We start from the raw sequence: 72089 nt of genomic DNA on the forward strand, positions 1-72089 counted from the left end.
AAACCATAGTCTGTTCATTCGGCACTGTCCGTGTGCAAACTTGGCACCCTTCCAGTACTTCATTGGACACTAGTGGGCGGCAGCGCACCGCCACTTTCACGGGGATAGTTTTCTCCATTCCGGTTTTGATTGAGCAAGAGGTCTGCAGAGAAAAATGATAATCAAAGGATAAAACTTTGTCCGAAAGCAGCTAACGAGGAAATGAAAGAGAAACTTTGGAGGTACAGCAGTAGCTTGAAACATTACTACAAAGAGGTGTGCTGCGCATCTGGCATTGCAATGAGTTGCCGCAATTCACTGCAAATTCAAAAATGAGCCGACGCATTCATTCAAGAGCCTCACAAATCCGGTACGTTTAAATTCATCAAGCTTCTCCAGCGCTTAAAAGCAGATGAATGCGGAAAAAACAACAACAGAGAATTGCTTAAAGAATACATCTATGCTCGATTTAAATAAACAGGAACAGAGAGAGGGGTTGAAAGCAGCAACCAGCTGAGTAATCTGCCCGTGCACAACTATGGTATCCCTTTCATGCTTTTAAAGTGAAAGCTTTACTGGCTTAGTTCCGCGAGTTTCGCCGTGGTCGGCCAAGGCTTTAATTTCGCATGCGCCATCGCTATGGCAACCAGCTGCGTTGGCTCTCCATGCCGGATCTCCACAGCGGCTCCGGGCTCCCGCATAACAACGTGACTAGCCGCAGAGCTTAATATACGCAGAAGCCTGCGCGCTTGGTAGGCAGACGCACCATGGGGGTGAACGTGAAGCGCATGTGGAAGGGCAAATCCAATTTGTTTAAGTTAGGCTTTGGAGAAGGAAGGCGAAGAATCTTGACTAGGCATCTCGGAATCATGGACACAAAATCTTATTTAGGTCAAGGACCCTTGCAGGCCAAACTTCCGGCCACAGCAGCCTTGGCTTTCCTAGCGCATTGAAGCTCTCGCGTCTCTTAGATGTCAATCATAAGACAAGAACGGCGAAAGCCTACCCCTCATCTCCTATCATTTGCCTCCCATCGCTAAGCATTGTTACTTCTTTTTAGTTAGTTGCGGACACTCAAATCGTCGTTTGACGTATTGGTCGTTTCGTAGTCATGACGAGTCATGTCTAGTCATTTTAGTGCTTACCATTCATAGCTAAGCATTTTTACTCATTTCCAATTAGTTACGGTCATTACTATCGTATACTTTTGCATATTCAGCATTAGAAGTCATTTTTATTCATCATTAATTATCATTATTAGTCGATAGGAATAGCCATACTCTATCGGTGCCTATAATTTTTATTATTTACCTACCACCAGTAGTCGCTTTAATTCATAACCTCCCTGATCGTGCGCCCGCTATTTGCGAGTGACACATCAGTGCACAGTTGCGATACACAGGCTAGGCGCATAGCTTATTCATTTTTAAAACTGCTGGAATAAAACAAGGACCGAGCGAGAACACGGAAACACACACAAGAGTTGCTTTTGCGCAGCTTTTCACTTCATGAGCCTAGAAAGGTTTTCGCATTAAAAAAGGTATTCGCATGCTGCCAAGACGTCAGTGACCGCTAGATCCCCAGGTGTTCGAAATGATTCGGTAGTACTCCACTATGGCACAACTTTCAGCACCTCCTACCTCTCTTCCCTTAAGGCGAGTTTCCGGAGTGCACCGAGAAGTGTGACAAATACCCCGCCTTTACGTCTTATAATCTGTATGCTGTGCGATCTCAGTGCACGTCAAAGAAATGCAGGTGGTCAAAATTACTCCGTAGCCCTCTACTACTGCTCCCATTGGCGTTTTCGTTCCCACATTTCTACTTTCTCTTACGATGCGGTCAGCTGTCCAAGGAGAAAAGTCACCGATACAGTGCCTTTTATGCTGAAGCGTAAGGGCCCCGTGTCGCAGGAAAGCCGGTACCGGCGTTGTTTTTCTTCTTCGTTGTAACGCGAAAATCCAAAATGAACGAAAGAAATAAAAGTAAATGAAAGTACTCCGAACATACCGGGATTCTTTCTCCTGTGCTTCTTACTGTGAGACGAGCATGCCACCGATACATCAAAGATCCTCACTATTTCGTTTGAGTAAAGGGGTGTTTTGTGTAAGCTTTGTCACACACTATGTCATTAGAAATGATCTGTTGCGGAACTAGAAATAAATTAAGCAAGTAACAGTACATTTCTGAAAATTTTGTGCATTGCAAACATACAATTTGATGGCGATATCATGCTGGCGAAAACCAGAACTTAATCTAGTACGAATTCTTTAGTGCAGATGGCGCCACCACGTATATAATGCTAGATTTCTTTGAGCGACACGATCTAGTTATAGTAAACAGAGAAACAAAATGTGAAGGCCAAATCGCGTGGGAATTCTGTAACAGGCAAACGACCATTGACTATTGTCTAATGTCGCAGGAAATTTATAGCAAGGTCACAAAATTGGAAATAGACGAAGAAGGGGAGTATAGTCTGGGAAGTGATCATAAACGTATTAGTCTGCAGATGGGGCCCTTGATGAAAAGAGAAATGGAACTTAGACAAAACGTAAACGCAAAATTAAACGACGATCAAATAGCGCAGATAGCAGCAGACATAGAGGAAGCAGTAGAGAAAAGCCCCATGGAAGACTGGGATTATGAACCGGTAGAACTACTCATAAGGAGGAAAATTCAGGAGGTTAAAGTAGCAAACCGCTGGAATGGAAAGAGGAAGCCACGGAGCTGGTGGAATAAGGAAATCAGGGAAGCTATTGAACAACAACGGGCTGCTTCAAGAGAACATCGAATGGCAAAGAAAGCACAGGTATCTCAGGAGGAAATCGACCAAAAATGGGAATCATATCGACAAAAGAAACTTCAGGTGCAGGCCCTCGTCCAAAGTAAAATAAGGCAGTCCACCGATCGCTGGATGGCTGACATACACGATTCCTCTAGAGGCGAAGCAAGAAAATTCTGGAACCATATAAGCTGGCTAGGGAAGAAGAATTAAAGAAAGCAGGATCGGATTCAAGATAACGTGGGAAATTGTTTAAAGGGAGACAACGCAGTGAACTACATTACTTCAGTTATAGCCGAGTCATTTAAGGCCGACGATAGGGTAATCTCCGCAAATCAGGAAGCAACACAAGGTAGCAGAATACAAAGCAGCTTAGAACTGACCGATGTAAACTGAAAAAAGGCAGAAAAAAAAATATTCCTAAAAACACATCTACCGGAATAGATGGAATTCCGATCAAGCTGATTATTGAACTCGGTCCAAAAAGTAAGGTAACGTTGTTAAAAGCTCTGGAAACAGTCATAACGAATACGCAAATTCCGGACAGCTGGCGGCAGAGTGAAATGAATTTGATTTATAAAGGGAAAGGAGACAGGATGCACATAAAATACTACAGGCCGATTATCATAACATCTGTTATCTACAGGTTAGCCATGAAGGCGGTGAAGTTAAAGGTGCAATCATGGGTAGAAAGTAACAAGATACTCGGAGAACTTCAGAACGGCTTTATAAATGGTAGGCGCTTAGATGATAGCCTGTTCGTCCTTACCCAATCCATCGAAATATCTAGAGGGGAAAATCGACCTTTGTATTTGGCCTTCCTGGACATAAACGGGGCGTACGACAAAGTAAGCAGGGAACTCCTGTGGAACATATTAAGAGAAGAAGGTATCGGTTATGAGATAATAGAGTTCCTACAGAAAATATACCGGGATAATAAAGTAGAAATTACGTGGGAAGGGATAAGAAGTACGGACGATGTCAAAGTATGCAAAGGATTAAGACAAGGCTGTCCTCTATCACCGGTGCTGTTCATGCTTTATATGATAAACCTGGAACGGAGGATACAAGACAGTAACCTAGGTTTTAACCTGTCATATAGATTAGGTGGAAAGGCGGTAGAGCAGCGCCTCCCCGGTTTGCTGTATGCAGACGATATTGTGCGGCTAGCTGATAGTATGGAAGAATTGCAAACTCTAGTTAAGTATTGCGGAGGCGAAGGGGACGCTCTAGGCTTCAGTTTCAGCGCAGTTTAGTCGGATCTGATGATTTTCAACGGCTCAACTGATCAGGGGCTTAAAATACAAGGCCATGAAATACCTAGAGTAGCAGAATATAAATACCTGGGGGTATGGGTAAACGAAGGATTGGCATACATTGAAAAGCATGAGCATTCACTTAAGGCCAAAGGGCGAAGGAATGCCGGGATAATGAAGCATAAGGCATTGTGGGATACAATAGGTATGAGGTTTTGAGGGGCATTTGGAAAGGAATTATGGTGCCCGGACTTACTTTCGGAAATGCGGTACCTAAAATCAGAGGTACAGTCGACATTAGAAATAAATCAGAGATCCGTTGGACGATTAGCACTAGGTGCCCACGGCAAAACAACAAATGAGGCGGTACAGGGAGATATGGGCTGGGAATCTTTCGAAGTATGGGAATTTCAGAGTAAAATATTATATGATTAACGCCCGAGGAAATTGGACAGCAACAGATGGACAGCTAAAGTATTTAAATACCTGTACTTAAAAAGCGTTGACTCACAAAGGAGGAACAGAACTAGGAAACTAACTAGTAAGTATGCTAGACACAAGGACGGAGAAATAGACAGCATTAAGTAACAGGTGAAAAACACAGAAAGTAAAAATTGGATGAATTCGATGGAAAAAAAAACAGAGTATGGAATTATACCGAAAGCGGAAAATGCAGATCAGGAAGGAAGATTTCTTTGATAACTCAAGAGGCAGTGCCCTACTTTTTGAAGCTAGATCAGGGTGCCTTAGAACACGCAGCTACAAAAAGAAATTTAACAGTGGAGACGACGCATGTGCTGTAATGTGGAAACTCCAGTGAAACAATTGACCATATTATACTCGAATGTAATAGTATCCATCCGGAAGTCGATGTAGGCGCAGTCACTTTTCCTGAAGCTGTAGGGTTTAGAGATACAAGTGGCCGGGTGAATAAACCGGCGGTGGAAACTAGCAAAAAACGACTGCAAGATTGGTGGCTTAAAATCAGAGAAGTGACATAATGTTAGTAACGTAGGAACAAAAATTTAATAAATAGAATGATGGTTTAGTTAACCATTCTAAATCAATAATTAAGATATAGGGAGAAAAGTGAGCATGATAGCTACTGCTACCACCCCGTTTCAAAGGGGACGCTTTCATATTCCATCCATCTATCCATTCCATCCGAGACGCGCTTCGCACTCTTTCCGTAGTGTGGTGCCACCAGCTCACTATCACAACTATCACCAGCCGGCCGGCCAAGCGCAGGCGCTGTATGCTGGCTGTGCAAATTTTACTGGACGCGGAGCATAACTTCTCGGTGACTACGTGTGTGATGGATATACGCTGCCGACTAACAATGCGGGACGTTCGTATCATTCGTCGTCCCCATCTACTAGTGGCGACTGGGTATATATGCCTGCTCCTGCTCGGATCCTTCTACGAGTGCGGACGGTGCCTGTACTGGTGAGGACATAAATAAACGAAGCACGCTTTGCCGTTCAAGTTGCAATCACGCTTTCTGTATTTGAGATAATAAAACATTTTTTGTCTAAGTAAATGCGCACTGGTGTCTACTACAAGTATGCACATACTATGACTCTCAATTTCAATTATGCAGCACGCGAAGTTTTATAAATAGCGTGCTCCATTTACTTTTGTCGGCACCGGTACGTCCGGTCATCGGCGGCGTAGTCGGCAAAGTCTGAAGCCGAGGACGTGGAGACGAACGCTACGCGAGCAGAGGCGATGATGGTTAGGCGGCGCGAAAGTGCCGAGATGCGCGCACGAGACGCGGAGGCAGAGAGACAGAAGCGTGTCCGAGAGGCGGAAGCAAAGCGGCGCAATCAGGCCGAAGATGTTGACTACCGAGCGAGGGAGGCGGACGCCATGCTGTTTTTGAATAACTAAAGATTAGTCTGGGAGTGGGTGAGGAGACTGTTAAGGAAATTGCGGCTTCATCTGCTTTTAACGAGAATGTAGCTTTAATCTAACCATAAAGTGAAGTGTGTTGGAAACTACGCTCAAGGCATAGCCTGAATGAGTAGCATATTCTGCGGCGTCCACATGAACTGCACTGGTATCTGCGTGATAGTGTTTGCTCAGCGCCGCGGCGTTGGCTCCTCGGCGAACTAGGTGATGGACCAGGTGGACGTTTCTTGGGAGTGGATGGATTATTAAAAGTTGGAGTACATGGGTCTGAGGGAGCTAATAGTGTTGACGCCTAGGGAAGAGAGAATGTGCCTCCGTATTGCGGTGCATGATAGGCGTTCAACTTGTGCTGCGCGAGTAGCTTCGATAGGCTCATCTAGGGTATTGTGAATCCCTATAATGAGCAGACGGGCATTTGACGTGTGTCTGGGGAGATTTAGGGCCGTTTTCTAGGCTTGCTTGAGTAGTGAATTTACCTTTTCTTCCTCAACCTTGGAAAGAAACAAGTATAGAAGGAAGTACACCACTCGACTCACCACGAACGCTTGTATAAGGTGGCGGAGGTCATGCTCCCACATTCCCTGATGATGGTTCGCAATTCGTCTAATCAGTCTCATGGCCTGGTGGACTGTGTTTGTGAGCCTAGTAATAATGGCAGTATTCTTGCCGTTGTTCTGAATAATTCTGTTCTGAACCCTCGGAAACTTGTTGGATATCAATGTTGACTCAAATATTTTGCACAAGGCAGGAATCACATGCCTGCTTTCAACATTTTCAATTCTGTTCAACCTTTGACCAGATCAGTTGAACTCCTATGGGTACCTGCTCATGCGGGCGACCCTGGGATTGAAGCTGCCCACAACACAGCTCGAGCGCACGTCAACCGAACAGAACCATCTACAGACTCAGGCAGTGTACGCGAATGCCTCGTTACCTATAACGAAATTATTCCCCACTACAGGGAGCGACGACTCAATCCTTCTAAACTCGAGCAGGTGACCTTGAGCCAGCTGCAGTCTTGTACGTTTCTATCTCCAGCACACCTTGCCCATATCCACCCCGGCCTTTTCTCCCCTGTATGCACCCTCTGCGGAGCACCCAAAGCAGACATCCACCACATATCCTCTACATTTGTTCTAAGCTCCAGCCACCCAGCAATTGGCAACTAACAGACATAGAGCGATGGGAGATCGCGGTGTCCAGCTCGGACCCAGCTGCACAAAAGGAGCTGGTGGGCTGAGCTCTAAGAGTCGCTGAAAGCCAGAAGCTCCCGGCCACCCTACGCGATATTGAGCAGACCCATCAGAGACAATAATAAGGCTCAAGAATCAATAAACGTTCTCACCACCACCACCACCACCAGGGACGCCATGTGCCAAAAGCGGGCTTAAGACGCTTGCAACAAAACGCATGAAACGCAATGCGAGCGGTGTTCACTAACGCTATCGCATGCCACTCTTAAAGGTGGAGCTGAAGCGTCCTACCATTTTCATTCCAGTAAATTAATTATTGTATATTACAATTCATGAGCCTCCTTTCAAGACGCATTTGAGGTGTCCTTCCAGAAATGGATAGTTATGCGGATTTCATTATTGCGGCTCGAACAGTACGCAATCGGTAATCACTCACTTGTGCAGCACTGAGCGTTAGTATGCCGGCATGGAGGAAGGAAAAAACTTGAGAGGCCCTGACGTCACTTTTTTGAAGCCGGCGCGGCCGGACGCTGCAACGTTTCTCCTCCTCCATTATCCTCCGCATTTTTTTCTCCGCGACGCTCGCGTACCTAGGGCCCATAGCAAGGCTGCTGCTAGTGGCCTGAGTTTTCATAGCAACAGCGTCGCCGTTGCTAGTGGCCCGACTTGGCTAACCCTAAATTTTGACGTCACTTCCGCCACACTTTCTCCAATGGAATGGCAAGGGCCTCTCCTAAGTTGTTTCCTTCCTCCATGTATGCCGGAGCCATACGAGAGATGAGAGCGAACTCTTTTCTTTACATCTCGTTCGGAACTGAGAGGATCTCGTTTTCATGCCTGGATTAATGGAAATGTTTGCCGAAATCTTACTACTAAGTGGCTGACTTCTTGGTCAATCATTTTAAGCACTACAATGTGTTGTCATACAATTGACGTGAATATAAGCCAGTTGAAGACATTTTTGTTAGCGCCCATATCTGCATCCGTCTCTTGTTCTGTCCGTGTCGCTACTGCGCTGTAGTCTCCGAAATCTTAGCTTCCGCTTTTACTTCCCTTTCCGCTTTTACGTCGCCTAAACGTCGCTGACATGGGAGGTAAAAGTATTCCATGCCTAATAGCAAAAGCTCTTGCCGAGGCGCCTTCATACGCTAACAGCAATATAGGCAGGGTTCGTTTGGCGCCATTACCCCCAAAGTCAAAATCGGACTGACTTGTTTTGCTTGATTTATTGAGCAGGGAACACCCGCCGCAGCCGACGTAGCCTAGCGCCGCCCGGCTATATTGTGATTTTGAACGCGAACTTCTTCTTCGCTGACGTGGCGACCATTTTGTAGGCCGGATACATCAGTGACACTGACGAAGAAGTAGTTCGTGGCACATTACGTCGCTACCAAATCAACAAATTACGGTAATGGTAAGTGTGTACCGGGCGGCTTCATACGCTAGAGCAGTCGCAGGCAGAATATCTTCAGCGCTACTGCCACGGAAGCCAAATTCAGACTGACCTGTCTGGCACCTTTCAGTGAGCAGTGGAGAGGATCAACCGCCGCAGCCGACGTTGCCCAGCGCAGCCAGGATCGAACGAACGCAACGGGTTTCATCGTGATGTTGGATGTAAACTTGCTCGCTGAACGCGGGAACAGTTTATAGCCGGTGAACAACAGTGACGCAGATAGAGAAGTGGTTCGTGGCAGATGACCTTTGCTGCAGAATCAAAAAAGGTTTGTAATCGTAAAATGTCGCCCGGAAGGCTTGATACGCTAGCAAGGCCGTAAACAGAATATATCCGGCGCTACTGCAACCGTAGTCAAATTCGGACTTACCCGTTTGGTTCTGTCCAGTGATCAGTGGAGGGGAACCCCGCCGCAACCGACGTGGACTAGCGCTGCCAGGGTTGAAAGAAGGCACCGGGCTCCATTGTGATTTTGACTGTGAACCTCTCTTTTGCTGAACGTGGCGACAATTTCAAGCCTGCGAAAAGCAGTGACACTGACGGAGAAGTGGTTCGTGGCATAAGACGTTGCTACAAAGTCAATACAGGCCGGTAACGGTAAAATGTTGCCCAGGTGCATCCATAGGCTATAGGGGAGCCGTAAGTAGAATACCTTCGGCGCCACTGCAACCAAAGTCAAATTCAGGCTTACCTGTTTGGGGCCGTTCAGTTATCAGTACAAGGGAGCACCCGAAGCAACCTATGTGGCCTAGCGCAGCCACGGGCGAACGAACGCAGCACGCACCCTCGCGATTCTGTTTCTTCTTCTACCTTGATAAATGGCGCATACCCATGAAGGGGGATTGACCAAGGTTCAGTATGGACTGCCAAATGTCCACAGATAATGAATTAGTTTATTAAATTATTACAAACTAAACAAAAAACTTAAGATTTAAGATCACAGAATTGAATGAAAGGAAAAAAATATGGAGCAAAAATTTGGAAGTTTGTAAATTTGGAATACAATTAGCAAGGGAATTTGTCCGTAGCTGTGATGGGTATGTAAATAGTGACAAATTTGAGGCAACGCAAATCTTTTCGCACTCGCACCGAATAAGAGTAGAAACGGGACCGACAGCGTAAATCCTAATTGTGCTATTGGAATTTATAAAAGTACTCTTCTGTGACGTGGACACCTTCGGCAAGCGAGAAGGAAATGTTCAATATTTTTAATCTCACCGCAAGTCTCTCAAAGGGTTGTGGGGCTGAAACCGCATCTACAAAAGTAGAGATTTAGGCGGGGAATCCTGCATCGCGTGAGAGTCAGCGTTACCTCACACTGCCGTGATTGAAATCAACGAACTTTCTATAGTACATTAGATGTTGGTATCATGCTGTAGATAGCAAGGGATCATTCCATGAGGCTGCTATGTATTGATAACGCTGAAAACGGGACATTCCAAGAATGATGATATTAGGGATGGTACATGGAACAGATGCATCAAGAGCTGATTTAGCTATTTCCGAGCCTTTTGCTATTGCCTCCTGAGCCAATTTTTACTGAATTGTCTCAAATAAAGATGAAAGAATAAAGAAAGTCTGCGGCTTCATTCTGGAAAATACCGCACTGACCGGGGACCCAGATGAAGCGTATTTCTTTCACCCATCCCGGTATGAAACACTACAGTATTTCATACCGGGATGGGTGAAGGCTACAGGTACCGTCACAGTGGGTGGGCGTCCATTATCGTCGGTAGTACGGCTTCAGCCGCTGTGCTCTTTTGAGCACAGCGGCTCAAAAAAGCATGCTGTGCGGACTCAAGTAACAATAAAACAGAAAGAGAGTCGGATAGAAAAATTATTTTTGGCTGATCGCAGGGGCTTTTTAAAAGTGCAAGCTCAATTGCCATAAACTCTGCTAAAACCATCAGTGTGTAAACGGGTATGCGCACCGAATATCTCCATCAAAGAAACTGAAAAAATTCCAATCACTGCTTTCTGCGCAGTCACCAACACATCAGGGGTTATTACAGTGTGATCAGGGACATTTTAAAGATGACCGGGTAGAAGAGATATTAGACTTGCTTCATATTAGATGGAAATATAGAATCAAAATTGATATCCACAATGAACATTGTGCAACCAATAGGACTTATAGAACCGAGGTTCATACCAATAGCTGTCTCCTGTCAGATGAAATCTTTTCGCCTGCTGCATTTGCTTGTTTGAAATCGCGCATTGGCCACTTCATTTTTCAAAAGTGAGAGTTACTTAAATAAGAGAGAAAGCATTTGGCCATTGAAGCTTCAGTAAGGATCGCATTCCTGAAGAGGTATCACTTGTCAGCTAAGGCGTACATTGAGTTACATGAGATTGAGTGAGTACGCCTTCAGGCCTTTACAGAAGAAATCAATTATGTTAAAGCAGACCTTCAACAATTAACAACTGACAAATATAAGGGGGCCTTAAATAAATTTCCAATAGGTTTCTAGAAAACAGTCCTCTTGACGGGCCGTAGGTGATGACAGATAGACTGCTCTTTAAAAGAAGATATCGGAAATTCGGTATGACGGTTTCACCTACAGCGTTGCACCTGTAATTTTGGATTCTTTCTTCGGCTATTATCGCAAGCTCTTTGGGAGCTGTGAGGGCCAAAAGAAGGGCTCGTATTTCAATCGCCTGTTCGAAGCTTTTCCTAAACTTATGATGAGCAGCATGCTGTAGTAGAGCCACCTCTCACTTTAGAAGAGGTTATATCTTCTATTTCTGAATTTAAGGGTCAGAAATGCCCTGGAGAGGATGATATTTCTGGCGAGTTTTATAAAACATTTTCGTCTTGCCTTGCACCTGTTTTGCTGCACGTTTTCCAAGCATCTTATGATGGTAGTTTTCTGCCTCCCACTTTCTATTCTGAATATACTATATTTGTGTCTAAAAGCAGACAGTAATAGCTTGAAAACTGTTGAAAGGTATCGTCCAATTTTCATCTGTAATGTAGACTACTATGTTTTCGTGAAGACTCTTTGTGGCCTTAATATGAATGCACCAGGTCTGTTGCAGTATACAAACCCATATCCATACTTATCGTTTGGTATTAGAGTATCAAATGAAACTGGCCAGTTACCTGTAATTCATATTGGCTTTGCTACTGTGTTTGATAAAGGCCGTAACGATTTCTTGTTCGCATTCTTGCAGGATGCAAATGTGTGTCATCTTTTACTCCAGAGCATAAGACTGTGCTATAAGAAGCCCAACACAAGGCTAATCTTAAACCGAAAGCTAACCAAACAAATACCACTGAAATCATGTGTTTGCCATGGGTGTCCATTGTCACCTTCGCTGTTCGTCCTATATCTTGAACCCCTTTGTCTCAGCATTATCACTTATAATGCTCAATGGAGGGCTGCTATTCGAGGTTCGTCCCTGGCTCAATGTGAAATTAAGATTTTCCCTATGCTAGTGACGTCGTTTTTTTGTTGTGACGATAAGAGTGTGCTTGAGGCTCGGCTTTTAACTGAACAGTTCTTGCGCGGACAAATCTAAAATATTCTGGTTTGATCAATGGGGCACGAGATCGAGTCTTTAGGGGCATAATTTTGGCCACCTACACTACCTAGGGGTTCCTCTGCATCAGGTCCGTAACAGTGGGGCATATTGGTTTGGTTTGGTTTGTGGAGTTTAACGTCCCAAAGCGACTCAGGCTATGAAAGACGCCGTAGTGGAGGACTCCGGAAATTTCGACCACCTGGGGTTCTTTAACGTGCACTGACATCGCACAGCACACGGGTGTCTTGCTTTTCGCCCGTACCGAAAAGCGGCCGCCGAGGCCGGGATTCGATCCCGCGTCCTTCGGCACAGTAGTCGAACGCCGTAACCACTGCGCCACCCCGGCGGCGCGTGGGGCATATTGAGATTTAGAAATGGTAGCTATTATGTGACTAACTCTGGCGTCAATACATCGGGAACTTTCCATGTTTGCTCGCACGCAAATATGTACAACATTTGTGTTTGCAAAGCTCGCCTGCGTCCTACAATTTCTGCACTTCACGAGACAGAAGATCCAGGCAATACAAAGTATATTCACAACTTTAGTATGGTGTTCTCAGTGAGAACCCATGCGTCGTAATAACCTGTTACTTCCTAAAAAGTTTGGCGCTTTTGGTCTCGTTCACGTATTTGTAACCAGCTAGTTTCGCGTTGTATTTCTTTTTGAAATTAGCAAACCATATAAAATATCGTACATAATGTATGATTTATGTTCAAGAAATTATGAGACCTTATGCAATTATATGCGACTTGTATGTGATTTCGTATGTGAATTGAGTGAGATTCTGTGAGAAAATGTGAGGTTATTGCCTCTGTACTGTGATAGTCATCGCCATCGACATGCACCTGTGCGTTGTGCGACGAAGACGAAGTACGCTGGGCTCGCCGTTGCAAGGTCCTGTCCTCACAGCTCTCCATCTGAGCTTCAATAAACGCCCTATTACACCTCATACAATTTCTTCAGTAGGGTAGTACTGACGTCGGGTTAGTGCCACAGTCTTTTACCAAAAGTTATATTGTGCAATTACTAAAAATTGATGATAAAGAACTCCGGTTTATCGACAGACCTATCACGCTTTCAAATGTTGATTATAAGTATTTCGCTAAAATAATCTCCAATCGGCTATAGATTATAATGTATATTTTTACTGGACATCCTCAAATATGCGGCTTGAGAGGCCGGTCAGTACAGTCTAATCTACATGTGGCGCCTACGGTGTTGCAATATTGCAGTGGCGCTCACGAGCAGCTGGCACTGCTGAAAATTGATCTGGCAAAGGCGTTTGATCGTGTGGATCATTCTCCCCCCTCACCCCCATCTCTTTTTTCTCTCTTGAAGCCAGCCTTGCTTCAAATTTTTTCTACTAGGGTACGCCTCTGTTACAAAAAGAATCTTCCGCACTATCGATTGCAAATTATTGTCGATCACAACCTGGCCCATCGAGTCCTCTGTTAAACAAATATGCCCATTGTCATCGCCACTGTTCGCTCTATACATGCAGCTTCTTTGAATAAGTGTCATAAACAGCAGAAAAGTTAGTGGTTTTGATATTGTGGGTCACGAACTAAATGTTTTGCCTTATGCAGATGACCTCGTATTTTTCTGCGTTGACAAATCAAGTATTGATGGCGTTATTTGCTTAACTGAAGACTTCGGTTCAGTGTCAGGTGTTCGAATCAACCGATCAAAGAGTCGCGGTCTCTGGTTTGGAATCTGGGGATCGATGCCCGCTGAATATGCTGGTGTGGCAAGGACATCTAGGCAACTCAAGTACCTTGGAGTTTCTTTGAGTGCCTATAAGAATAGTGCACCTTACTGGAAAGACTGCGTGCTGACTCTTCAGCTCTACGCTCTTTTATCCCTCATGGACTCTAATTTTGGCAGAGCTACCGCCTCTTTCTCTGGTTCTGGGCAATAAAATTTATTAAGTACAGCAAACTAATTCTCTTTGCAAGTCTATATCCAGCGTTTCCACAAAGTGTTCGCTACTTTTGTGTGGGATTCTTCTGTTGAACCAATGAGGCGTGATAACCTTTTCCGGCCTGTAAGCGCCGGCGGCCTTGTCCACCTGTATGTCCGGCAGATAGTTTCGCGTTTCGTGTTTTTATTGCGAAAGCAATACTACGCGCATTTTCAAGCCCTTCGCGTGACACGGCAGTTGACACGCGCCGCGCTTAGCCCGCCGCACACCAGTGGCGCTACTGTCGGTGTGACGTCATACCAGGTGCAGAGAAAAGGGGCCCCAGTCAACAACACCTAGACTAATACAAGGCTGTGCAAGCTTATGTAACGTCATCGTAGAGAGATCATACTGAAAGTCGGCTTCACCCTACGCGGTTGCGTTTTTTTTTATTCAACGTTGCTCTAGAGCTACCTATCAAAATTTTTAGTGCTAGCGATGAAGAGCGTTATACTTGTGCTATCTGTGTTATCTAATATTGCCTATCCTTTGAATTATATGAGAAGTTTGACTCAATACACCTGGCATTTATTTCAATGGCAGAAATGAAGTTGCGAGAAAAGTTTCACCTTCATTCACAGTTACTAGAATAAACTTTAAGACAGGCACGAAATTAATCTGAGAGCACATTTATTGTATGATGGATAGATAAAGCTAAGAATGGTAGGCAGAGATATTACTCAGAACGGTGACCTTCACGACAGTCCGTGTAGCTTGTGAATACGAGGTCAATTTCACGGACGTGCTGGTCACAAAGCTGTAACCTAAATATAAAAAAGCTGCCTAATCTGGGAGCAGCGATTGCCATGACTATATTAGCGCAGCGAGCAGCTAACTTGGCTTTAAACCAGTCATTTACAAAGACAACTACGATCACGTGGCCACTAGCCAAATAAAATTGTTTCCATAAAAAAATAATTTAGGCTGCAAAACTATTTTCTTCCGCACTCAAAACAGGGCGAATACTCGATTATTAGTAGCTGTGCTGTCCAAACTGTGTGCTCGATATGGGCGCGCCTACGCTTTAATACACTGTGCTCAATCAAATTGTGGTGAATAGCAGCACGAGTATAGGAAGCAAACAAGAACGCTTTCTTACCACAGTGCACTTCATCGGTAATAAGTTTTTCCACGACACAGCATTTGTCCTCGCTGCATTTTGAGCCGAGTCCGACGGAAACTTGTACACTTGCGCTTTGGATCCTTTGGCATAGTTAGAGCGACGGTTTAGCGCACAACACCCATACATTGAAGATACCTTGCTTGCAAGCGCTACGCAGCGCGGATTAGGAACGCAGCAAACACAGGCTCAAAACACGCACACTCAGGCCGAGTCGTTCCAGATCGCCTTGCTTTCGTGCGCTTGCCATCGGTGCCGCCGATCTATCCCCAGATCTCACTGTCGTGACATAGGACTAGGGGAAAGGGGGACTTGCGCCAGCCTTATCTTAGTCTAGGGGGTGTTGCCCCAGCTCGGCTCGTCAGAGAACGCCGCTCGCCAGTGGGGCTACTGTTGGTGTGACGTCATACCAGTTACAGAGAAAAGGCATAGAGCCACAGCTCGGCTCGTCGGAGAACACGGAGGATACACAGGCCGCGCTTGGTCATGCCATCGACTAGTAAGCAGAAGGAGAAGACTGTTCGCCAATGCAAGGCCAGGAAGAGACGGAGGACTGGGGAAACTGCTGAATAACGGGAACAACGGCTTTCTGAACGCCGGGCGCAAGATGCAGCTCGTCGAACGCGTTCTAGCTCTAGGGAGTCTGAAACCAGTTTAATGAGTGCACTTAACGCTCGGGAGGACCCAAGTCTTTCCAGTGCTGAACGTTGGAATGAAACTAAGCGGTTGCGACGCGCTCAAGACACTTCACAAGAACGAGAGAAACGTCTCGAAAAGGAGCGCGTACATTGGACCAAGTTTGCTGTGGCTCAACTTGAGTAAGCCTGAGGAATTGCGAAAGCAATACCGCCTGGCTACGCTTGGCACAACTAGGCATAGCTTGAATGTTTAGCTGAACTGTTTGGTCTATGTATAAGCAGGACCAATTGCTTTCGCAATTCCCCGGGCTTAACCAAGCTGAGCCACATAAAACTTTTTTTTTTCGTGACATTTCCCATCCGATAGTACGTGCATTTTTGCAAGGTAATCTCGTTCGTGTTTTACCAAATGTTTGTGTGTCTTATAACGTTTCTGAACGCCCGTGCTTATGTGGTGTAATGCATAAGGCGTATTTATCTCCTCGATTTCAACTTGTTGGTTTCTCCCCTGAGTTCCCGTTTTTCTGTATCGTGGAAGCGTATGTAGAAAGATTTAATTTCTATGCTCTTTCCTCCTCCCATAGATTTATATGTATTTTGGTTCACCGGGACATGATGTACTCAAAAGAGTACGAAAAATGCCGCTTTCGCCATATATGAATGCTTGGTTTTTATAAGCTACACGCTGAGACGCTGCCTGTTAAAACGTGGTTAAGGAAAAGGGCATTTTTGTTTCAGTAAATTGGAGCCTTTTGATTCCCCGGAAACCACTGAGCACTGTTTTATCAATTGTAAAGATGCAATATTGTTCTGGGATTTTTGCATTGGACATTTAAAAAAAGTCTTGATTTGACACCGCATTCTCTACGATATCTCACTGTATTGCCATTTGTTGATAAGCCTCTAGACACGTGATTTCTTACTGGGTTACACAGCCTCTGAAAAAAGCGCATGATAGACAGAAAGTGTCAGCCTGTTGTTTTGACAAAACACCATTTCTGTAGGATGATTGTCCTTTTAACGAAATTGTATGCACAGGGTGACTTTGAACTGAAGTGGCACTCACTATTTGTGAATGGGCGTTAGATTGACTCTTGTTTAGAGTTCTGTTGAATTGGTGCATCAATTGCATATCGTGTTGATTTGATGCTCTTTTCTAAACCATTTGTACATAGTCCATGTATATAGGACATTGTTTCAATGTAATCAGTATCATGTTAAAAAAAATATGTTACAGCGGCCAGAACACTTCGACTCTCAGTTCGTGACATCGGTAAAATTTTATTCACTTTTGTGCAAAGCCGTGTAGCGCAGTACTGCAGATGAGTCGAGTTGTGTCGGCATACATTTGAAAAAAAAAAGACCTGCATAGCTGAAGATTATGTGGGGACACCTGGCGATTGGAACAAGCTTCACGCGCTCAACGTAATCTCCGTGATCTGCGGCCCCACCAAGGCGCCGGAGTCAAAGAATGCGTCTGCGAACTGCTTGAAGTTATTGCTCTAGCAACCTTTCAAACTTGAATACAGCAATAGTGGAGGAGGGAGGAGGATGAGGAGGAGGAGGAGGAGGCGGAGGAGGAGGAGGAGGAGGAGGAGAAAAGGAGGACGGAAGTCAGGGATGTTAACCAGAAAGATTGAATTCCGGTTGGCTACCCTGCACTGGGGAAGGGAAATGGGGGACTGAAGAGGGAGGGTAGAAGAGGAGAGGAGGTGAGAAAGCAATAGTGGACCAATGAACTATATCATTACGGATTGCATGTCCATGGCACTACTTCTCGTCTGTTCCGCATTGAGGAGGGAGTGAAAGCTAGCGCATGATGTCTTTTTGACGGCTCGTTCTATTCGCATTTTGGCAATGGTTGCGAAGCCATATTTTCCGGGGCCACATGTTAAACAGGGCGGCCGAGTGATGCACTGGCTGCATGACTGCGAAGCATGAATCGATTTCCACCTCGTTTTTTTGGACATCAGGGAAATTTCGGAGTATTACTGTGTAATAATTCCAATATACTCCACCTAACCCGACCCACCGAAGAGGTCGACTAAGTGGAGACGAAGCCCGGTTGACACTTGAGAGCTGGTTCGAGTGACACTCAGTCACTCGATACACAGTCATCGTATATCGTCCTGACGTTCTAATAAACACCTTGGAACTGCTAAATTCTTTTCAACTAACTCAGAAGCAGTGTAGGCTATGATAGAAGGGTAAGCACTTGCGTAGTTCTCCTAGAACCAATGCATATCTAATGTATATCGGTAGTAAGGATATAGGTGGTTTTCTGAAACACGGAGCGTACACATGCCTATGCCCAGTAGGATGGGAGAATATCTGCTGCAAATAAATATTGTTCACAGCTCGAAATTCTACACTAAGGGTGACGTACATAAATGGTATTTATTGTTTTTTTTCAGAACCGTCAATAGCAGGAAGGAAAAATTAGCCGGGGCAATCTCTATAGGACATATGCCGCGTGAGAAAAGATTTTTTGGCGAGTAACAAGCAGCGCTTTAAATAAAAGCCAAATTTCATGCGTAACTAAAAAGAAAATCATTTGTTTGTAATGTCATCCCGTAATTTTATATGTGTAAATGTTAGAAGCCAAGATTGCATTCTGATCCCTTTTTCGCGTCAACATTGTGCGTGTGATTGCAAGGGTATCGGTTGCTATCTTAGTCCCTTAGCTGGTGCGTTTGCTCCAAAGCAGAACTTGTATGGTAGATATGGTAAATATGTCGTATTGTAGATACGCTAAATGCAGTAACCGTACGGCCATTCTGCATATGGGGCAACTGCATACCTGCAGGAACGCATTACCATATCGTCCATGCTGCGCTGAACTCTGATGATAGCCACACTGGCGCACATCTGTTTTGGTGTATGACGCCAATGCAAAGCCGCACTTCAAAAAATGAAGGATAATGCAACTTCTTTCCTTTGTTTTATTTCTGTTTTTCTGACAACGATCTAACGTTCCTGAAGAAATTAGGAAATGTTTATTGGTTACATTTTTTTTTTTGCATTCGATGTGCATGCTTCTCGATTCATTTAAGACACCATCATGCAGTGGGTCGACAAAACACAGCCCCAAGCAATCGTCGACCTTTTGCTTTGCTATGACAACAACGAAGCACATTAGAAACGAACATTATGTGACATGTCAACACTAATAAAAAAAAAACACCTGTTGAGAGAAATTGGCATCTCAATCATCAGGAATTATTTTGAGCTTTGTTAATAAAAAAAGGAGTCCGTGTAATCATTGCATACAACATTTTTGCTCAGAAAACGCAGTCGCCGTCTTGTGCCGATTCCCCAAACATTAGAAACTCTGCTTTCAGAAAAGGAGAATACTGATCTATTTCGGACGATACGCAAGAGTTCGGCAAAAATAGAGCATCGTGCGAAATTTCGCCTCGGTGTGCCAGGCAAATAGTTTAAATGTGAGGTCAAGGGGGCTTAAAAAAGTGCATAACTTTCCGTTTATTCACTTGAATATCGGCCGGTGGGATAGGATAGCGCAAAATAAAAACGCTAATTAGAGCAATAATATTGCAAATTGTGTATACGTGGCGTCGTCATCAAACTTGTTCCGTCACACGTACACTGTTGCACCGCTGAAACCAAACTTAACAAAAGAGGTATTTTAATTAAATAAGTGCTTGTTTGTTTTTATAATGGCGCAGGGAAGGTAGCTTGGAGTCGATATATGTCAATGGAATGCTCTAGGTGTGGCCAATAAGGCAGCAGGCCGAACGTCGATCCCCTTACCTTTTCGCATCTTCGCTCTAACAGTCTTCCTCATGTCTTTAAAATGTTCTGGATGACATCCGGAGCTGCGCAGGGGAAACCTCATCTCTACGAGAGTGGTAGGGTTTTATGCGGGCCACATGGGTGACTGCTTGCTGTTCTAGTGTGGCTACGCCCAGTACACTGCTATCGAGTCAGGCTAGTCTATATACTCGCTGACTTCTTCGGTACATAGACAACAAGGTACCTAAGGTGCAGAGTTGCGCCGCAACATTTGCTGGCCACACTTCCTGAGTGTTCGCAGAAACTACGCTAAAGCATCAGGATGGATCTCGCGATGTTCCGGGCTAGTGTGTTGTGTCTTGTGCCCTGAACCACCTAAGCCCCCAACCACGTAACCATATCCCCTGTGTAATCGTAGTTATTGCCAGTAAAAATATTCTCTTCATATAACCTCTCTCCTTCTCGGCTGTTGGAAGTAAACACGAGGTATAGGTTTGGCCGTCGGTCTAGTGCCATCAGTGCACGTCCAGCACCTTTCATGACATATAATTCGAATAGTGGTCTCCGGCTTCAAACTAAACAAAAATGATGCCGGAATATTTACGGAAATGTTACGCTAGCAACGTTTCCAAAATCAATCCACAAAAGCAGATAATTTAAATGTGTTTCGGCATAGCCTTGGCCGGTTCCTGCTCTCCGCGCTCGCTGAGATTGGTGCGTATGACACGGGGCTTGCCGCCGTGAGGTTTTCCCGGACGATGATGAGTAATTCGGGAATGACTGCATGAGAGGCGTCCCAGCATGAGTGACGGCAATAAAGGGCACTCCACATTCAGTTCATGGAATACGAACCTGACCATGGCACCGACAGCCTTAGAAGACGCTGCCTGAACTGTGTGCTGCAATAGGCAGTGCTCTGCTGCGTTCTGCGTCGCCGGGTATATAAGGCCCGAGACCCCATTATTTTTGTTGCCCCGCCGACGTTGGGTACTGAGCGCATTGGTTTCGTTCGTGTGACCGCTGAAAAATTATTCAATAATAATAATAATAATAATAATAATAATAATAATAATAATAATAATAATAATAATAATAATAATAATAATAATAATAATAATAATAATAATAATAAGTTTATTCGGACATGAAACATGTACACAGAACATGCCCACGGGAAGAGGCAAAAGGAAGAAGCTGATGGCCTTCTTCCTGACGAGGCCTCACCCCGGGTCACACATCAATGGCAGAACGATGGACAAGGTCAAGGTAAGTTTCACCAAGAAAAACAAAACAAAACAAAACATAACCAATGAAAAAAAATTTCATAGATTATATTTGGCATTTTAAGAAATTAAATAAGAACCATGGCATCGTAAACAAGGTAAGTACGTCAGTAACGCTACAATTCGCGACACAAAATGTAAACAAAATAATATACGACAAGCACTACAAATCACATAGATTTGGTGCATTCCTAAGAAGTGAAAAAAAGCAACTTCATTTTCTTTTTAAATTGAAAAATAGTTTTACTGTTTATAGCATCTTCAAATATTGAAGGATAGGCATTGCATACTATACTAATTTGGGTATCTGTATGTTGGGTGCCGTAGTTAGTCCGGGCGCGAGTGGAAACAAGAGGGGTAACAGGCAGACTGTAGCCGGTATTTCTGTTCAGATATGTATTTCTAAATGATGTGATGTCTTGATTAATTTTATGAAAGATATGTACAGCAACAGAATACTTATGCACACAGGGAATGGAAGAATATGTAGGGCGTGAAATGAGTGGTCGCCGTTTGAAGGGTTTGTGGAACAAGCGCGTAAAGCTCATTTTTGCAAAGAAAATAGTCTGTCTGAAAAAGTTTTGTTGCAAGTCCCCCAGATTAGATTACAGTACACCAGTTCAAAATGGATTAGGGCAAAATACAACTGTTTTTTTATCTGCAAGGGCAACAGGTGTCTGATACGATTGATCACACCAATTGATCGAGCTACCTGCAGGCGAACATAATTTACATGGTCACTCCAGCCTAGGTGACTACGGGAAAATACGCCCAGGAATTTACAGGAGGTTACAGATTCAATCAGGGTATCGTTAAACCGGAGTTGAATGGGATAATCTATAGGCTTACATTTAGTTCGGAATAATATGAATTTAGTTTTCTTAACATTGAATTTAAATTTATTCACAGCAAGCCAAAGCATCAGTTCATGTAGCCAGGAGTTGGTGTGACGCTCTAGTTCGTGGAGTTCACAACCAGAAAAAAAAAATGTTCGCGTCATCTGCGTATAAAACAATGTTAGAATAAGTTGAAATATTTACTATGTCACTGATATATAGTATAAAAAGAAGGGGCTCCAGTATGGATCCCTGTTGAACACCGAAGTTTATTATTTCTGATTCAGATACGGCATTGTTTAGTCGTGTGTACTGAGTGCGATTGGACAAGTAGCTTTCCAGTAACCTGTGAGGCGTTCCACGAATACCGTATCTCTGCAATTTATGAAGTAGAATGTCGTGCTTGACCGAATCAAAGGCTTTAGAAAAGTCAAGAAATGCACCGACAGTGAAAAGCTTATTTTCAATATTATTAATCAAACTATTTTTGATTTCGAGCAGTGCTGCATGCGTGGATTTCCAGGCTGAAATCCATACTGCTCCTTACAAATTATATTATTAGAATTCAGGAATTTGTATACCCTCGTAAAGATAACTCGCTCTGCAACTTTCGAAAACAAAGGTAGTACGGAAATAGGACGATAGTTACTGGGGTCATTTTTATTGCCTCCTTTGAAAATTACTGTAACACGGCGGATTTCATTTTTTCTGGGAATTCACCTGTAAGAAGCATTAGATTACAGATATGTACGAGAGGAAAGGTAATAAATGTAGCAGCAGCTTTTATGGCTAGTGCAGTAATGTCGTCTGGGCCAGGAGAGCATGTATTGCGCATTGAGTTTATAATTGAGAGAATTTCATCTTCTGATGTCGCAGATAAGAATATTGAACCGACATGCCGGAAACAAAAAGGAATCGACAGATGTTACAGCTGAGGGAAGAGTATATGAAGTGGGATTTCCTGCATTTAAAAAATAGTCGTTACGTTTATTAGCGAGTGAGGCACCGCTATAAAGAACTCCAACGATTTGCTTTTCCGAAGGAAGAACATGTCGCTTTCTTCCAATAAGTTTATTGACGCCTTCCCGGAGGGATCTAGCAATATGCATGGATGAAAACTTTCGGCGATAAAAAAGCGATTTTGCCTTTTTTAGGTCCTGTTTTGATTTGTTCCGAAACGTCTTGAACTCTAACAAATGTTCTGGATTACGTGTTCCAAGAAATCGTGCAACTTATTTTTTGTTTAATACGTTTTAGAAGGTCCCGTGAGTTCCACTGTTTCCTTGCCTTCCTGCATTTCTTAAATTCTTCAATTGGAAACGCCTTGTTAAACGCAACTAGTGTTTTCTCTATGAATACGTTGTAAGCGGCAGATGAGTTCTCCGCTTTGAATACATCGACCCAGCTAATTTCAGACATAAGTAAACAAAATTTAGCGATGTTCCTTTGGTCATAGGTTTTACGTATGTAAACAGGAACATCCGCTGCCTTCACATTCGAAAAAAGTGCAAAAAAGGGAAGATGATCGCTTATTCCCGAAGAGAAAACACCAGACATGGTGTTGTTAGGCTAAAAGTTTGTAAATCATACATCGAGTAGGGTTTCCGTCTTATAGCCTATTCGTGTAGGCATATCAACAATATTTTCGCAACCAAAAGATAACATTATCTCCAATAATCCGATTTTTGTTTGGTTAACACTCATAATATCGATATTCAAGTCACCAAGTAGTACTACATACATTTTGTGTTGACTGGTATGTGCCAAAAAAGACTCAACAAACTTTAAAAACACAGACACGTCGCTATGAGGAGGACGATATACTACCATGATAGCTATATTATGATACAGGATATAAACAACTTCAAAATGGTCAGTTACAAGTGAATTCAATGCAGTCGCATTCTGCTTCGCGCTGCGATGTAAGAATCAATAATTCGTACTCAGTGCACTTCAACGGCATGACTCACATTTTGGCAACGTAGCCACTTTTATAACGAAGTAGTCTGCAGTCGCTCCTCGTTGAGGCATAGTCGAGATCACTTCCAGCGAAAAGCTGGGTGTGCTCTGTGCCCTCAGCTGCTGCTTCTCTCTTTAGTTCACTAAGCATTTGCCTCTGAGATACCGCTGCAGCGGATGTCCCTTGATTCAAGAGAGTATTCAAGGTTGCTTCAACCGCGTTCCTCTTATCTGGTGAGCAAACTGAAAAACACTTATGCAACTCATGGTCGCAAGGAACTGCTTGGGGGTTGGGTGGTTATTGCAAGCGCTGCACTAACTGTCCCAAATATGTTCTTCAAGAACTCTCGACTTAACCGTGCTGTCATTAGGTACCTGTAGCCTAAGGTTGTCGTGATGTAGTCCAACAAAAGGATAGGGCTTTTGATAGTAACCTTTAGCCTATTGGCAGTAGACTGCCCTAGAAACCCTATATCAGACTGTTTGTGTGCGCCTTCCATTCTGCAAGGTAAGCGAGGAATGCCGAAAGACAGTTAGCAGCCAGTGAGTTGCTCCGCAGTGCGTCCCTTGAGTGACGTGCAGACATGACTGCGACGACGGTGTTGACCATCCTGCATGGAGAAAGAAAACAGGAAGTGCGTCATTATGTCTTCTCGAAAAGTGTCCTTCGAAGAATATGCCTTTTGCAATATCGAAAACTGAGCTGTGTCTATTACCTACACAAATGTCCCTCTAGAGCGTTTGGCGCAAATGAGGCCGAAAGTCGTCCTTTGCCTGTATACATACTTAATGATATATATATATATATATATATATATATATATATATATATATATATATATATATATATATATATATATATATATATATATATAATGTAAAGACGATGAAGAAGAAACAACGCTGCGGCATCGCCATCACCATCGCTGGTCTCCGGCGCCCATCTCTCTCGCGCTGAAGCTGTGCCCTGCGGCTGGTATTCCGATCCTGCTGTGCCCGAAATACTGCCAGCGCTAGACATTCCAGTCAACTATTAAATCCACATTTCACTTGTTGGAGGTGCTGGGTAACGGGTCGTCGGCGCATTGGCGAAATGTAGCGGCGACGTGGTGATGGCGAACGACGAGGGAGGAAGGCCGGAGTATCAGGGGGTGCTGTTGGAGGACCCGATGGGACTGGGAACTGGGGGGCCAAATAAGGTGGCGCAGGCCGTGCAGGAAAAGACATATTTATTTGGCGCCGGCAGTTGCGTGTAGTGTGTCCAGGGATGCCGCAGTGGTAGCAAATAGGCCTGTTGTCTGCAGTGCGCCATGGACATGGTGCCTGACGCAAGGGGGGAGCAAAAGCTGTTGGTGCCGAACGCATAGGGTGCGAAGCAAAGGCATATGCTGGCTCAGGAGGTGGACTTGAAGTAACTTCGGCATACGTGCGACGCAATACCTGAGGAGGAGCCGGCGCGAATGCTGGAGCGTAGCTCAGTGGCGCAACGCCGGACGATGAAATTGTGGGCGTGGGAAACGGCATTGAGGGTGCGACCGGAGCTGATTGAGGAGCAGGATTAGGGACGACTTCAGATACATGTTGCTGTATTGCACGGCGAAGCTCCGGAACAAGGCCAGTTGGTGACGACTCCTTAACGTATGGCTGCAGGGACAGTTGTCGCGCGACCTCTTGACGTACAAAAGCCTTGATGTCTTCAGAGAGGCTAGATGACTCCCTCTCCGCGGCTAATCCAGCGAGTGATGCATGAGGCTGGCGAATCAAAGCACGTTCCTTGAGGAGTTCGTCGTAGCTTTGACAGAGGTCGTAGATTTCCTTGGCAGTATTGGGGCCTTTGGCGATAAGCATGTTGAAAGCGCCGGCATCAATTCCTGTGGGGACATGACGTATCTTAACGACCTCGGTCATGGTCGGGTGAACGCGGCGACACAAATCAACAATGTCCTCAATATAACTGGTGAATGTTTCACCGGGCCGCTGTAGTCGCGATCGAAGACGCTGTTCCGCGCGGAGTTTTCGGACGGTGGGGCGGCCAAAGACATCGGAAAATTTGGTCTTGAAATTCGCCCAGGTGGTAAAGTCCGACTCATGGTTTTGAAACCTCAGATTAGCAACATCGCTCAAGTAAAAGATGACATTATTGAGCTTACGGTTGTCGTCCCAGTTATTGTGACGGCTGACCAGTTCGTAAGTGGACAGCCAATCGTCGACGTCGTCATCGCTGCTTCCACTGAAGGTAGCGGGGTCCCGTTGACGAAGGGCACCTGTGCAGGTGACTGGCGGAGGTAGGTGCGATGAAGTAGGCTCCGTCATTGGGGTAGTTAACGTTCTGCTGCGAAGTTCCAGGGCGAGATTGGTACAGGGAACTTCAGCTTGACCTCCACCAAGTGAAATGTGGATTTAATAGTTGACTGGAATGTCTAGTGCTGGCAGTAATTCAGGCACAGCAGGATCGGAATACCAGCCGTAGGGCACAGCTTCAGCGCGAGAGAGATGGGCGCCGGAGACCAGCGATGGTGATGGCGATGCCGCAGCGTATATATATATATATATATATATATATATATATATATATATATATATATATATATATATATATATATATATATATATATATATATATGAGAACGTCGAAGTGCTCTCAGTTTTATACTGACCAGTGCCGTGTCGTATACGTCATTCCACGTGTAGTGACACGGTCTGCTATGACGCGTAAACTGCCTGGCTTGTTTTGAGAAAAAATTCTTACCAAGCTTCACTAAGCTCATTCTGTATCCGACGAATGCGCAAACCTCAGGCGAAGACCGAGATGTTTCGTCGCATGCATTCAAAAACGTATTCCCAATTTGCTTAAAACTACGGTCACTGCGTTTATTTTATATATTTACTCGAAAACTGCAGGATGTGGCGAATACTGTCTTTCTTTCTCTGAAGAAACAAAGCCCATGTATGACTTGTGGGCAAAACAGCTGGTAGGCCATGCGCATATTCTCGAAGTTGTTCGGGTTTAGATGGGTTTCGGTTATGCCGTGCATGAATCTCAGGATCACCGCGCTAGCGTCTATCTCATGCACCCTCCTGATGATGTCGAGTCAACCTGAAATCAAATTAGGGTACACGCCAATATATAGCCGTTTAAGATTGCGTACACGCGTTCACATCATTTTGACTGTAATGCATTTTCCCAGGCGTTCTTATCGAAAGAATAAAGAGCACAAAATCCTTGTCAGCTGCGGAATGTTCTAATTAAGGTCGGCCGTACAGAATACGCACCCAAAAAAAACATGGTGTTAATTTATGAGGTTAACGTCCCCAAGTGACTCAGGCTACATGGGAGACGTCGTAGTAGAGGGCTCCGGAAGTTTCGGCGACATGGGGTTCTTTAACATGCAATAACATCGCACAACTGGGCGCGTTGCGGTAAAAACATATGACTGACGGAGGTCAACTTTAGTGATCTTAGCAGAACTCGAAAGTACAGAATTTTATCCTGCTCAGACCGCTACGGCGCCTAATATATTCTAACTTCTCTTATTTCAGACAAACGTAACTGTATGCTTTCCCCACAGCAATTGCATAGCAAGCGTGCATGCCCGGCACCTTTTTGTTTTGTAACGAGGCCCCGTATTTTTTCCTCCGATGAGAAACAAATCTATAGTTAGGAAAGAAATGCAGATATGAAAACCCAACCAAGCCATCGGGTGTATTGCAATTATGTGAGAGGGGGTTGTTGCGCGTGCACTTCACCAAGAGGGGGAAATCAGACACGAAGTGCAGGAAGCGACCGCTGTCTGTTGGATGCCTGATCCTACCTGTAATTGAGGTAGCCGTCATGCAGATTCACAGAAATGTTCACGATCTTTCGATTCCACGATGCCCCGTCACACGTGACGAAGTCAACGTGGAGGCCTGCCTCATCTGCAAGTATCACGGCTTCGGCAAGAATCCTTAACAGAAGTTCCCCTTTCACATTTCCATATGTGCCGAACACAAGAATCACTTGCGTTCACTTTCCCGCGAGCGGTAAAAACATAATAACCATGCCGTGGTCACGCAGCTGCTCTCGTTCACTCAGTGGCTTAAAGGGACCTAAATAAACCATGCCTTCGACGCGGCCTAATGACTTGGCCGACAACTGCTCTCAAAGTTTCAGTTCGTCCACAAAAAGGCTTCAATGTCTTCGAAAAACCTGCATCGTTCTTGTTTTTTCCTTCAAGGCGCTAAAAACATTATTCGATAAATCCTAAACTATATTTCTAGCACACAAATACTTCCGCAATGTGTTTTCACATTTCAAAACCAAAAGTTGGTTTCTTCTCATATTGTTATATAATTTAGGACTTGATTTTCATAACAACGCACTCGAGTAGCGAATTCTTACTGAACTCCATCTCACGAGTGCTTTTCCTTTTTGCTGCTCTGTAGAATTGCAGCGCGGCTTCCCGGGAAGACCCACCATCCTGTTTTGAAATATCTTTTCGCTTAGGTTGCGGGCCTTTTCCGCCATTCTTCTGACTTTCTTCCCCAAATTCACCCCCTGAGCCTTCGCTGTTGCTGATGAAAGTTTTTCTTTTGCTGTGGCTGTTTACGGCGCTCTATACGGCGACGGACGCTATCTTAATTCAGCTTGTACTTCTTTCTTATCAGAAAGAGTCTTGCCTCTCTGCATGGGTGACACTGGGCACGTGCAAAAGAAACGCAACAATTACGGCCACGTTTACTACATTTTGTAAAACCTACTTTGCAGATTCGTAAATACTATGGCAGGCACATGTACTTCACTTGCTGTTTTCTATATCAAATAAAAGCATTGCAATAGGCAGCAGTACCAGAAGCTTGTACGAAAGCAGATGACAGCGAATTTGCACTGTAGTAAATATGAAAAAATCGATATGGGAGACAAAAAATATGTTTCCTCAACGAATTAGTAACGCCGGGAAAGAAGCTATAAGGAAGCTGCATGAACTCGCCTACTTCGATCGTGGTTGCTGGGTCATCAATAGCGTGTATCTTGTTTCTGCAGAAATGCACATCGAATCTGCCTGCATATCCATTAAGACTAGTCGGGCTCGTCCATGAGCGTAGGGGGGGAGGGGTGGACGCGGGCCGCCTAATATCAAACTCAGCATGGTTCAGTCGTGTGGCTGCGCGCTAAGCTATACAAATCCACGGCGCTTCGAACTATAACATATGCCGCCTCATTAATATCCCCCCCCCTTCACCCAAAGAAACAAAAACACAAAGTCGTGGCTACGTGCATGACAGCCGACAAATTTTGGGGTTGGAGGTGGCGGCTCAATGAAGACCAATAGTTTTGCTAAATCAGTGTTAGAAATTCGGTAAAAAGTCGAGTATTCTTGCTATGCAGAGCATAACTATCTGGGTGCTGGGCACCGCGTGGTTCCACTCGGTTAAAAAAAGAAGGAAGAAAATACAGCAGCCAGTGGAGAGATGTGGTGGTGGTATTGTTGCATAAGCCGTGCAAATGTATGATTTCAGGCAGGCATTTTGACTCTTGTAGACAGGGATCACCCCCTCCCGTTCTCTTGGCTAAGCACTTTTTTTTAATTCTCAAAGCATAGCGCATTTAGCCGGCTTAGTAGAGGCTTATGAAGTGCCTATATTGGTTGCCGACACGAAATAGTGTATAAGTGTCATAAAAAAGTTTCACGATCTTGCTACTGCGACGACTAGTACGTACACAAGTAGCGGTATAACTCGGTCTCGGGTATACATCGCATACGAAGGGAACCAGAACCATTTTGATATGTGGATATTCCGGGATATAAAATATGCCAACATATAAACTTCTCTGTAACCCATGAGCACCTAAGTGATGTACCTGGGAAATTAAGCAGCATTCTTCCTGCAGCGATGGACTACCCACCGGCGTACTGGCAGCTCATCTGCGAAGCGCACATGTGTGTCAGGTGTCGAAAAGAGGGATGCACTGGGCGCAGTGCCGCTCCGTGGACGCAAGCTCGTCCCCCAAATATTTGATGGGTATATGTCCATGTGTCGTAGTTCGCGCTGCTCATACCTTGCAGTAGCATCTTGCGCTGTGTGGTACCAGTGCCGTTGGATTTTGCACAAAATCTGCTGCGGACGGTGCCTTTCCATGAGATGCCTACTTCTGTTACTGGGACACCAAAGGGCAATCATGGACACCTTTAGCAGACCGTGTTACGTTTTGCCATCTGCGTTAGCGGAGTTGCGCGATCCCTCCCACCAGCAGTGCGAACGCGCTTCAATGGCCGTGACGCGTGGCAGCTCGCCAAGCGGCCGCCAGATGGCGCTAGTAGCTCGTTAAATTAGCGCATGCCCATCACGTCAGGACCAATCAATGTGGGACGAATTTCGGCCCGTGGGACGAATTTCGGAACTCCAGTAACTCTGAAAATACCCAATACGAACTGCTAAAGGTGTCTAATTACTCAGTTAAAATAAAGTGTAGTTGATCTCCCAGTGTTCTTCGGCAGCAAAGCAGAACAAGCGAGAGCCGTCGCAAGCCTTCGGCCGGCATGGCTGGCTTCACCGCATAGTACGTAGTGCCCTGAATGCCAGCTTCCCCGTAAGATACCAGTGTCGCGCTGAAAACAAGCGCAAAAGACCGAAGGCAACTTTCAAGGAGACTCGACATCCACCTTACCAGGCGGTTTTACAGCGTTAGCGTTGCCATCAGGTGCCGAAGGCTGCGCAGCCGACTCTGATCTCACAACAAAAATCGCTGAGCTCAATTAGGAGAAAGGATGTTGCAAGGCTACGGCACGAACTTCGATATATACAATAAATTTTCACTGAACCGGAGTTCGATAAACTCCAAACAACATTCCTATGCTTTTGCATGAAGTTTTAATGGGATACTCTGATAGTTAGCTATATGTAATAATCAACTGTACTTTGGCCTGTCGCTCAAATTGGTGCGCAAATCGGGCTATAACACCTAAACACGGTTCTTAGAAGCAAAGTTTCACATCCAGTTTGCCTTCAGCTTACAGCTTATTTGTTTCGAGCTACTTTTGTAATGACGGCCAAAGTATTATCATTTCAGCGCTATGGACTAGTAAATAAACAGTAAATGCTGGGAAAACGGCCAGACAGACTCTCAGCAATGGTGAATTCTCGAGTGCAGGTTGAATCAGAATTTGAAGTACTTCGAGAACATTTATGTACGTGTGGTAGGTGAACGAAAGCTTTTTTTTTAAAAGAATCCTCTCCAATAGGGCAACAAACTCTGCTTTCGGATAATGCAGTCCACTAGGACCTTGTCCTCGCAGAGGAGTGCACAGCGGGCTGCTTCTTTCGCTAGGGGAAAGAAGGATAGTGCAAGCGTTACACCCGATGACACTGCTTAACTTACCAACGTAGCCAGCGATATAAGCTACACCGGAATATCTGACAATGGGTAATGGGATGACACGAGATGCAATCACTTCCTTCAGCTCCGCGGTTAGTCATTGCAGCTGAGCAGAAATGATTTTTTCGGCGTCGAAGCGAAGTGCCTTGATTTTACTCCAAGATGAAACGTCCGTCTTGACAATGTGGTCAAGTGTCGCTGTTATGGCCCTCGTATCTAGCGTGACGTTCTCTTCCGCACATTAGCCTTACTTACCAAAAGAGAGCCTTTATGGGGTCGCTATTGAGTTTTTTAGTCAGAACGGAGCCGACATATCTCCGCAGGAGGTATCCTATCACTTGTACAGTAGACTTCGTGATGAAATGCAGTGCCTGAAATGTTTCTTCAGTGAAAGTGTCGTTGTTTAACGCTTTAGAAGTTACTTGGATGCTTGCGATATAGCAGGTGAACACATTTGTTAGCCACTGCAATCGAGTATCACCAGTGTTATTTATTGGCCTCCTTTTACCGCTTCCAGCACAATTAGCGTCATGAATATCAAACCATCTTTTGATTTTTTACTAATAAACATAATATCATGAAAAGATTTTATTAAAACAAAGTTTCTTTGAAATTAAAATAATATTATTAATTCATAACAATTGCTCAATATAAATTAAAATAACAGTGAAAACTCAACCTTATAGCGTTTACACAGAATGTTATAATAATATTTTAGTATCCAAGCATTATGCAACTTGCAATACATTTGTGTAAAAGCTATTTTCACCATCAGTGCCACCTGTGTGGTTACGCATCTAGTGCTGAAACACTGCTTTGCCGTTGCAGACGAGTTGCTGTTATGATAGCTTAGAAAGAGTTCCGATGTGATCATCCCTCATTCAATTTTGTATTCCTATTCTTGTGCAGCTTGGGAAAAATTCGGAATAAAATGAATAAAAGTAGCTACCATGCCTTGTGAGTGTGTGTCATATGCTTGTCGAACGTTTGCTGAGCGACAGTGTTTTTTATATAGTCTCAGCTGATGTCTATAGTACGCTGACATGCCGCTGCAGCATCTACCTTCTGTGTACATTTCGGGACTGCACTCAAAACGAAACACGCGGGCGACAGCGCGAAACAAGGTAAAAGCCACCCGCAGCCGCGGATGCAGATGCGGAACAAACAATGAGCATGTCGCGCCCCTTGCGGAGACGGAGAGCCTAACTCAAGGAAAAGAGTTTCCATTGCATGATACTCTCTAAAAGCATGCACTACGAGTGATCTTATTTCCGTTTCCGCTTTTCCGTGGTTGCCATCAGAGCTCCTCAATATTACCAGATCCAAAACTTCCAACGGGGCCCATGTATAAACAAAAACGGCGGTTTTGATTGGTCAAAATTGAGGTGTTTACGAATGGTAGCAGCACCCGCGGCCATAAAACAGCGTATAAATTCCAAACTGTCCGATTTTTGATAAATGCACAACCATAATGGAAAATAAAACTAGTTGAAGACTTGCAGCAGCAAACATTATTAGGATAACAACCATATAGATAGTGAACGGGGTCGTTCGATGTATTGCCGTTTTATACTTTTTTGAATAATATATAGGCCTGTGATTCTACTCACAAAGGTTTAGTGCCTAGCGCGAAGCGAGAATTACAAAAAAAAAAAGAAAATGCAATAAAAATAGGAATTCGGAAGCTCTTCCCACCGAGAGCGACCGCAATTTTGAAATGCTCGTGTGACGTCACAAAGTGTATACGGAGGAGCGTACACACTTTATATACACGAGAGCGCCCGCTTTCGCCGACCTCTGGCCGCCGCATGGTTACCTGAGTTGTGCAGCTTCCGAAGGTAAAGCTGCGTCACATGCCATCGCTACAATTCCTCCTCTGTCCCCATGAAACATGTGAACTGTAATCGGAGAAGGCATTGTACTAGAAGCATTAATTGATACAGGCACTGCTGTTTACGTCATGCAGCTTCACTTGTACTAACAACTACACAAAGTGCGAACTCCTTGCACTGGCCTTACATTACGTGTTGCCAATGGGGAGCATACCAACTCTTCTGCACTGTGCTTAGCCTGAATCACCACTGACGGCATCATGGACTACACTGAGTTCGCTGTGCTATTATCCTGTGCCCATCCACTCATCCTCGGCTGGGATTTCTTCCCGTCTTACTCTTCAAGTCATTGAATGCACCACTGCTGCATATTCAGAGCCCGCTTATTCCCTCTTGGTTATTGTCGCCGATCACACCCTCTATGCCGGCTGTGAAGTTATTTTTTCTGTGACTTTTGATGCCGTGACTGATGGGGACGTCTTGATTACAACCATCTCCCGTCTCCTGTCAAAGGGTATCATAAGCATCGTTTCACTACTTCGATCCTCCAGTAGTTCTTTTCATCTCTTCGCCTTCAACACCACATCGGAGCCAATTTTTCTGCGCCGTCACTCTACTGTTCCTTCAGTCGCTTCTGCAGAGCCTGTCATCCTTCTTCTATTTGCACCTCAGCTCGCTCCGATACATCTCCTATTTTGCTCACTGCAGAACCTTGCAACATGATGAGCACCGACCTCACAACAGCAAACAGAAGCGCATTGCTCGGTGTATTGACCATGCACGCAGCCTCATTCGACGTGAGGTCTCGAGCATCGGGTCAAACCACTGCAGCAACGCATCGCATCCACACCTACCGATCGGGCATCGTTTGACGCCGGCCATATCGTGTGTCTTCAACCGAGCGCAAGGTTATCAAGGAAAATATTGTTGACATGCTCGCCCGCAACATTATATGCCATTCGTCTAGTTCTTGGTCATCACCCGTTGTTTTAGTGAAGGATGACGGCTTGGTTTGATTCTGTGTAGATTACCGTGCTCTCATAGAATGACTCGTAAGGATTTGTACCCCCTCCTTAGAATTGACGACGCCCTCGTCTGTCTACAAGGTGCCCAAATTTTCCCCATTTATGAAGATGATGAAGAGGAGGCTGTCCTTGTCACTCCGGATGAGTTACTTGGACGATATCGTCATTTTTTCTTCGACATTTTCAGATCATCTTACTTGACTTGGCTAAGTTTTGAGAGCACTTTCCAACGCTGGCCTTCAGCTAAACACAATGAAATGCTGTTTTGCGTCAAAATGTATTAAAGTTCTTTGACACCTCGTAAGCAGCGCCGGAATTAAGATTGACCCTGAAAAAACTCGCTGCTGCACTGCACTCCCCACGTCCGACTCGGGTAAAAGATCTACGCTGTTTCCTGGGATTGGCATCCTACTTCCGGCGCTTCATCAGCGATTTCGCCTCTATTGTATCCTTATTACATGCGTTTCTCCACATGGATACACCCTTCGTCTGGTCTCCTGCTCTGACTTCGAGTCTCGTCCTCTGCCATTTTGACAATAAAGCTCCAACCATTTTGCACACCGATAGTCACGGCATTGGCGCTGTTCTTCTGCAACGCCAAGACAGCTCTACGGATAACGTTGTTGCCTATGCAAGCCGCGCTCTGAGGCCAGCGGACTAAAACTATACTATTCTGTAGCAGTAATGTCTGGCCGTTGAGACGTTTTGTCCATACCTGTACGGTCGTCGCTGACCACCGCACCCTATGTTGGTTATCCTCAATGGAAAACTTGTCTGGACGTCTCGGGCGTTGTTTTCTCCATCTTCAAAAGTACAACTTCACAATTACTTAGTTTGCCAACGCTCTCTCTTGTTGCCCACTGCTTCGTCATCAAAATATATGTCTTCGCCTTCCTCACCTGCGCCTTTGAGCCGCGCCGTTCAGGTCCTACATTCATGCAGCTTTTTATCTCCGCCTCCGTTACTCCCGCGCCAGCAATAGGCTCTCATCACCCTCACCACCTACGTGCTAACCCATACTGTCACAAGCTGATTGATCGTCTGAGTGGCATTACCAGAACTCCAAATGCCTGTCTCCGTCTCCAGCTCAAAAATTTATAGCTAAGGAATGGCAAACTATTTTGGCACAACTACAGCCCGCTAGGCCACGCCTGGGTTCCCGTAATTCCCCGCTCTCCACCTTTTCAAATTCTGCAAGCCTTTCACGACGATCCCAACGCTGGCCATCTTGGCTACATGAAAACCTACGACCGCATCCAAATCCTTTTCGTATGGCCTGGCCTCTCAACCTCTGTATTGAAATACGTCGCGTCTTGCATCCATTGCTAACGATCCAAATGGTCTACGTCACTTCTGGCCGGTCTCTTGCTGCCTCCCCCGTGTCCTTTCACGCCTTTCGAAACGGTTGGAATCGACTTGTATGGACCCCTGCCTTTGACACTAGCGGTCAACCGCTGTGTCGTTACTGCGGTCGACCACCTCACCTGATACGTTTAAACCACAGCTCTTTCTTCCGGCTCTGCTTCTAAAATCGCCATCTTTTTTCTCCCCACCAGACTTCTTCGCCATGGCGCCCCGCGTCTCCTCCTCAGTGATAGTGGAAATTCGTTCCTCTCCTCAGTGCTCGCAGCAGTGCTTCATGCTATGGCACGGTGCACAAAAGTACATTCACTTGCTAGCCACAGACCAATGGCCTCACAGAACGCTTTCATCGCACCCTTTCCGACAAGCTGTCCACATACATGCACCCCCGTCACAACGACTGGACCCTACTCCCCTGTCACCTTTGCCTACAACACTGCCGTTCAACGAACCACCACCTATTCTCCGTTTTTTTTTTGGTTTATGGCCGTCCCCACTTTCTCGCTCGAAGCATCTTTCTTCTCTGCTACCACACCTTCTGACGCACCTTCCCCCGAATAATTCGTTTCTCGCATTACTCACTGCCGTGAGCTTGCCCGCCTCCAAACTTAAGCCACTCAAGCTACCAGAAAATGCCCTTAATATTCGACCCCCCTCTGAGTGCCCTCGCATCCGTGGCTTTTGTGCGGAAAATTGATTAGCCGATTTATTACGACGAAATGCATCGAAATGCCTTTAATGCCTCATCGTTGTCGGCAGGAGGTTGTCAGCAGAGGTGTCACGCTTTTGAGAGCGAGAGTTAAAAATAAATTAATAAACCTTGTCGCCGCCGGAATCGAACCTCCATTCCTTAGATACCCAGCCGGGCGCTTTACCAATAGCGCCACGCGAGGAATTTTTTTTTTTTTTCAACATTCGAACACATTTTTTTGTTCGCTCAGTGCTGAGGTACGTAGTGTCAATCCATTGCGCCACTGATGGTATTTTTTTCCTTGCCACCGTTTTGCTGAAGTTGTGCTATGTCGTATTCTAGTTGTGTTGTGTTGTATGTTCCAAATGGACTTTTTGCCTACAGGCTGATTACTCTGTAAATAATGTATATAACTCTACGCTGAATTTAAAAGCATGTAATAAATACCATGCTGAAAAAAAAATGCGCCACGCTCGGATCGTACAGCGCTCTTCATAATTCTCCTTGTCTACCGTGAGGATGAACGCGGGATTCCGCGAGTGACAGATGCTACTGCGACTTTCCTTTCCTGTAAACCAATTATAGAACGCCGGTGAACTTTGATGCGTTTCATTAAATGCTGGTTGTGTTCGACAAGGGAGCGATCGACGGACTGTCACGACAGGTCCTGACGTCACCGCGTGATTCATGCATATGCAGAGCTGATCCCACCGGGCGTCCAATACAGGCGTCCGTGTGGCACCTTTTATTTGTCGCTTCTTCGAACGCAGCACAACAAAGCTAATTGAAGCAGACCAAGATGTCTAGGAGGCCTTAGTACAGCAGGCATGAGCGACGTTTGAAATTGATTTACAGGATAGAAAAGGCGCAGTATCTGTCACAACTCTCCGTTCACACATGTACGACGCCATAAAGGAACGGCGGAAGGTGGGAGTGACAGAAGAGAGGGAGATAGAGGTGTCGTAGTGGAGGGCTACGATCCACCGCGCTCTAATGGATTTCGCCTCATCGCACTTTATTGGTCCAAAGTGCCCTCTAGAATTGCTTTGGTCCTTACACGGTTCTGAAGCAAGCATCACGTGTGAACTATCTAAACGCCCCTGCATCGCTTGTTCCTGACCGTCGTATCAAACAGCTGACCATCTGTAACCTGCGACCACAATGATCGCTTTCGTCAGGGAGGGGGAAGAGTGTAAGCACTGTGCGTGCACGTCATCTTCATCTGTACATATTCATCATCATCGTTGGTCATCTCGTCGGAGAGAAGAAGCGTGAATGAAACGCTGCTGGTTTGCAGCTGCTGCTTCAGCTGGGCTGGCAATAGAAAAGAGATCCTGCCGGTGCTTCCTACTGTCTCAGAATGTAATAAATATATGTGGTATATATTTTGAAATTATGCACATTTACAAAATAAATAAAAATGACGAAAAAATAAAAAAGGCCGCAGTTGGCTCTATGGAAGCTTCATGCTTCGCTGGTAGACGAGGAAGACATTGCACAGCGCGTGAGGACAGCTTTGGATTCTTGGTTCGCCTTGAGTCTGCAGTCATTTGCAGCTTGGGAGTTCTTAAGCAACAAGTTTGGAACATAGCTATAGAGATTGGTTGAGTCAGGTCTTCAAATTCGGTGAAGGAAAACGGCTGCTGCTGAGCCTTCGTAATTAGCACGAGCTTGAATGTGAGGCTCCTGGCTTATACACTGAGGAAATTCCTATTGTAAATTACCACCTTAAAAAGTTCGATGCAGAGCGCATTCGGGCGGGCCATGTGCGGTCTCATAGCAATCATGCTTTGCAGTCTGAGGAGCCAACTAGACAAGCATTGCTTAATGAGCATCGCCATGCAGCTGTCAAACGAGTATTTGAATTCTATTGTAGTGGTGGTGGTAGTTTATGGGGTTTAACGTCCCAAAGCAACTCGTGCTATCAGAGACGCCGTAATGAAGGAATCCGGACATTTTGACCACCTGGGGTTCTTTAACGTGCACTGACATCGTGCAGCACACGGGCGCCTTGCTTTTCGCCCCCATCGAAAAGTGGCCACCGAGGCCGGATTCGATCCCGCGTCCTTGGGAACAGTATTCGAGTGCCGTAACCACTGCGCCACCCCGGCGGGGGTTATTTTAGCGATGCCTTGCTCACTAATTTTGATGCAATAGTAACCGAGTTTGCAAGTCGCTACACCTGTCTTTCTTCTGCCACTACAGGTAACGCTGTTGATGTTCATGTAGAGTGCCTTGTTTTTATGATTAAGCCGCTTCATGAAGATGAATGAAGGCGATAAGTCCTACATTAACCTTAACTAAAATGGAAGACGCAGTAGACCGTTTGCTGCTTTCCCAAGCTGCGGGTCCTGATTGTCTATCCGGTAAATTTAGAAAACAAAATCTGCTCTCTGCCCTGCCCTACTCCAAATTTTTGAGACTACCCTACTGAAAGACCAAAAAATCTACGTGGGAATAACCTCATAAAATCTCATCGAATCGCATAGACTCTCATACGGTGCACATCGTTATCATAAAATATTATACATAATTTATGATAATGTACAAGAAGCTATGAGACCATATACAATTATATGCGACTTGTATGAGAATTCTTATGAGAATTGAGTGAGATAGTGTGAGAAAATGTGGTTATGGTCTCATACAATGTTTTCAGTAGGGCAGTAATCACCCATACTGTAAAGATGCTATTTAATACAAGGATAGGTCCCAGTACACATCAAACGGAATCAAACCTGCTGGCGAAGTCGGGCGATGCGTGCTTGTGTCGGATCAAAGTTGACAACAGGCGTGCTTTTTATCCTTCTAGCCCTGCCCGCGTAGCGTAATGTGCTGAGGGTCTCCTCCAGGTTGCTGTCTGCCGGGCTGATGCAGGCAATCATCACAGTGTGGCTGTTGCCCCCCGACGAATCTAGAGAAATAAAAATGAACGCGGAAGAGGAAACTCAGTGCTAGGAAGTGACGCATCTGTAACGTAGTTACCATAAACCACGTATAATGCTACCTCAAAACGATAGCTTGCCTAGTCCACGAACATACAAGGGACATCGAGAACCACGTTTTTCAATTACTTTTAGCAAATATTGGTCCTCCAGGTCTTTTTGGTTATATTGGAAATAGTTCAGTGGCAAAAATATAACTGTCGCTCTGAAAGCTATACCTAGAAATATCCCACAAAAAGCGTCCATGGAAAACAAAGGACAGACCGCCGCCGTCTAGAGCTGAATTTCAGCGCACCATGACCTCGCGTATTCGATTCTGAATTGTTCATAGACGCATGCATTGTGCTCGTAAAATTGGCTGGCACTATCGTTTCACCGATATCCCTTTTCTTGTCTTCTAGCTTTAGAAATCTCCGAATTTGGTGAGGCTCGCCTCAGTGCGACTAGAATTTGGAATTATTTCGACGCAGACAAATACGTACTCAGCGTCCTTTTAATCACTGTAGAGCCTCCCAAGTTTGTAGTCGCCTTATTTTGGTTAAACCCTCGTGGCAATTAAATGCTTCTTATCAGAAATGGTTCCCATATTTGAGCCAGCTAGGATTTACTTATATCTTCAAACTTACAATGTGCAAAATGAAGGGGCATAGAGAATAAAATATGCTTTATCAGCCACAGTCTAAAACTCACAGCACCTCGTTAGAGGGTCAGAAAACTTTCTGCATATTTCGAACAGTGCGTAATACATCGAGAGAAACATACGTGGTGATCCCATAAAAATGTTACTTGTCCCGCATCAGGCGAAATTTACGCTTGTTTAATGGTACTCAGAGAATCAGACGGCACTAACAAAATGTCTTATCACTGTGTTCTCAGCATGTCACGGGTGATGCTGCACAGTTTTCCTCCTGAGTGTACTGTCGCACACATTAGAGCGTAGCTGATGTGTATACCATGCTTAAGCAACAGCGCAAAAGGACAGAGACGAGTGGAAGGAGGTACACAACGACGGCGGAGGTGCACAAATCAGTTGTGTACATCCTTCCACTCGTCTCTCTCCTTTTGCACTGTCACTTAAACATGCATGATCACCAACTAGCCCAAACCGCCATTCTTCTACAGCTGATGTGTAACCCCTCCCCCATTGGTCGCATGCTCAGACTTGCATGATTTTACCATTGCTGTTCGTCGTCTGAAAATTTCTAACACCGGCTTCAACCCTTTCAGAATATAGTGTCCCATCTTTCTCCGTATACTCAGTCACTGCAAAACCCTTCCCTGTTACCATGGCACTTTCGTAATATGCATCTTCTAAGAATGCAATGCCACAAACGCAAAGATTAGATCGGTGAACTTTCACCACGGCTCAGCTTTTAGACACACACAGACAGGCAGCTGTCAGTTGTAAAAAGAGCAAATGGGGGGCGCATTGTAAATCCCGCCTAATCTGGAGCAGAACAGTGCAGTTTGCATTGGCGAGTCTCTCATGGACAACTCTACCAAGCTTACGTCTCGCACCAGTCAACTGCTTTGCCAGTTTGAGAAATACTTTACCAGGACTAATTTAGTATGGTTACTGCCACTTCTCTCACGGCGAAGTGTGAACAATTATAGACCTTTAGTATAGTAAACTATTGATTGCGGATCTAAGAGAAAATAGGTTAGTGTCCCGTAACTAATCATCCGAGTTGCATCATCCACGATCCCGATATAGTAAACTGGAATATAGTAAAGTGAAACTGAGCTCTTATTTTTTATTGCATAAGCGACTATACATTTTTTCATTTATACAAAAGCCGTTTGTATTTAGACATGAGTATAGTAAAAGGGCACCAAAACATAAATACCTCAGGAGATAGGACACCAGGCCTGAAGGGAAACCCCAAATAACAAAATTTTATTCACCGATATCACGTCATTGTCGTAGGATAAACTTCTGTCTTCCATATTCCCCATTTATGTGTAGCCCTGTCTGTGCGATGAATATGTTGCTCTCGTCATTCTTACTCTGATTTAGCAATGTGCACATATAAAAATCACTAACAAATCAAATACGCTAAGAGTATGGTGCGGTACAATATAGTCGTAAGCAGCAGAGGTGCAGATTGAAATTTTCCTAATATCATATGTGTGTGAATTAACGCCGTTCGAGGAAAATAAACAGGTTGCGCATTACTGTTAGGGCACCCTTACAAAACACTGCCTAAGAATACCACAATCTCAAAACACGTAATTCTCGAAATACCTTTGAAAATTTTAGATCAAATATTCTAAATTACAAAAACAACGCTCTATGAGAAAACCAGACACCGACAGTATTAAATTCTGGGCAGTTCAATACGGTTGCAGCGCAGCCGTTTGCTGCAGAATCAAGAAGTTCTCAATACCTGGGCCAAACTACAGCTATAACCCAAAGCAAGGACACAGCGAAAGGAAATAACAGCAGTAGTCATTAGTATATGTCAAGATTATGTGAAATGAATGACCTGAACTGGGATAAAAATATGTGGTGGTTTGTGGTTTGTGAGGTTTAACGTCCCAAAGCACCTCAGGCTATGAGAGAAGCCGTAATGGAGGACTCCGGAAATTTCGACTACCTGGGGTTGTTTAACGTGCACTGACATCGCACAGCGCACGGGCACCTTGCTTTTCGCGTCCACCGAAAAGCGGCAGCCGAGGCGGATAAAAATATCCGTTCATACCGTTCGCAGTCAGTGCGCTTTACATAACAATGTTTAAGTGGACTGAGAAAAACAACGTGAAAAATAAAATTTTTGTGACCATCGTTAAGGCACCCACGTTTGTCCTGCAGAGTTTTGTGGATGGAGCCATGACAGACAAAGGAAGTCGAAAATGTAGTCGTTAAATGCAAACCGCATTATTAACTCCAAGTATTGGTCAAAGATGCGCTCTCTAAAACTTGAGATGGTGGTGAAGAAAGCAATTATTGTGCGCTGTGCACAGTAAAGTACACAGTATGTGCCACATTCAAAATGCGCAACCGTGCAACCCAGGCATGATCCCAGCCAAAAAAATGTTTGTACGTACCCTGAAGCAGCCTCGTCAGTTTAGAGTCTCGGCATGGTACGTGGGGGTCGCCATCGCATAGAGCGCTGATGACATTGCCTAGTGACGAGAGGCCTCTGTTGATTTTGATTCCTGTGAACAAATTAGGAGTACACACTCATCCATCTTTTGACACTGATAATGAAATGTCAGCTATGGGCCAACCAAACAGCTAAACCCTAGAACACGATATGATTTGATATCAAGCGCTGTATCTTTGAAAATGAAGCACTAAATTACAACCGTGTGCTGTGATCGCAATGGATAATTTAATATTACGCGTAATTCGCTTATCACAAAAGCCATGTAGGACACTGGTTAAGACGTCCTGAGTCACTTGCGTGAGCAATGATGCAAAGTATTGAACCTCGTAGAGAAATATTCAACCCTACATGTTGTGTATGAAATCTGGCTTTCAAACCAAATTATCGAAACGTCGACTATAAAAGCTGCATGGAGAACATGGCGGACTACAAGCTGCACAAAAACTGTACATTCTCGACGAAAAAATTCGAAATCACTGGATATGTTACGGAGCGTAACAGTAGCGCACCCTCATCTGAACTATTCTGCCTCAGTTTGACTACTGTGCCTTTTTACCTTCCAGCTGCTCGCCCTTTCCCAGCATTAGACCCATCCACCAACAACTAGCAGCTTAAACATTGAAACATTGGCAACAAACCTTCCTTGAGCCTTTCGCCAACTGCCTTAGTTTTTCCAGCTCGTTCAGATCCAGCGAGATCCACTGTATGGAAGTTGGCTAGCCTTGTGGAGACACCATCTCCTTTGTCCCGCTGCTCTACAATCATGGTGAAGATTGCGTGAGACCGAGATGACCGCAAGTTTATGTTGGTCGAAGCTGTGCTTCGAGATGCAGAGGCATTCTCGAGGAGCTGGATTGTCTCTTCGGGAGTGGTCACACTTACTTCCGTCAGGTTGGTCACCTGTTCATACAAGTTGAAACAAAAGCACAGACAGTGTATCAGCAAGCGTTCGCGCTCAACGTGAAAGCTGAAAACGGGATCAAAAGAAAGAGCGAATATTTCTAACCACCCTTTTTTCATCTGAGAATAAGCATGCAAGGAACATTGCACTGTTTAAAAATACCAAGTATAGAGATTTCATCATAAGGTCAACTCGCGAAACCAAACACGGGCACAAGAAAGGCAACGGGAAGGAGCGCTTCGTCCCGTTGCATTTCTTGTGTCCATGTGCGTTTTCGCGCTTTGAACATGAACTCTCACCAACTAGCCCGACAAAACGTTATTTCAAGGTAGATATTTTTTCACAGCCCTTTTATATGTTTAATAGAAGGAAGAGAATACATGTATTGTGAGGCTGAAATGATGTGTGAAAGGAAAGTGGGGATGGCTATGGCGCTGGGTGGCAGACCCCATTCCAAGACGCTATTGGCCGCTGCCACTGCTCGAGCTCTCTGGACCCGGCCCCGCTCCTCCAGGTCCGAGCTGGACAGGGCGGCCTTCCAGCCCTCCCTAGTTGGATGTTATAACTGCTATATTTGTGTTTTGCTGGCAAGCCTAGACCATGTGGGATAGGTCAGAATACTGCCCGCAGAATTTGCACCTACCCGTGAATGCCGGATCCACGTAGGTATTTTAGTATGGCGAGATTAATAAAACACCCGGTTTGAAGCCGTCTAAGGTGTCATTCCCTATATCTGTCAAGACCCTTGGCGGGTCACGGGAGCTCCCCCCTGCAGAGGCGGAAATAAGTTTCCATCTTCGCTTAAATTATGAGCGGGATTGTTATAGTTGCTGCGGTGGAACCGTATTATTTTAGCGGAACCACGGGTAGGAAAGTTCGGGAACCGCGTGAGCGGTCTCGTTCCCCTCCACTCCACCATCTGGCGACCGTAAACCCGCATTATCTGTTTTTTTTTTACAAGTAGCTGAAGCTGAACTGCTCGTATGTGCCAATAATAAGCTGCAGGTGAGTGGCGCTATCGTTCCCCGCACGTAATTTCGGTAAACCTGTTTCGAGTCCGACATTATATACGCTGCGTCGGAGTGGGTGGAGGCCAGTGCAATCGCCACTTCCTCCAGCATCAGCGCGTCACTAGTTTTTACCGAGAGCCCGTTCACCTGTCTTTCTTCGTGCACAACAGTGATGGTGCAGATGCCGTCCTCGCGGGGGACCCGCTGCATCCACGTAATATATGTGCCTCTCTTACTGCCATAGTTATTTTGCATAAATTTTGCTCTGGAGGCTTGCAGCTTCCCCATATTATGCTCCCAATTCATGTTTTTAGAGAGCGGCTTAACCGTCCAAATAGTTTTCACATATCTGAGATGTCCAATCTGTTTTCGTTGATGGGGAGAAGCCCGAGAATTATGTCTCAGAGATTTTGCCTGCCGATGCTGGTCACGGACAGGTTAGAAATATGCTTTGTTCTGCGGGCCGAAATCTGCGCCCGTATGCTATTATGGATCCCGATTTGGAGCAGGCACTTCGCATAGGTTCTGGCCGGGAGTCCTAGCGCCATTTTAACCGCCGCCCGAATCATCGCGTCGAGGGTTCCACGGCCGCTCTTCCTCAGCTTGAGATAGGGCGCCACGTACTCCCCACGAGTGACGCCGAACGCCTAAACAAGGCAAACGGTTTCTTGTTCAAGGCGTACACCGTTCTTGCCGGAGATCCTGCCAATCATCCTACTAATTTCTCCGCAGGTGGACTTTTTTTTTCAGGGTCTTGTAAGTGTTACCCAGGTTATCAATTTGGAATCCCAATACCCGAAGTATGTCCATTTCTGGTATCGGATTGCCGTTAACGTAAATGTGTATGCTTTGTCCTAGATCTTTAGGTTTTGCAATGTGCAAGAGTTCTGACGTATTCGGAGCGCACTCCTCTCGGAACGCTCCCACCATCTGCCCTAAGTTACCCATGGAACGACGAGATGGTAATGTCGTACGCGTAGATGGCGTGGCGTACGCCATTCATTGGCGTTGAGCCTCTCTGGGAGCGCTATGAGGGTAACGTTAAAGAGCAGCGGAAAAGAACAGCTCCTTGAGGCGTTCCCCGTGTTCCCATATCGAATGGCCCGAATTTTTATTGCCTAAGCAATACTACGCCAGGTTGCAGCCCGTAGCGTAAACCTGGCCGGTAGCCACGTTTGACCTTTACAGCGACCGTAGATGGGGCCCCTCTTCAAGCCATCGGGTAAACCCGGTCGGTAGCCCCGCCGCGCCGCGGAAGCAGAAGAAGAAAGAAGAAGGAAGAAGAATAAGAACAGAAAGAGAAGCTACGTCGGCTTTGCTTACGCAACCTACCGGATTGAACTAAAGCTAAACCTCAGCTAATTTTTTATTGCCCAATCTGATATAAGATTTCTGATTTTCTAAGTTTTTATGTAGCTAAAATATTTTACGCCGAAATTGTTGCCGTTTGAAATTTTCACTTTTACAATAATTAACGTTTTCAAAGACCATCATCAGGTCCAGGGCCAAAATCGCCCTGTCTCTGAACTCCCTAAAAGGGGATCAATAACTTCCTTATTCACTTGATGCACTACATCCTGCGCTGATAAATGTGGCCGGAAGCCGAACATGGAGGGCGGCAGCAGCCAATGCTGTTCCAAATAGTCGGACAGCCTTTGCCTTACTGCCACCTCCATGAGCTTACCGGTACAGGACGTGAGAGTGATTGGTCTTAAATTTTCTTTTTTATCTTTATGCCCGGCTTTGGGATGAACATTACTATGGATGCTTTCCAGTCATTTGGTAACATCCCCGAGTCCTAGCAATCATTACTGGCCGTAAAATCTTCCAGGGTTTGATCGTTGAGGTTGGCCAGAAGGCCGACTGTTATCAGGTCGTCTTCCGGTGTCGATCCTCGCCTCATACTCATTAATGCGGTTTTTATTTCTACGACGGGGAATTCTACATCCTTATTATGGTGTTTTTTCTCTAGTGTATGTTCTAAATTCCTCATCTTCATCTACGGTCGTACATGAGTATGTTTGTTTTAGTTTGCCGGCGAGCTGTGATCCGTGCCTTTGAAGTCATTGAGTACCCTCCTCAAGTTACTGCTTTGTTTGCCTTTGGATTTATTAGGTTCAATGAAGCACCACCCTACCCTACTGAAATAACTGTATGGGGCAATAACCTCCCATTTTCTCGCACAATCTCATTCAGTTCACATAAAAAATCACATACAAGTCGCATATAATTGCGTCATGTCTCATAGCTTCTTTTATATTATCATAAATTATGTAGGATATTTTATGATTATATGTGAACCGTATGAGAGTCGATACGATTAGATGAGATTTTATGAGGTTATTGCCACATAGAATTTTTGGTTTTTCAGTAAGGTACTGAAAACATGTGTGGAAAATCCTCGCATTTTCTCACACGATCCCACTTAATTCGCATAAGCAATCACATACAAGTCGCATATAGTTGCATAAGATCTCATAGTCTCTTGTATATTATTATAAATTATGCGAAATATTTTATGATAATGATGTCCACCGTATGAGAGTCTATGCGATTAGGCGAGATTGTGTGAAATTATTGCTTCTTAGAACTTTTCGTTTTTCAGTAGGGCTGAGAAGGCTCCATGTACTTTTCCTACTGAGGGTGCCTCAGATGGAATCGCATCTGGATATCCAGATGGTTTTTGCTTGTGATCGCTTATGTTTCTGCCCGTTTGGTTAGCTGGGAAATTCTAATTTTAAGCTTACAGTTCTGTATTAAGGTTTAAGAGCGCAGCACAATGCATAAGCACTACATCATTGCTAATGCGGGTACCCCAAAATTGGAGCAGCCTATATAATCACGTAACTATATAATCATAGCCGACGTACTTCGAGCTGCACGCTCCTAATCATGCTGTTAGCCCAAAACAATTTAATGCACTAGTGAAGTCTTACCCTTATCGTGCCAGCGTGATCCTCCCGTATCGTCAATGGTTCTCGGAATGAACTTTTGGAGAATAAATCAAAAATATTTTCCTTGTATATCTGCGAGAAAGTAGAAATGACATTAAATCCATGACAAGCCAGTTGTACAACTACAAACCTGATGCCTCCTACATTTAGGTTCAGTTTGTATCTCAAAGCCATGAAAGAAAATTCTGTTGCACTCGAATATTCGCCTGCTTATTCAAGGAATTTGCAGTAAAATAAAGAAAAAACCCTTGATGTAGGTATAACATACAGGGTTACTTTAAGAGGAATAGGCATATACACACAGAGCAGAGAATAGACAAGGAGAAGCTTGAAGGGTCAAGACTTCAAGCAAATGATTCATCTGCCAGAAGTTGATGACCGTGCTTGGTTTGCCCACAAAGTCTACTACGATCGCGCTCGAATCGAAACAGAGCTGGAACTTTTTTCCACTCAGATTGCTAAAATAAAATAAACGCCGCTTATTCCGCCTTTGTGGTGGTTGTGTAAAAGGTTAAAATCAATAATTCCTTCAGAAGCAGCATTCATGTCTTTTGACGATGAGCGCAATGGCGCAATCTCGTTCTGCGATGCTTAGGAAGTGGTCGAATTTTGCAACACATTAGGGAACAAAGCTTCTCTATTTATAGGGGAACTCGTTCAAGAAGCACCAGTCGGGAATGATGTCTTCATCTTAACAAATATATCGGTGGCGTTTCAATCATGACCTGATTATTGACAGTCATATATACATACCGCAGAATAGCTCTCACAGCTTGGCTCTTTAAACTTTATTGGCCATGTTTAGTATATTTTCGCGAATTGCACGTCTCGTATTGGCTGTCTTGCATACAATGCACTCACCTCGAGGAAAGTAGCTCGCACAGGGAATATTTTCTCTGTGCTTGTCGTGATATGCTTGAAAATATCGTCAACTATCCTGGCGATAATGCCCGCATCGTCACAGCCGGTGTCATTGGACGACGAGCTCGTTCCCATAGTGAACGTTTTTCCAGAGCCCGTTTGGCCATAGGCGAGAACGGTGCCGTTGTAGCCTTGAACATAGAAGATACATTCTTGGTTTCAAACATATTTGCTGACGTGAACTCATTGAAAATGTAAAATTTGATCTAGCAAGTATAAGCTGACGGGGGCCTCATGGAAAATTAGTAAAACGCACAAACTATACCTACAACTAAGAGATGCAAGGGGGGCGCCTCATTTCCTGACAAATTTGGGTATGACGACAATACAGACACGAAGTTAAAAAATTTATAACGTGAATCTGCTCAAAATCAAACTCCGAGACAGCCACTGCGTTAGCTTAGGCGTGCATGCGACGTGTGATGGATGTGCACGGTCTGGATGCGATGTAGAGGGCTTGGAACCAATGGCAGCATTAAGGCTTTCTCTTTTTGAGAGCACTCCTGATGCAAAAATGATTACAGAATGCGCAATTTTCAAAGAAAGCCCCAAAAAGAATAGAAAATCACTTTTGCCTAGGCCCTCTTGGTTTTCAATGCCATACGTCTTCTCTCGTGCACACACCTCGATCACGGCGATTTCAGCTTACAGACGCCTAATAGAAATGTGCAACACGTACTAAACTGTTCAGTTTTGGTGCACAATATGATGCATATTGTTGCTACTTGACAAGCGCATTACACTGCCAGTGTTTTTGCTGTCTCCAGTTTGAACTCTTGCTGCATGTTGCACTTACGGTAGTTCAGACTATAGGCGAATGAAACAGTTATGTGGGCAGAAGAAAAAAGGTATTCAATCCTTTATGACTTTTTTGTGTCTGCTGTAATTTCATTTATGGCATGAGAGAAATCGAACATTTTTGTTGCAAACGCTTAACCACACGCACTCTTCAAATTTGCTGAGCTGGCTCAATACCTCGCTACGTGTGGCTTTCAAACCAGCCCCAGGACAAGCTTCGCACTCTATCTCGGTAGCCGGTTTCTTCTCATGCTAAGTTGCCAGACTTTCGAGCTGCGGTTCGGATGTCGCCGCCTTCATACGTTTTGACAAGGTTGGACTAAATACGTTAATTAGGCCTCTTTCCTAAGCAAAGCCTAATCACCCGTTACATACTTCGCTAAACCTAACCATACGTACAAAATACGCGAATTAAAATTTAATTCAATGAACGCTAGATCATATATTTATATCCATTTATGCTCTGAGCCAAGCTAAATCACCACTAAATGCTTTAGCTGCTACGCAGAACGTCCCCTGAATGAACGAATCTGGCTCCAAGATCACACCAGGGGCCCTCCTTTCGGCATGGAGTGAGAGAAAATGTAACTACATAATTTATAGGCTTAGTTTGACATTCGATGACACTAGAGAAGCAGATAAATGACGCTGTTCAGCAGATAATATGCGACAGCGATATAGTGCCATGGCAAGTTCTACACCGTAAAATGCACCAGAGGTATTTATAGTGAGTTAATAATCCTGGCATGCAGGACATTTACTCTTCCGTTCGCCTGCCGAGGCCTGCTAAGGTAAAGAATTTGACTAGTTTGAGATGTTTCAGCTATCACAGAGCCCATTTCATCTCTTCCATCAATAGATGGGTTTATTGACATGGAAGGCAGAGAGGCTGGCCGGAATGTTTAAAATCTGGCCTGCTACTCTGACCTGAGGAAGGGGAGAAGAGAGAGGATCACGATGGGTGACGATGTGGGAGAAGGCCTATGGAAAAATTATACAGGCGCCATAGTTCGCTTTACAAGCTCGAATCCAGTCTGGTGGCGCACCAAAAACGGCAGACAGCCCGCACTGCCTGGACACCCTTCCCCTTGTCCTTCCAAGCGCACAGCAGCAGCTCCTCCGACAGAGGCCTCTTATCCAAACGCTTCGAAGAAACGGAGAGAGCAGTTCTTTCACGCGCATACATCAAAATATGTTCTGTGTCTGTACCGTTCTTTAAAGACAAAAACCTTTCAAGGATCACGTCGAAAATCTCGCGCACGCGAGATTGGTTCGCCAGATGTGTCCGGCAGACGTCGCAATTGGTTCTAAAGTCGACATAATTTATCCGGCCAGGACGGCGAAATACGTTTTGACGTCGACATAATTTCCCGATTCGGCTACTTAAGACTAGTTCCTATAAAAGCCCAGTATGGTCCATGTAAATCTTTTCAGTCTCGCGCGTCAAGCAGAGGAGTCCTAAGATGCCGATGTCACCGACCACGACACCAAAGGAAAGAGAGAAACGAAATTATAACGAGTACACAAAGACAATATACAGGTAGAATAGAAGGGGTAGAAGAAAAGAAGGTGCAAAGGCTCTCGCCATTAAGCTCTTAAGTGAAATTAAATGCAATCCTGTAATTTGTTTGTAACTGTGTTTTTGTTGTATCTGAATGTCCATTGAATTTACTGGATAAGGAGCCTCACTGTCTGAGGATCGTCTTTGAATCTCTTCACCTCTCAAAACAATAATACATGTACAGGTGCTGTTAAATTTCGTATCCATTGAAATTCAGCCATTGTGCAGTCATTTCAAGCCACAAAATTTTGGTTACTGAGAAAGTGTTTGCTACGGCTGCAAATACATTACAATGTTTAAATAAGGTAGAAAATGTTTTATTCTGCATCTGGAGATAATGTAAACCAGTGTAATGTGCATGCATGGAACCATTTCTGTTTGCTGTGCGTGTTTCGGAGCTACTCACAAGACGACATTATTGAAAAATTCCCACCGGTTTTAATAAAGCAACTTCTTCACGCTTTACTGTTGTTAAGCGCCTTTGTCAGCTGTTTCTTTACTCGTGGATTAGGAGCGCGCTGGCACACATTGGCCATCTTACGTCTTGTGTTGTTGCGGTGCTTCATCATGCTCTACACAGCACCACAAGAACAGATAAGTGGTGCGGGAACACTGCGGTCTATCATTGCTTTTCGGAGCAAGAGTGCAATGACCAGCGTTTTGTTCATTGCCCTTAAATAGCGTTTAGCGTTCATCATTCTAGGCAGCAAAATAATTCAGCCTAATTTAGCTATACTATGTTACTACCTTAATAACGTCTTCTAGAAAATCAACCACCTATACCTCACCACCATACCTAGCCACCAAGGCAAGGGAAACCAGGAATACTGGTTTAACAAGATTTGTAGGCGCTTGAAAAATGGCGCTAATCTCTCATTTCCGAAAGGTAGCGAGTTCGTCAGAACCTGACATTATAACAAATGTAGTAACAATTTTGGCACTACAACAATGCGCCAATACCGTTGTTCTCTTTAACGGCCATGCAAGAAAGGTAAATAACGATGCTGCTACATTTTCGTGTCTCCAGAACCAAGTTTACCCGTGGGATAGAAATGAAAACTTTTAATCGTTATTTCTGTGGGCAGGCTTTATATGCTCACCTTCAAATATCCTGGGCAGCAGGCTGGAGACGCATGCCTCGTAGACCTCGGCCTGGCTCGATTCTTCACCGAAAACGTAGTCAAATGTGAACATTTTTTCACCACGTAAAACTATAGTCTGTTCATTCGGCACTGTCCGTGTGGAAACTTGGCACCCTTCCAGTACTTCATTGGACACTAGTGGGCGGCAGCGCACCGCCACTTTCACGGGGATAGTTTTCTCCATTCCGGTTTTGATTGAGCAAGAGGTCTGCAGAGAAAAATGATAATCAAAGGGTTAAACTTTGTCCGAAAGCAGCTAACGAGGAAATGAAAGAGAAACTTTGGAGGTACAGCAGTAGCTTGAAACATTACTACAAAGAGGTGTGCTGCGCATCTGGCATTGCAATGAGTTGCCGCAATTTACTGCAAATTCAAAAATGAGCCGACACATTCATTCAAGAGCCTCACAAACCCGGTACGTTCAAATTCATCAAGCTTCTCCAGCGCTTAAAAGCAGATGAATGCCGAAAAAACAACAACAGAGAATTGCTTAAGGAATCCATCTATGCTCGATTTATATAAACAGGAACAGAGAGAGTGGTTCAAAGCAGGGACCAGCTGACTAATCTGCCCGTGCACAACTATGGTATCCCTTTCATGCTTTTAAAGTGAAAGCTTTACTGGCTTAGTTCCGCGAGTTTCGCCGTGGTCGGCCAAGGCTTTAATTGCGCATGCGCCATCGCTACGGCAACCACCTACGTCGGCTCTCCACGCCGGATCACCACAGCGGCTCCGGGCTCCCGCATAACAACGTGACTAGCCGCAGAGCTTAATATACGCAGAAGCCTGCGCGCTTGGTAGGCAGACGCACCATGGGGGTGAACGTGGAGCGCATGTGGAAGGGCAAATCCAATCTGTTTAAGTTAGGCTTTGGAGAAGGAAGGCGAAGAATCTTGGCTAGGCATCTCGGAATCATGGACACCCAATCTTAATTAGGTCAAGGACCCTTGCAGGCCAAACTCCCGGCCACAGCAGCCTTGGCTTTGCTAGCGCATTGAAGCTCTCGCGTCTCTTAGATGTCAATCATAAGAGAAGAACGGCTAAAGCCTACCCCTCATCTCCTAACATTTGCCTCCCATCGCTAAGCATTGTTACTTCTTTTAGTTAGTTGCGGACACTCAAGTCATCGTTTGAAGTATTGGTCGTTTCGTAGTCATGACGAGTCATGTCTAGTCATTTTAGTGCTTACCATTCATAGCTAAGCATTTTTACTCATTTCCAATTAGTTACGGTCATTACTATCGTATACTTTTGCATATTCAGCATTAGAAGTCATTTTTATTCATCATTAATTATCATTATTAGTCGATAGGAATAGCCATACTCTATCGGTGCCTATAATTTTTATTATTTACCTACCACCAGTAGTCGCTTTAATTCATAACCTCCCTGATCGTGCGCCCGCTATTTGCGAGTGACACATCAGTGCACAGTTGCGATACACAGGCTACGCGCATAGCTTATTCATTTTTAAAACTGCTGGAATAAAACAAGGACCGAGCGAGAACACGGAAACACACACAAGAGCTGTTTTTGCGCAGCTTTTCACTTCATGAGCCTAGAAAGGTTTTCGCCTTAAAAAAGGTATTCGCATGCTACCAAGACGTCAGTGACCGCTAGATCCCCAGGTGTTCGAAACGATTCGGTAGTATTCCACTATGGCACAACTTTCAGCACCTCCTACCTCTCTTCCCTTAAGGCGAGGTTCCGGAGTGCACCGAGAAGTGTGCCAAATACCCCGCCTTTACGTCTTATAATCTGTATGCTGTGCGATCTCAGTGCACGTCAAAGATCCGCACGTGGTCAAAATTGTTCCGTAGCCCTCTACTACTGCTCCCATTGGTGTTTTTGTTCCCACATTTCTACTTTCTCTTACGATGCGGTCAGCTGTCCAAGGAGAAAAGTCACCGATACAGTGCCTTTTATGCTAAAGCGTAAGGGCCCCGTGTCGCAGGAAAGCCGGTACCGGCGTTGTTTTTCTTCTCCGTTGTAACGCGAAAATCCAAAATGAACGAAAGAAATAAAAGTAAATGAAAGTACTCCGAACATACCGGGATTCTTTCTCCTGTGCTTCTTACTGTGAGACGAGCATGCCACCGATACATCACAGATCCTCACTATTTCGTTTGAGTAAATGGGTGTTTTGTGTAAGCTTTGTCACACACTATGTCATTAGAAATGATCTGTCACGGAACTAAAAAGAAATTATGCAAGTAACAGTACATCTCTGAAAATTTTGCGCACTGCTAACATACAATTTGATGGCGATATCATGCCGGCGAAAACCAGAACTCTATCTACCACGACCTCTTTAGTGCAGATGGCACCACCATGTAGCTAATGCTAGATTTCTTTGAGCGACACGATCTAGGTATAGTAAATAGAGAAACAAAATGTGAAGCCCAAATCGCGTGGGAATTCTGCAACAGGCAAACGACCATTGACTATTGTCTAATGTCGCAGGAAATTTATAGCAAGGTCACAAAATTGGAAATAGACGAAGAAGGGGAGTATAGTCTCGGAAGTGATCATAAACGTATTAGTCTGCAGATGGGGCCCTTGATGAAAAGAGAAATGGAACTTAGAAAAAACGTAAACACAAAATTAAACGACGATCAAATAGCGCAGATAGCAGCAGACATAGAGGAAGCAATAGAGAAAAGCCCCATTGAAGACTGGGATTATGAACCGGTAGAACTACTCATAAGGAGGAAAATTCAGGAGGTTAAAGTAGCAAACCGCTGGAATGGAAAGAGGAAGCCACGGAGATGGTGGAATAAGGAAATCAGGGAAGCTATTGAACAACGACGGGCTGCTTCAAGAGAAGATTGAATGGCAAAGAAAGCACAGGTATCTCAGGAGGAAATCGATCAAAAATGGGAATCATTTCGACAAAAGAAACTTCAGGTGCAGGCCCTCATCCAAAGTAAAATAAGGCAGTGCACTTATCGCTGGATGGCTGACAGACATGATGCCTCTAGAGGCGAAGCAAGAAAATTCTGGAACCATATAAGCTGGCTTGGGAAGAAGAATCAAAGAAAGCAGGATCGGATTCAAGATAACGCGGGAAATTGTTTAAAGGGAGACAACGCAGTGAACTACATTACATCAGTTATAGCCCTAGTCATTTAAGAGCGACGATAAGGGAATCTCCGCAAATCAGGAAGCAACACAAAGTAGCAGAATACAAAGCAGCTTAGAACGGACCAATCTAAACGGAAAAAAGGCAGAAAAAAATATTCCTAAAAACACATCTACAAGAATAGATGATATACCGATCAAGCTGATTAATGAACTCGGTCCAAAAAGTAAGGAAACGTTGTTAAAAGCTCTGGAAGCAGTCATAACGAATACGCAAATTCCGGACAGCTGGCGGCAGAGTAAAATGAATTTGATTTATAAAGGGAAAGGAGACAGGATGCACATAAAATCCTACAGACCGATTATCATAACATCTGTTATGTACAGGTTAGCCATGCAGGCGGTAAATTTAAAGGTGCAAGCATGGGTAGAAAGTAACAAGATACTCGGAGAACTTCAGAACGGCTTTAGAAATGGTAGAAATGATAGCCTGTTCGTCCTTACCCAATGCATCGAAATATCTCGAGTGGAAAATAGACCTTTGTAAATAGACATAAACGGGGCGTAGACAACGTAAGCAGGGAACTCCTGTGGAACATATTAAAAGAAGAAGGTATCGGTTATGAGATAATAGAGGTCCTACAGAAAATTAGAGTAGAAATTAGAGTAGAAAATTAGAGTAGAATATTAGAGTAGAAATTACGTGGGAAGGGATAAGAAGTACGGACGATGTCAAAGTATGCAAAGGATTAAGACAAGGCCGTCCTCTATCACCGGTGCTGTTCATGCTTTATATGATAAACCTGGAACGGAGGATACAGACAGTAACCTAGGTTTTAACCTGTCATATAGATTAGGTGGAAAGGCGGTAGAGCAGCGCCTCCTCGGTTTGATGTATGCAGACGATATTGTGCTGCTAGCTGATAGTCTGGAAGAATTGCAAAATCTAGTTAAGTATTGCGGAGACAAAGGGGACGCTCTAGGCTTCAGTTTCAGCGCAATTTAGTCGGGTCTGATGATTTTCAATGGCTCAACTCATCAGGGTCTTAAAACACAAGGCCATGAAATACCTAGAGTAGCAGAATATAAATATCTGGGGGTATGGGTAAACGAAGGATTGGCGTACATTGAAAAGCATGAGCAATCACTTAAGGCCAAAGGGCGAAGGAATGCCGGGATAATGAAGCAGAAGTCATTGTGGGGATACAATAGGTATGAGGTTTTGAGGGGTATTTAGAAAGGAATTATGGTGCCCGGACCTACTTTCCGAAATGCGGTTTCGTGCCTAAAATAAGAGGTACAGTCGACATTAGAAATAAATCAGAGATCCGTTGGACGATTAGCACTAGGTGCCCACGGCAAAACTACAAATGAGGCGGTACAGGGAGATATGGGCTGGGCATCTTTCGAAGTACAGTAATTTCAGAGTAAAATATTATATGATTAACGCCTGAGGAAATTGGACTGTAACAGATGGACAGCTAAAGTATTTAAATTCCTATACTTAAAACGCGTTGACTCACAATGGAGGAACAGAACTAGGAAACTAACTAGTAAGTATGCTAGACACAAGGACGGAGAAATAGAGAGCATTAAGCAACAGGTGAAAAGCACAGAAGGTAAAAATTGGATAAATTTGATGGAAAAGAAACAGAGTATGCAATTATACCGAAAGTGGAAAATGCAGATCAGGAAGGAATATTTCTTTGATAACTCATGAGATAGTGCCCTATTTTTTGAAGCTAGATCAGGGTGCCTTAGAACACGCAGCTACAAAAAGAAATTTAACAATGGAGATGACGCATGTGCTGTATGTGGAAACTCCAGTGAAACAATTGACCATAATATACTCGAATGTAATGGTATCCATCCGGAAGTTGATGCAGGCGCAATCACTGTTCCTGAAGCTCTGGGGTTTAGAGATAACAGTGGCCGGGTGAATAAACCGGCGGTGGAAACTAGCAAAAAACGACTGGAAGATTGGTGGCTTAAAAGCAGAGAAGTGACATAATGTTAGTAATGTAGTAACAAAAATTTAATAAATAGAATGATGGTTTGGTTAACCATTCTAAATCAATAATTAATATATAGGGAGAAAAGTCAGCATAATAGCTACTGCTACCACCCCGTTTCAAAGGGGACGCTTCTATATTCCATCCATCTATCCATTCCATCCTAGACGTGCTTCGCACTCATTCCGTACTGTGGTGCCACCAGCTCACTTTCACAACTATCACCAGCCGGCCGGCCAAGCGCAGGCGCTGTATGCTGGCTGTGCAAATTTTAGTGGACTCGGAGCATCCCTTCTCTGTGACTACGTGTGTGATGGATATACGCTGCCGACTAACAGGGCGGGACGTTCGTATGATTCGTCATCACCATCTACAAGTGCCGACTGGGTATATATGCCTGCTCCTGCTCGGAGCCTTCTACGAGTGCGGACGGTGCATGTACTGGTGCGGACATAAATAAACGAAGCACGCTTTGCCGTTCAAGTTGCAATCACGCTTTCGGTACTTGAGATAATAAAACATTTGTCCAAGTAAATGCGCACTGGTGCCTACTACAAGTATGCACATACTATGACTCTCAATTTCAATTATGCATCACGCGAGGGTTTACAAATAGCGTGCTCCATTTACTTTTGTCCGCACCGGTACGTCCGGTCATCGGCGGCGTAGTCGGCAAAGTCTGAAGCCGAAGAGGTGGAGACAAACGATACGCGATCAGAGGCGATGAGGGTTAGGCGGCGCGAAAATGCCGAGATGCGCGCACGAGACGCGGAGGCAGAGAGACAGAAGCGTACTCGAGAGGCGGAAGCAAAGCGGCGAAATCGGGCCGAAGATGTTGACTACCGAGCGAGGGAGGCGGACGCCATGCTGTTTTTGAATCACTAAAGATTAGTCTGGGAGTGGGTGAGGAGACTGTAAAAGAAATTGCGTCTTCATCTGCTTTTAACGAGAATGTAGCTTTAATCTAACCAGAAACTATAGAGTGAAGTGTGTTGGAAACTGTGTTGAGTATCATATTCTGCGGCGTCCACATGAACTGCACTGGTATCTGCGTGATAGTGTTTGCTCAGCGCCGCGGCGTTGGCTCCTCGGCGAACTAGGTGATGGACCAGGTGGACGTTTCTTGGGAGTGGATGGATTGTTAAAAGTTGGAGTACATGGGTCTGAGGGAGCTAATAGGGTTGACGCCTAGGGAAGAGAGAATATGTCTCCGTGTTGCGGTGCATGATAGGCGTTCAACTTGTGCCGTGCGAGTAGCTTCGATAGGCTCATCTAGGGTATTGTGAATCCCTATAATGAGCAGACGGGTATTTGACGTGTGTCTGGGGAGATTGAGGGCCGTTTTATAGGCTTGCGTGAGTAGTGAATTTAATTTTTCTTCCTCCACCTTGGAAAGAAACAAATATAGAAGGAAGTACACCACTCGACTCACCACGAACGATTGTATAAGGTGGCGGAGGTCATGCTCCCACATTCCCTGATGATGGTTCGCAATTCGTCGAATCAGTCTCATGGTCTGGTGGACTGTGTTTTTGAGCCTAGTAATAATGGCAGTATTCTTGCCGTTGTTCTGAATAATTCTGTTCTGAATCCTCGGGAACTTGTTGGATATCAATGTTGACTCAAATATTTTGCACAAGGCAGGATTCACATGCCTGCTTTCAACATTTTCAATTCTGTTCAACCTTTGACCAGATCAGTTGAACTCCTATGGGTACCTGCTCATGCGGGCAACCCTGGGATTGAAGCTGCCCACAACACCGCTCGAGCGCTTCAACCGACCAGAACCATCTACAGACTCAGGCAGTGTACGCGAATGCCTGGTTACCTATAACGAAATTATTCCCCACTACAGGGAGCGACGACTCAATTATTCTAAACTCGAGCAGGTGACCTTGAGCCAGCTGCAGTCTTGTACGTTTCTATCTCCAGCACACCTTGCCCATATCCACCCCGGCCTTTTCTCCCCTGCATGCACCATCTGCGGAGCATCCAAAGCAGACATCCACCACATATAATCTAGATTTGTTCTAAGCTCCAGCCACCCAGCAATTGGCAACTAACAGACATAGAGCGATGGGAGATCGCGGTGTCCAGCTCGGACGCAGCTGCACAAAAGGAGCTGGTGGGCTGTGCTCTAACAGTCGCTGAAAGCCACAAGCTCCCGGCCACCCTACGCAATATTGAGCAGACCCATCAGTGAACACAATAAGGCTCAAGAATCAATAAACGTTCTCACCACCACCACCACCAGGGACGCCATGTGCCAAAAGCGGGCTTAAGACGCTTGCAACAAAACGCATGAAACGCAATGCGAGCGGTGTTGACTAACGCTATCGCATGCCACTCTTAAGGTGGAGCTGAAGTGTCCTACCGATTTTCATTCCAGTAAACTAATTATTGTATATTACAATTCATGAGCCTCCTTTCAAGACGCATTTGAGGTGTCCTTCCAGAAATGGATAGTTATGCGGATTTCATTATTGCGGCTCAAACAGTACGCAATCGGTAATCGCTTGGACAGCACTGAGCGTTAGTATGCCGGCATGGAGGAAGGAAAGATCTTAGGAGAGGCCCTAACGTCACTTTTTTGAAGGCGGCGCCTCCGGACGCTGCAACGTCTCTCCTGCTCCATTACCCTCGGCATTTTTTTCTCCGCAACGCTCACGTACCTAGGGCCCATAGCAACGCTGTTGCTAGTGGCCAGAGATTTCATAGCAACAGCGTCGCCGTTGCTAATGGCCCGACTTGGCTAACCCTAAATTTTGACGTCACTTCCGCCACACTTTCTCCAATGGAATGGCAAGGGCCTCTTCTAAGTTGTTTCCTTCCTCCATGTATGCCGGAGCCATACGAGGGATGAGAGCGAACTCTTCTTTTTACATCTCGTTCGGAACTGAGAGGATATCGTTTTCATGCCTGGATTAATGAAAATGTTTGTCAAAATCTTACTACGAAGTGGCTGACTTCTTGGTCAATCATTTTAAGCACTACAGTGTGTTGTCATAAAACTGACGTCAATATAAGCCAGTTGAAGACATTTTTGTTAGCGCCCATGTTTGCATCCGTCTCTTGTTCTGTCCGTGTCGCTACTGCGCTGTAGTCTCCGAAATCTTAGCTTCTGCTTTTACTTCCCTTTCTGCTTTTACGTCGCCTAAACGTCGCTGACATAGGAGGTAAAAGTATTCCATGCCTAATAGCAAAAGCTCTTGCCGAGGCGCCTTCATACGCTAACAGCATTATAGGCAGGGTACGTTTGGCGCCATTGCCCCCAAAGTCAAAATCGGACTGACCTGTTTTGCTTCATTTAATGAGCAGGGAACACCCGCCGCAGCCGACGTAGTCTAGCGCCGCCAGGCTATATTCGTGATTTTGAATGCGAACCTCTTCTTCGCTGAACGTGGCGACCATTATATAGGCCGGATACATCAGTGACACTGACGAAGAAGTGGCTAGTGGCACATTACGTCGCTACAAAATCAACAAATTACGGTAATGGTAAATGTGTACCGGGCGGCTTCATACGCTAGAGCAGTCGCAAGCAGAATATCTTCAGCGCCACTGCCACGGAAGCCAAATTCAGACTGACCTGTCTGGCACCTTTCAGTGAGCAGTGGAGAGGATCAACCGCCGCAGCCGACGTGGCCCAGCGCCGCCAGGATCGAACGAAAGCAACGGGTTTCATCGTGATGTTGGATGTAAACTTGCTCGCTGAACGCGGGAACAGTTTATAGCCGGTGAACAACAGTGACGCAGATAGAGAAGTGGTTCGTGGCAGATGACGTTGCTGCAGAATCAAAAAAGGTTTGTAATCGTAAAATGTCGCCCGGTAGGCTTGATACGCTAGCAAGGTCGTAAGCAGAATATATCCGGCGCTACTGCAACCGTAGTCAAATTCGGACTTACCCGTTTGGTTCTGTCCAGTGATCAGTGGAAGGGAACCGCGCCGCAACCGGCGTGGCCTAGCGCTGCCAGGGTTGAAAGAAGGCAGCGGGCTCCATTGTGATTTTGATTGTGAACCTCTCTTTCGCTGAACGTGGCGACAGTTTCAAGCCTGCGTAAAGCAGTGACACTGACGGAGAAGTGGTTCGTGGCATAAGACGTTGCTACAAAGTCAATACAGGCCGGTAACGATAAAATGTTGCCCAGGTGCATCTATAGGCTATAGGGGAGCCGTAAGTAGAATACCTTCGGCGCCACTGCAACCGAAGTCAAATTCGGGTTTACCTGTTTGGGGCCGTTCAGTTATCAGTACAAGGGAGCATCCGAAGCAACCTATGTGGCCTAGCGCAGCCACGAGCGAACGAACACAGCACGCACCCTCGCGATTCGGTTTCTTCTTCTACCTTGATAAATGGCGCATATCCACGAAGGGGGATTGACCAGGGTTGTTGTTGTTGTCCAAATAACTTATGGCACATACCCACAGAGGGGGATTTTTTTTTTATTTTTTTTAATATACTTTTTTAATCATTTTTTTTATGACCAGGGTTCAGTGTGGACTGTCAAATGTCCACAGATACTGAATTAGTTTATTAAATAATTACCAACTAAACAAAAAACTTAAGATTTAAGATCACAGAATTGAATGAAAGGAAAAAAATATGGAGCAAAAATTTGGAAGTTTGCAAATTCGGAATACAATTAGCAAGGGAATTTGTCCGTAGCTGTGATGGTAGGAATGTAAATAGTGACAAATTTGAGGCATCGCAAATCTTTTTTGCACTCGCACCAAATAAAAGTAGAAACGGGACCGACAACGTAAATCCTAATTGTGCTATTGGAATTTATAAAAGTAAACTTCTGTGACGTGGAAACCTTCGGCAAGCGAGAAGGATATGTTCAATATTTTCAATCTCACCGCAATTCTCTCAAAGGGTTGTGGGGCTGAAACCGCATCTACAAAAGTAGAGATTTAGGCGGGGAATCCTACATCGCATGAGAGTCAGCGTTACCTCACACTGCCGTGATTAATATCAACGAATTTTCTATCATTTCATTTCATTTCATTTATTAATACTGTGAGCCACCATATGGGGCTGTAACAGGAGTGGAAAATACAAAACGAAAAATGAGCAATATAGAACACGATGAAAATCAATAGTCAATCAAATATTGTCTCTGAATACACACACACAAAACAAAAATGAATTACAAAGAAATCGGAACAACAGCCATCCTACAGAACAGCAATAGAACCTCATCACCCTGTGGTAGTGCCATAGATGAAATTTTCTAAATGGCGTACAAAATCAGATAATGATGATGATCGAACAGCAGAATCTGGAAGAGAGTTCCAGTCCTTACAAGTTCGCGGGAAATAAGTAAACTTGAAGCAATTATTTTTTATAGCCGGCAATGGAATGAACCTACTATGACGATGCCTTGATGTGTCATTAGTTTTGATCTCAAAGTAGTCTGATTTATTAATTTTTAGATAATAATCAGTACATTAGATGTTGGTATTCTGCTGTAGATAGCAAGGGATCATTCCATGAGGCTACTATGTATTGATAACGCTGAAAACAGGACATTCAAAGAATGATGATATTAGGGATGGTACATGGAACAGATGCATCAAGAGCTGATTTAGCTCTTTCCGAGCCTTTTGCTATTGCCTCCTGAGCCAATTTTTACTGAATTGTCTCAAATAAAGATGAAAGAAAGAAAGTCTGCCGCTTCATTCTGGAAAATACCTCACTGACCGGGGACCCAGATGAAGCGTATTTCTTTCACCCATCCCGGTATGAAATACTACAGTACTTCATACCGGGATGGGTGAAGGTTACAGGTACGTCAGTAAGATGTGTTGTCGGCCTAGTTGGTGCAGTACTTCAGACATCTTATAGTAGCGCGAACAAAAACACACACAAGACAGGGTACAGGACGAGCGCTACAGGGTACAGGATAGCGCTCGTCCTGTACCCTGTCTTGTGTGTGTTTTTGTTCGCGCTACTATAAGATGTCTGAAGTTACAGGTACGGTCACAGGGGTTGGCCGTCCATTATCGTTGGAAGTATGGCTTCAGCCGCTGTGCTCTTTTGAGCACAGCGGCTCAAAAAAGCATCCTGTGCTGACTCCAGTAACAACAAAACAGAAAGAGAGTCGGATAGAATAAATATTTTTGGCTGATCGCTGGGGCTTTTAAAAGTGCGTACCCAATTGCCATAAACTCTGCTAAAAACATCGGTGTGTAATCGTGTATGCGCACCGAAAAACTCCATGAAAGAAACTGAAAAAATTCTAATCGCTGCTTTCTGCGCAGTCACCAACACATCAGGGGTGATTACAGGGTGATCAGGGACCTTTTCAAGGTGACCCGGTAGAAGAGATATTTGACTTGAAGGTAAGTGCTTCATATTAGATGAAAATATAGAATCAAAATTGATATCCGCAATGAACATTGTGTAACCAATAGGACTTATAGAACCGAGGTTGATACCAACAGCTGTCTCCTGTCAGATGAAATCTTTTAGCCTGCTGTATTTGCTTGTTTGAAATCGCGCATTGGCCTCTTCGTTTTTCAAAAGTGAGACTTACTTAAATAAGAAAGAAAGCATTTGGCCATTGAAGCTTCAGTAAGGATCGCATTCCTGAAGAGGTATCACTTGTCAGCTAAGGCGTACATTGAGTTGCATGAGCTTGAATGAGTACGCCTTCAGGCCTTTACAGAAGAAATCAATTATGTTAAAGCAGACCTTCAACAATTAAAAACTGACAAATATAAGAGGGCCTTAAATAAATTTCCAACAGGTTTCTAGAAGAACAGTCTTCTTGACGGGCCCTAGGTGATGACAGATAGACTGTTCTTCCAAGAAGATATCGGAAGTTCGGTATGACGGTTTCACCTACAGAGTTGCACCTGTAATTCTGGATTCTTTCTTCGGCTATTATCGCAAGCTCTTTGGGAGCTGTGAGGGCCAAAAAAAAGAGATGATATTTCAATCGCCTTTTCGAAGCTTTTCCTAAACTTATCATAAGCAGCATGCTGTAGTAGAGGGACCTTTCACTTTAGAAGAGGTTATATGTTCTATTTCTGAATTTAAGGTTCAGAAATGCCCTGGAGAGGATGATATTACTGGCGAGTTTTATAAAACATTTTCGTCTTGCCTTGCACCTGTTTTGCTGCACGTTTTCCAAGCATCTTATGATGGTAGTTTTCTTCCTCCCACTTTCTATTCTGAATATACTATATTTGTGTCTAAAAGCGGACAGAAATAGCTTGAAAACTGTTGAAAGGTATCGTCCAATTTTCATCTGTAATGTAAACTACAATGTTTTCGTTAAGACTCTTTGTAGCCTTAATATGAATGCACCAGGTCTGTTGCAGTAGAGGCCGCTGTATACAAACCCATATCCATACTTCTCGTTTGGTATTAGAGTATCAGATGAAACTGGCCAGGTACCTGTAATTCATATTGGCTTTTCTAATGTGTTTGATAAAGGCCGAAACGATGTCTTGTTCGTGATCTTGCAGCATGCAAATGTGTGTCATCTTTTACTCCAGAGCATAAGACTGTGCTATAAGAAGCCCCACACAAGGCTAATCGTAAACCGAAAGCTAACCAAACAAATTCCACTGAAATCATGTGTTCGCCAAGGGTGTCCATTGTCACCTTTGCTGTTCGTCCTATATCTTGAACCCCTTTGTCTCAGCATTATCACTAACAATGCTCAATTCAGGGCTGCTATTCGAAGTTCGTTCCTTGCTCAATGTGAATTTAAGATTTTCCCTATGCTAGTGACGTCGTTTTATTTTTTTTGTTGTAACGATAAGAGTGTGCTTGAGGCTCGGCTTTTAACTGAACAGTTCTTGCGCGGTATCGGTGTGGCACTTTGGAAAAATCTAAAAGATTCTGGATTGATCAATGGGGCACGAGATCGAGTATTTAGGGGCATAATTTTGACAACCTGCACTACCTAGGGGATCCTCTGCATCAGGTCCGTAACAGTGGGGCATATTGGTTTGGTTTGGTTTGTGGAGTTTAACGTCCCAAAGCGACTCAGGCTTTGAGAGACGCCGTAGTGGAGGACTCCGGAAATTTCGACCACCTGGGGTTCTTTAACGTGCATTGACATCGCACAGCACACGGGCGTCTTGCTTTTCGCCCCCATCGAAAAGCGGCCGCCGAGGCCGGGATTCGATCCCGCTTCCTTCGGCACAGTAGTCAAACGCCGCAACCACTGCGCCACCCCGGCGGGGCGTGGGGCATATTGAGATTCTGAAATCGTAGCTATTATGTGACTAACTCTGGCGTGAATACATCGTGAACTTTCGATGTTTGCTCACACGCAAATTTGTACAACATTCTTGTTTGCAAAGCTCGCCTGCGTCCTACAAGTTCTGCACTTTGCGAGACAGAAGGTGCAGATACACAGTATATTCACAACTTTAGTATGGTGTTCGCAGTGAGAACCCATGCGTCGTAATAACCTGTTACTTCCAAAAAAGTCTGGCGGATTTGGTCTCGTTCACGTATTCGTAACCAGCTAGTTTCGCGTTGTTTTTCTTTTTGAAATTAGCAAACCATATAAAATATCATATATAATGTATGATAATGTTCAAGAAATTATGCGACCTTATGCAATTATATGCGACTTGTATGTGATTTTGTATGTGAATTCAGTGAGATTCTGTGAGAAAATGTGAGGTTATTGCCTCATACAATTTTTCAATAGGGTAGCATTGACGTCGGGTTAGTGCCACAGTCTTTTACCAAAAATTATACTGTGCAATTACCAAAAATTGATGATAAAGAACTCCGGTTTATCGACAGACCGATCACGCTTTCAAATGTTGATTATAAGTATTTCGCTAAAATAATCTCCAATCGGCTATACATTATAATGTATATTTTTACTGGACATCATCAAACATGCGGCTTGAGAGGCCGGTCAATACAGTCTAATGTACATGTGGCGCGTGCGGTGTTGTAATATTGCAGTGGCGCTCACGAGCAGCTGGCACTGCTGAAAATTGATGTGGAAAAGGCGTTTGATCGTGTGGCTCATTCTCCCCCCCCCCCTCCCCACCCCCATCCCTTTTTTCTCTCTTAGATCGCGCCAGCCTTGGTTCAATTTCTTCTACTAGGGTACGCCTCTGTTACAAAAAGAATCTTCCGCACGATTGATTGCAAATTCATGTCGATCACAACCTGGCCCATCGAGTCCTCTGTTAAACAAATATGCCCATTGTCATCGCCGTTGTTCGCTCTATACTTGAAGCTTCATTGAATAAGTGTCATAAACAGCAGAAAAGTTAGTGGTTTTGATATTGTGGGTCACGAACTAAATGTTTTGCCTTATGCAGATGACCTCGTATTTTTCTGCGTTGACAAATAAAGTATTGATGACGTTATTTGCTTAACGGGAGACTTCGGTTCTGTGTCAGGTGTTCGAATCAACCGATCAAAGAGTCGCGGTCTCTGGTTAGGAATCTGGGGATCGATGCCCGCTGAATATGCTGGTGTGGCAAGGACATCTAGGCCACTCAAGTACCTTGGAGTTTCTTTGAGTGCCAATAAGAATAGTGCACCTTACTGGAAAGACTGCGTGCTGACTCTTCAGCACTACGCTCAAACTTTTATCCCTCATGGACTCTAATTTTGGCTGAGCTACCGCCTCTTTCTCTGGTTCTGGGCAATAAAATTTATTATGTACAGCAAAGTAATTCTATTTGCAAGTCTATATCCAGCGTTTACACAAAGTGTTCGCTACTTTTGTGTGGGACTCATCTGTTGAACCAAGGAGGCGTGATAATCTTTTCCGGCCTGTAAGCGCCGGCGGCCTTGTCCACCTGTATGTCCGGCAGATAGTTTCGCGTTTCGTGTTTTTATTGCGAAAGCAATACTACGCGCATTTTCAAGCCCTTCGCGTGACACGGCAGTTGACACGCGCCGCGCTTAGCCCGCCGATCACCAGTGGCGCTACTGTCGGTGTGACGTCATACCAGGTGCAGAGAAAAGGGGCCCCAGCCAACACCACCTAGACTACTACAAGGCTGTGCAAGCTTAGGTAACGTCATCGTAGAGAGATCATACTGAAAGCCGGCTTCACCCTACGCGGTCGAGTTTTTTTTTTATTCAAAGTTGCTCTGGAGCTACCTATTGAAATTTTTAGTGCTAGCGAAGAAGAGCGTTATACTTGTGCTATCTGTGTTATCTAATATTGCCTATCTTTTGAAGTATATGAGAAGTTTGACACAATACACCTGCATTTATTTCAATGGCAGAAATGAAGTTGCGAGAAAATTTGCACCTTCATTCACAGTTACTGGAATAAACTTTAAGACAGGCACGAATTTAATCTGAGAGCACATTTATTGTTAGATGGATAGATAAAGCTAAGAATGGTAGGCAGAGATATTACTCAGAACGGTGACCTTGACGACACTCCGTGTAGCTTGTCGTGAATACGAGGTCAATTTCACGGACGTGCTGGTCACTAAGCTGTAACTTAAATATAAAAAAGCTGCCTAATCTGGGAGCAGCGATTGCCATGACTATATTAACGCAGCGAGCAGCTAACTTGGCTATAAACCAGTCATTTACTACGGCAACTATGGTCACGTGGCCACTAGCCAAATAAAACTGTTTCCATAAAAAAATAATTTAGATTGCCAAACTCTTTTGTTCTGCACTTAAAACAGGGCGAATGCTACTCGATTATTAGTAGCTGTGCTGTCCAAATTGTGTGCTTGATATGGGAGCGCCTACGCTTTAATACACTGTGCTCAATCAAATTGTGGTGAATAGCAGCACGAGTATAGGAAGCAAACAAGAACGCTTTCTTACCACAGTGCACTTCATCGGTAATAAGTTTTTCCACGACACATCATTTGTCCTCGCTGCATTTTGAGCCGAGTCCGACGAAAACTTGTACACTTGCGCTTTGGATCCTTTGTCATAGTTAGAGCGACGGTTTAGTGCACAACACCTAGAAATTGTAGATACCTTGCTTGCAAGCGCTATGCAGCGCGGATTAGGAACGCAGCAAACATAGGGTCAAAACACGCACACTCAGGCCGAGTCGTTCCAGATCGCCTTGGTTTCGTACGTTTGGGCTCGGTGCCGCTGATCTATCCCCAGATCTCACTGTTGTGACGTAGGACTAGTGGAAAGGGGGACTTGCGCCGGCATTATCTTAGTCTTGGGGGTGTTGCCCCAGCTCGGCTCGTCGGAGAACGCCGCTCGCCAGTGGGGCTACTGTTGGTGTGACGTCATACCAGTTACAGAGAAAAGGCATAGAGCCTCAGCTCGGCTCGTTGGAGAACCCGGCAGGGGACACAGGCCGCGCTTGGTCATGCCATCGACAAGTAAGCAGAAGGAGAAGACTGCTCGCCAATGCAAGGCCAGGAAGAGACGAAGGACTGCGGAAACTGCTGAAGAACGGGAAACACTGCTTTCTGAACGCCGTGCGCAAGATGCAGCTCGTCGAACGCGTTCTAGCTCTAGGGAGTCTGAAACCAGTTTAATGAGTGCACTTAACGCTCGTGAGGAACCAAGTCTTTCCAGTGCTGAACGTTGGAATGAAATTAAGCGGTTGCGACGCGCTCAAGACACTTCACAAGAACGAGAGAAACGTCTCGAAAAGGAGCGCGTACATTGGACCAAGTTTGCTGTGGCTCAACTTGAGTAAGCCCGAGGAATAGCGAAAGCAATACCGCCTGGCTACGCTTGGGACAACTAGGCATAGCTTGAATGTTTAACTGAACTGTTTGGTCTATGTATAAGCAGGACCAATTGCTTTCGCAGTTCCCCGGGCTTAACCAAGCTGAGCCACATAAAACTTTCTTTTTTCGTGACATTTCCCATCCGATAGTACGTGCATTTTTGCAAGGTAATCTCGTTCGTGTTTTACCAAATGTTTGTGTGTCTTATAACGTTTCTGAACGCCCGTGCTTATGTGGTGTAATGCATAAGGCGTATTTATCTCCTCGATTTCAACTTGTTCGTTTCTCCACTGAGTTCCTGTTTTTCTGTATCGTGGAAACGTATGTAGAAAGATTTATTTTTTTTTGCTTTTTCTTCCTGCCATACACGTTATATGTATTTTGGTTCACTGGGACATGATGTACTCAAAAGAGTACGGAAAATGCCGCTTTCGCCATATACGAATGCTTTGTTTTTATAAGTTACACGCTGAGACCCTGCCTGTTAAAACGTGGTTAAGGAAAAGGGCATTTTCGTTACAGTAAATTGGCACCTTTGTGATTTTCCGGAAACCACTGAGCACTGTTTTATCAATTGTAAAGCTGCAATATTGTTCTGGGATTTTTGCATTGGACATTTAAAAAAAGACTTGATTTGACACCGCATTCTCTACGATATCTCACTGTATTGCCATTTGTTGATAAGCCTCTAGACACGTTATTTCTTACTGGGTTACACAGCCTCTGAAAAAAGCGCATGATAGACAGAAAGCGTCAGCTTGTTGTTTCGACAAAACACCATTTCTGTAGGATGATTGTCCTTTTAACGGAATTGTATGCACAGGGTGACTTTGAACTGAAGTGGCACTCACTATTTGTGAATGTGCTTTACATTGTCTCTTGTTTAGAGTTATGTTGAATTGGTGCATCAATTGCGTATCGTGTTGATTTGATGCTCTTTTCTAAACCATTTGTACATAGTCCATGTATATAGGACATTGTTTCAATGTAATCAGTATCATGTTAAAAAAAATATGTTACAGCTGTCAGAACACTTCGACTCTCAGTTCGTGACATCGGTAAAAGTTTATTGACTTTCGTGCAAAGCTGTGTAGCGCAGTACTGCAGATGAGTCGAGTTGTGTTGGCATACATTTGAAAAAAAAAGACCTGCATAGCTGAAGATTATGTGGGATCACCTGGCGATTGGAACAAGCTTCACGCGCTCAACGTAGTCTCCGCGATCTGCGGCCCCACCAAGGCGCCAGAATCAAAGAAGCCGTCTGCGAACTGCTTGAAGTTATTGCTCTAGCAACCTTTTAAACTTGAATACAACAATAGTGGAGGAGGTGGAGGAGAAAAGGAGGGCGGAAGGCAGGGATGTTAACCAGAAAGATTGAATTCCGGTTGGCTACCCTGCACTGGGGGAGGGAAATGGGGGAATGAAGGGGGAGGGTAGAAGAGGAGAGGAGGTGAGAAAGCAATAGTGGACCAATGAACTATCTTTACGGATTGCATGTCCATGGCACTACTTCTCGTCTGTTCCGCTTTGAGGAGGGAGTGAAAGCTAGCGCATGGTGTCTTTTTGACGGCTCGTTCTATTCGCATTTTGGCAATGGTTGCGATGCCATATTTTCCAGGGTCACATGTTAAACAGGGCGGCCGAGTGATGCACTGGCTGCATGACTGCGAAGCATGAGTCGATTTCCACGTCGTGTTTTTGGACGTCAGGGAAATTTCGGAGTATCACTGTGTAATAATTCCAATCGACACCAGCTAACCCGACCCACCGAAGAGGTCGACTAAGTGGCGATGAAGCCCGGATGACACTTGAGAGCTGGTTCGAGTGACACTCAGTCACTCGGTACACAGTCATCGTATACCGTGCTGACGTTCTAATAAACACCTTGCAACTGCTCCATTCTTTTCAACTTACTCAGAAGCAGTGTAGGCTATGATAGAAGGGTAAGCACTTGCGTAGTTCTCCTAGCGCCAATGCATATCCAATGTATATCGGTAGTAAGGATATAGGTGGTTTTATGAAACACGGAGCGTACACATGCCTATGCCCAGGAGGAATGGGAGAATATGTGCTGCAAATAGATGTCGTTCACAGTTTGAAATTCTACACTAAGGGTGACGTACATAAATGTTATTTATTGTTTTTCTCAGAACCGTCAATAGCAGGAAGGAAAAATTAGCCGGGGCAAACTCTATAGGACATATGCCGCGTGAGAAAAGATTTTTTGGCGAGTAACAAGAAGCGCTTTAAATAAAAGTAACTAAAAAGAAAATCATTTGTTTGTAATGTCATCCCGTAATTTTATATGTGTAAATGTTAGAAGCCAAGATTGCATTCTGATCCCCTTTACGCGTCAACATTGTGCGTGTAATTTCAAGGGTATCGGTTGCTATCTTAGTCGCTTAGCTGGTGAGTTGGCTCCAAAGCAGAACTTTTATGGTAGAAATGGTAAATATGACGTATGGTAGATACGCTAAATGAAGTAACCGTACGGCCATTCGGCAAATGGAGCAACTGCATAGCTGCAGGAACGCATTACCATATCGTCCATGCTGCGCTGAACTCTGATGATAGCCACACTGGCGCACATCTGTTTTGGTGTATGACGCCAATGCAAAGCCGCACTTCAAAAAATGAAGGATAACGCAACTTCTTTCCTTTGTTTTATTTCTGTTTTTCTGACAACGATCTAACGTTCCTGAAGAAATTAGGAAATGTTTATTGGTTACATTTTTTTTTGCATTCGATGTGCATGCTTCTCGATTCATTTGAGACACCATCATGCAGTGGGTCGACAAAACGCAGCCCAAAGCTATCGTTGTCCTTTTGCTTTGCTATGGCTACAACGAAGCACATTAGAAACGAACATTATGTGACATGTCAACACTAATAAAAAAACACCTGTTGAGAGAAATTGGCATCTCAATCATCAGGAATTATTTTGAGCTTTGTTAATAAAAAAAGGAGTCAGGGTAGTCATTACATACAACATTTTTGCTCAGAAAAGGCAGTCGCCGTCTTGTGACAATTCCCCAAACATTATAAACTCTGCTTTCAAAAAAGGGGAATACTGATCTATTTCGGACGATACGCAAGAGTTCGCTAAAAATAGAACATCGTGTGAAATTTCGCCTCGGTGTGCCAGGCAAATAGTTTAAATGTGAGGTCGAGGGGGCATACAAAAGTGCATAACTTTCCGTTTATTCAATGGAATATCGGCCCGTGGGATAGGATAGCGCAAAATAAAAACGCTAATTAGAGCAATAATATTGCAAATTGTGCATACGTGGCGTCGTCATCAAACTTGTTCCGTCACACGTACACTGTTGCACCGCTGAAACCAAACTGAACAAAAGAGGTATTTTAATTAAATAAGCGCTTGTTTATTTTTTATAATGGTGCAGGGAAGGTAGCTTGGAGTCGATATATGTCAATTCAATGCTCTAGCTCTGGCCAATAAGGCAGCAGGCCGAACGTCGATTTCCCTTCCCTTTTCGCATCTTCTCTCTAACAGTCTTCCTCATGTCTTTAAAATGTTCTGGATGTCATCCGGAGCTTCGCAGGGGAAACGTCATCTCTACGAGACTGGTAGGGTTTTATGCGGGCCACATGGGCGACTGCTTGCAGTTCTAGTGTGGCTACGCCCAGTACACTGCTATCGAGTCAGGTTAGTCTATATACTCGCTGACTTCTTCGGTACAAAGGCAACAAGGTACCTAAGGTGCAGAGTTGCGCCGCAACATTTTCTGGCCACACTTCCTGTGTGTTCGCAGAAACTACGCTAAAGCATCAGGATGGATATCGCGATGTGCCGGGCTAGTGTGTTGTGTCTTGCGCCCTGAACAACCTAAGCTCCCAACCACGTAACCATATCCCCTGTGTAATCCTAGTTAGTGCCAGTAAAATATTCTCTTCATATAACCTCTCTCCTTCGCGGCTGTTGGAAGTGAACACGAGGTAAAGGTTTGGCAGTCGGTCCAGTGCCATCAGTGCACGTCCAGCACCTTTCATGACATATAATTCGAATAGTGGTCTCCGGCTTCAAACTAAACAGAAATGATGCCGGAATA

The 72089-nt window shown here is 44.6% G+C and overlaps 1 protein-coding gene across 1 annotated transcript; it reads right to left on the reverse strand.

The window, feature by feature from the left end:
* Positions 1–24115: 24115 nt before the first annotated feature.
* On the reverse strand, positions 24116–51439 carry LOC146184013 (chromosome-associated kinesin KIF4-like). The gene is made up of 8 exons (XM_084608479.1): positions 51214–51439; positions 47695–47885; positions 42607–42868; positions 41907–42017; positions 38652–38827; positions 29534–29552; positions 27459–27564; positions 24116–24257 (listed from the first exon to the last, which is right to left on the reverse strand). The coding sequence occupies exons 1-8, from the start codon at positions 51437–51439 to the stop codon at positions 24116–24118; spliced, it is 1233 nt and encodes a 410-aa protein (XP_084464605.1).
* Between the last annotated feature and the right edge of the window lie 20650 nt (positions 51440–72089).

The sequence above is a fragment of the Amblyomma maculatum genome, chromosome 7 (assembly GCF_055883805.1).
Source record: "Amblyomma maculatum isolate TAMU_Amacu chromosome 7, ASM5588380v1, whole genome shotgun sequence".
In the NCBI taxonomy this organism is placed as follows: Eukaryota; Metazoa; Arthropoda; class Arachnida; order Ixodida; family Ixodidae; genus Amblyomma; species Amblyomma maculatum.

What these genes read in the sequence shown, in the direction of transcription:
- LOC146184013 (XM_084608479.1), bottom strand. Translation starts at nt 51,439, where the DNA reads ATGGAGAAAACTATCCCCGTGAAAGTGGCGGTGCGCTGCCGCCCACTA. An exon ending in TGGCGAAAGGCTCAAGGAAG is followed by an intron (nt 42,018 to 42,606) that starts GTTTGTTGCCAA and finishes ATTTGTTCACAG; the next exon opens with GAATCAAAATCAACAGAGGC. An exon ending in GACGGCTACCTCAATTACAG is followed by an intron (nt 24,258 to 27,458) that starts GTAGGATCAGGC and finishes TTCTCCATGCAG; the next exon opens with GATGGTCAACACCGTCGTCG.